Raw genomic sequence first — 61,889 nt, 5'->3', positions numbered from 1 at the left:
ATTTCTCGTCTTCATGATTCCGACCCTTTCATCATCAACGATCTTCCTCTGTGTCACACGCCAACATGTCCTCAGATGCTTCATTTTTCTCTCCATAGCTTCCCTCTGGGACAATTGTGAAGTTTCGTGTATCACCTCTAGACGACACCCACACTTTCTTGCCTCCAGCTTTACATGGAATTCCGCGACATCTTGGAGAATTCCATTCTACTTCCTATTCATTTGGACTTAGTGTGTCGTAGACACAAGTGGTGGCCTTGCTGCCCAATTCCTTCCCTATACTTTTTTTATCAATGGCTTGGATATTTATCCTGTGGCCAGGTTTTATATCTACCTTCTAAAACCCACACATTCTTTCTCATCCTATACATAATCTAGAACATTCCAAAATACACGACGACAACTCTTGGCTTCTCTGACATCTACTGTTGAATCTCAGCCTCCCGATCTCTGGTGTCCATCTGACCCACCATGTTCAAAAATGGCTTCTCCCCAATTCTGTTGCCTGCCAACTGCATAACCTTGTTTTTATTTTGATAATTAGATAATTATTGGCTAACGGCAAGCTTTTAATTATGTCTGAAGAGGAGACATGAAAGCTTTAAAAACTGTTATAAATCAGATAAATATATAATCTTAATACCCTTCCTTTTTTTTTAGACAATATATATTTCCTTATCGGAAACGCACAGGGAAATGCTAATATTGTTTGGATTGAATATAACTTAAAGATTAAGCAGCAAATTGGTTGGGTATTAACAGAGGAGATTAGCCCTGTCTAAATAATTTTCCTTTGAGTTCTTTATTTTAGCAGATACCGAAAGCTAAATTTGTCCGCTTCAGGGCTGTTTGGTCTGAAATTACCTGAATCAGCTGTGAAAACACCTTGTCCCGAGCCCAGCTGGGGTAAGACAGGGGGCACGGCTCGCAGGTGGGGCGGTTTCCAAAACTCCACCAATGGCAGCAGGGGGTTTGGCACGGGCTGGGTGTTTTTGTTAACAAAAGGAACAGGGACACTAAGTGAAATATAAACAGGATCGGGTACATAATGAAAAAAATAAGAATTTGGAGGAATTTATTACATTTGTTCAAGAAGAGAATATCTCCTGATAATTATGCTAAAAACAACGTACGTTTTGATCTATAAAGGGACATCGGGAAGAGAGAGGGCATCAGGGGAAAAGAGAGGGCATCAGGGGAAGAGGGGGCATCAGGGGTGGAGAGGGGGGTTATCACGGGAGGAGAGAGGGCATCAGGGGCAGAGAGAGGGGCATCAAGGAAGGAGAGAGGGCATCACGGGAAGAGAGAGAGAGGCATCACGGGAAGAGAGAGAGGCATCAGGGGAGGAGAGAGGGCATCAGGGGGAGAGAGGGCATCAGGGGAAGAGAGGGCATCACGGGAGGAGAGAGGGCATCAGGGGAAGCGAGAGAGAGAGATGCATTAGGGGAGGAGAGAGGCATCAGGGATTTGGGGACCAAAGAAGGACCGAACAAACTAAACAGGGACGTACAGAATATAAGGTCAATAATTACCCTATGGGAATGCCACGGTTGCTATTTTGCCCAGGAAACATAACATTGCCTAAAGGCAGGGTAGAGCTAAGACAAGGGGGCCATATGGGGCAAGTAAGAGGGGTAAATAAAGACTTGGAGTGTAAATCATCATGGCATAGTAAAGGGAGAGGGGTTACTATGGGTTAACCTGATCATTTCTGGGAAAAATCCCTTTTAATGAGTAGAAAAGTCTTAGTTAAATCTGTAAAGTGGTTTCCAGTGGCGCTTTACTGCGTGCTGTGCAGGCTGCTGGTCTTATATACCGCGCTATATCTATATTAACAGCTATAAAGTTAAAGCCCAGCGCGCTCCCGAGCTCCGTCAGCCCGGTAGCGCGCACTCCCTTAAGTGCGCGGCCCCGCTACCCTTCATTGTGACAGCGCGCGCGGCCGCCTCCCCAGCCTGCAGACAGCGCGCTCCCCACGTGATTCTCCACGGGATTCGAAGCTCTCTAAGCTCCTGGCCGCTCATTGGTCCAATGTAGGTCAGCGCCACACCCCCATCCCTCACGTGACGGGCCAGCAGCCTGGCGGCCGCGTTTCTTCCAGCGTGCGGCGTGCGGCTGGTTGGTTTTATGTTTGTGAACACTGAGGTCGCGGTAATGATACGCGGGCGGCTGCTGTGAAATATTTGCTATAAAGCAAAATAATAATAATGCGGGCGGCGCATTTTTATTACTAAATACATTTATTTTAATGAGCAAAAATGCAAAAAAATAATTTATCTCACACTGCTGCTTTGTGTTTTGCTTATTTTGGGGTCATTTGTGTCAGAATGAGGATTGTGCTAGGATTTTACCCGCCAGTCTGGTTCACGGGCTCGTCGGGTGCCCTCCTATATGTGGGGCAATAGACACACACATAGCTGCCGACAGTCATAACGCGGGCGAGACTATCCCAACAATGATGCATTAAAAGGGCCCTCCAGTGTACCAAAGTGGTCTGACAACTACAATTAACCACAATTAAAGTACCTAGTGGACACTTTAATATGCGTTATTAGGGGGAAAATGAAAAGTGCTTAAGGAGAAGCTGAAGCTCTCCAAAAAAAATCCCCCCCCCCCGGATCTTGTTTTCACAGTGAAACCATTGTGGGTCTCTTAATATTCTCTGGCAAGAAGGAGCCGCATTCAGCTGAATGCATCTCCCGCGTACCTCAGGGGCAGGTAGAGGGGACAAGTGCTTATTATCATTTATTGTTTCATATGGCGCCGTCATATTCCGCAGCGCTGTACAATGGGTATACAGAAACCTCCATACTAGGGGGATACCGCGAAAATTTAAATGGATATCCCCCGATTTTACATTTTCTGAAGACATACACTGCGAAAATCAATAAATCCACTAAAACTTTCACTTTCCCCCTAATTTAGGCTTAGATGGAATGTAAGGATGTAGTGGATAAGTGGAACAGCCTCCCAGCAGAAGTGGTAGAGGGTAATACAGTGAGGGGATTAAACATGCATGGGATAGACATACGGCTCCTGAATTTAATACGAGACCAGCGACTGATTAGGGTTCGAGTCGTTACAGCAGGAGAAACGGGCGACTAGACGGGGGCCGATCCGCCGGCAGAATCTGTTTTTATCCCTCCTTAATATAAAATTATTGAAACATTCAAAAAATATAGGGTTTTTTTCTCTCTAATTTTGTTGTGTTGAATAAAGTGAGATTTTTACAAACACAACATCTACTCTGCTATTATGTTTTTATTAAATTCATAACGATGGAAGGTACGGTGAAAATAATTTGTTGCTGCTTAAAGTTTGAACTCTTTCCGTGACCCCCAGGCAGAAAATGTTCTCTGGAATAAAACGCTGCAAAAATACCCTCTTTTAATATATAGAAATCATATTGCAAAGAATACGATAGCAACAGACTATGCTATTAAATATCAAATAAAAATATAGAAATAATAACAAAAATATTGATAAATAATAACAATGATGATGATAATATAAATAATAAATATGTATTTTTAATATGCATAATAATATATAAATATAATATAAATCATAAATATAAAAATTATATTAAAAATAACAAATGATAAATACTGATTATGATTATGATAATAATATAAATCATAAATATAAATAATACATAAAAAATAATAATTGATGAATAATAATAATGATGATGATGATATAAATCATACATATAATAAAGAATAAATATAAATAATATATAAAAAAATAATACGGTAATAGCTCAATACTGATGATAATATAAATCATAAATATAATATAAATAATAAATAAATACATACAATATAAATAATCTAAATATAATAAAAATATAAAAATATTATTTTTAAAAAAAAAACAAGTTATTTGGCAAAACCGTGTAAAGCAAACATTACGTTTTTCAGTCCCCGAGAAGAACCTATTGAAAGTTTATATTCAGGCGAGAGAAAACGGATCCAGCGCGCCGAGCTTCGCATGCACGTCATTCACCCACACTTATTGGGCGGAAAAATAATGATTCTGTAGGTGGGCTATTGTACTTGATTAGCTTTTTCTTTTTACACGCGAGGGAATATAACAAAGGCGGAAGATAATTGAGCGTCTTCATTAGCGCTCTTGTGATTCAGTCTGACTGTGTAATAATAAATTAAGTTATTATTGGCCTCGATAGGAGGGAAAAATCCCAATAAATGTAAAAAAAATGCTGGGATTAATTTATTTAAAAAAAAAATGTTTAAATTATTTTAAAGCGCCCTCCAGAGGATTGTACATGTTAGGACGTGAATATTTTATTTCCTTCAAAAAATAATATATTTAGGGCTTTGCGGATTGTTTCAACAAATGTACCGCGTGAAGGGGCGGAGCTATCTTGTTATGATGTCATGTAAACCGCTGGACTGGATGTACCATTGCTTTAGACCAAAAAAAGACATTTCTGTGGGCCGAAAGTGGGCCATAGATACTTTTTTTAAGCCCTACTAGAAGAACCCTGTACAGACCCGGACTGGCACATTGGGCTCGGTGGGCTGGTGGCCAGTAAGTGGGCATAGCTATTGATACCAGAGGCAGATCGGGTCCTGCAGTCCCGGCCGGCTGCTATGGGGGTACAAAACATGCAGCTGCATGCCTCCAGATGGCGGCCACGCATGCGTCACTTTGGGGCTACTGGCCTTAAAGTGACAGGGCCACTTAGTCATCCCCAGTACGCCTGTGGTCCCGAAACACGTGAATTTTAAAGAAAAATGTCCCCCAAAATAGACAATTGTAAGAATTTTGCCTTATTATAGGGCTCCTACTCCAATACGCGCCGACGCGTTTCACAATCATCATTTCACTCCCTTTTGTTAGGAGAAGAACGCCCCGTAAAACTTCAGCCACGGAAAGACGGAGCTGATTGGTGGAAATGTTTGTTCTCCTCTTAAAGCTGGATTTTTAATAGGAATAAAAAGTACAGAATTAACCCTATCCCTGCACTTCCTTTCCATTCGTTTCAGTAAAACATGTGCTTACGATGTATCAAGCAGCTGAGACATTGCCGACGCGTATGTGCTCTGTATTCTAACCAAGTAAAGTTCGTTAGAAAAAGGTATTTTAAAAAATAAATCTATATGTTTTCCACTTAATTTCCTGTTGAAGGCCAGATTAAGTAAATTACACATTGAAGGGTTTTTTTTCTCACAATTTTTCACCGTTTTTCAGTTTTTCCCATTAATGGATTTTCTTTAATATATAAAAACACTTTTTTTTTTTCTCTCTCGGTAAGGACTCCAGAAAACAGGATTTTCAAAAGCCTAATAATGATCTGTAATTAGTGAGCGTTCCGTGTGTTGAGCCCCCTGATTCTTTTCTCGTTGGCAATGGGCATGCGCCGATTGTTACAAATAAATAAATCAACAAAATTGGGGATTTGCTGAATTCTACCGAAACTTAAGAGGTACCAAAAATGTAAAAAAAATATTGAATTATTTTTACTGGTAACACAACATATATTTATTTATTATTATTTTATTATATATTATTTATTTATTATTTATTTTAGTGTCAGAGATACTTTAAGCAGTTGTAATAGGTTATATTCCCTTTTAATAAAGTAGTGAACGAACAGACAGGTCTCTCAGCAGAAGAGGTCCAGCATAACTACAGACGCTCTTATTACATCTAAAAGCTAATTATAATTCTCCTGACGTTCGGTAATTTTCACATATCTGTTTTTTTTAACGCACTTTAGATTCAAATTTTAGCCCTTTGCTTTAGCTTAGAGGTAGAAGGCGTATGCCGTACGCCATGCAGATTCCCTCACGGTATTAGCCTCCACCACTTCTCCCGGGAGACTATTCCACGTATCCACTACTCTCTCAGTAAAGTAAAACTAACCCCCTGACCCTCTAGTGTCAGATTCTAGCATTCTTCTAACATTTCTCCTCTTAAATCCCTTTTGTATTTAAATGTTTCTATTATAGATCTAAAAAAAAAATATATAAAAAATAAAATAAAAAAATAATAATAAAAAAAAAAGGTGGTCGGAAACTCCAACCTAAATTTAATGTCTGGGATCGGTATGGGATTGCTGGTAGCTATTGCTGTTGGAGAGGGGAGGCGTGGCCGTGATGTCACGCTCAGCTGGTGCACATGGAGGTGTGGATGATCTCCTCCGCTTGTCTCAGATCTGTGCTTGCAGCAGACAGAGAGGCAGCAGGCAGCGGCAGCTCCGTCCCTCGCAAGCAGCACGGTCCTCTGACACCGACCCGTTCCTAAGTCCTCCCCAGTCGACTCGTCTCCGACGGGCTGCTTTGGAACAAACGATGGAGAAACTGTCCAGGGTTTTACCTCTGAACCCAACTTTCATACCCCCTACCTACGGAGTCCTGAAATCTCTGCTGGAGAACCCTTTGAAATTACCCCTGCACCACGACGATGGTAAGAACGCCTTTCTTAGCTTTTCTGCATCCCGTCAAATATCTACATTTAGCAGGAAAAAAAAAATAATGATTAGGGAATATTTAAGCATTGTGTTTTAATTCCGGGAATATTTATTACATTTTTTTCAGCATTATTATGGTTATTTCCTGATCTCCGCAGCTCTGTGCGATGGGATATTCGGGTTACATTGTATCGTTTATCATATGTGTAATAATATATATAATATATCGCAGGTACGTCTGGAATATAGTTATGGCTGCGTACAATTACTTTGTGTTTTTTTTTTGTTTTTGTTTTTTTTACTGTTTTTGCTGTTTTTGGTAATTTTTTTTATGTCATTGTGCTATTTTGGCTTTTTCCTCCCTGTTTTGGTGCAGGAAGCTATCTGATTGTAAATTATCAAATCTCTAGCTCGCCGCGTGTCCCATTTTCCTATAACAAATAAAATTGCTCGTTAAGCGGTTTATGCTTCGTGACTTTGGCATTAACGTGTTCCATCACACGCGTGATCCCGTGGGCCGCTCGGCCGTATGGAGTCTTCTAAAAATATAGAAAATCTTGCGGAGGGCTTAAGAGTTGCAAACGGAGTTTTTTTGGGTTGGATTTAGGGATGAAAAGATTGCAAACACATGACTTAGTTCAGTAAGCCCCGTAATGAGATTATACTAAGGCTTTCTTCTTTTTTAAGGCAAGCATGAATGCGTCGTTCACAAGGGCCTGGCGTCGCCTGCCGCAGGGTTTCCACTTGGTCTCAATATTCGTTTAACTTGAGATCTTGCTTTATAGTTGCATATATATAACTTAACTATGATCCCCCTAAATAGACGGAACAGCCTCCCAGCAGAGGTGGTAGAGGGTAATGCAGTGAGGGTATTAAACATGCATGGGGTAGGCTTATGGCTCCTGAATCTAAGACGAGACCGGCCACTGATTGGACGTTGGAATAAATTTGACTGCTAAACTTCTTGGGGGGGTCCTGCTAACCGACCGGTTAATTGACTTATCGACTCTGCATAGAGTAAAGGGGCTATTATGTTGCTATGGAAACGGGTTGGTATTAGTATTTATCGTTTAGTTAGTTAGAAGGCTGTAGGACGATCTCGGACTTCGTCAAACTTTTTAAGACTTGACGTCCAAAAAAAAAAAAAAAAAAAAAGTGGTAAGTGATAAAACTGAGAAACCAAAAGAAAAACCCAAGTTTTCTACTTTTTATGCATCGTATAAAAGTTTGCAAACTGTTTAATTTGCTGTTTTTTCAACTGGAAAACCTGCAGGTTGCGATCGTCTTCAGTGATGTGAAAGTCATCAATGCGCTCGTTCTGATGGATTGGAATTATTAATGTTTTAATATAAAAAAAACACTACTTTTTATCGTGTGTCCGGGGGGGGGGTTACCGATGTTTATGTTTCATATTCGGTATAATTTATGATCATCGAGGCCACGTTGGGTTTAATTCCATATTTATATATATTTGAAGATTTATTCCCTGTTTCCTCCGCAGCCTTCTGCAAAGAGAAGGACAAGGAGAAGAAGCTGGAAGATGAAACGATCGGCTCCAATGTCCCCCAATCGGCCTTCTTGGGGCCGACTCTCTGGGACAAGACCCTGCCTTACGATGGAGATACCTTCCAGCTGGAATACATGGACTTAGAAGAGTTCCTCTCTGAAAATGGTATCCCACCAAGTCAATCTTCACACGAACTCAACCACCATCATCAGCCCGGCCTCCAGCAAGCTCCCGTCACCTCGCCCACCGTCATCGACCTGAGCAGCCGGGCGTCCACGTCGGTCCTACCGGGCTTGGTCCCCCATAACTGCATGCACAGCCCAGTGAGACCTGGTAACTATCGTTTACAGTCTATACGTTATAAACACTCAAATAGCCAGTGAGGAACCTTCTTGAGTTCAGGTCTGTAGGACATGCTCCTCTCCAGAACTGTCCACGGTTTAAGGGTCTCCACAAACCGGTAAAGGTTTCTAGTGCAGCTGATCTATCATAGGATAGAATCATTTAATCAATAAGGTCATGCAGTACTCGCTGTGATATCCCTGCTTAGGCACAGGTGAGCTAACCTGGCTAAAGAACTACTTTATTGGGAAGCATTGGGTTAAGATCTCTTCCTTTCCAACTCATCTAATGGCCTCTGGTAACCATGGATAATGGATGATATATACTTGATTCTGCGCCCACACTGCGATGCGCTGGGTGCTGTAGCTGCGCTCTGTCCTTACAGCGATGTCAGTCCTGTGCTTCAAGGCTAATGGGTTTATTTTTAGGGTCCTTTCAAGTGTTTTGGTGGAAAGGGGAAAAGTTTCCTTGGTCCTTGCATCGCTATGACGGCTGGTTCTAGATGTCTCAAAGTCAATCTAGATCTATTTATATTGGCCTAGGGGCTTTTATTTCTGGGGCGTATATCTGATAATGATTCTATTCTTCAGCAGGGCTGGAATGGGAACACCCAAGCACACTTTCACATCCCAAATAGTCTTATTTTCCGCTTAACCCCCCCCCCCAAAAAAATGAATAAGCAAATTTACTTGTTAAGAAGGACATTTTGGAGGAAAGCAGTCGTTTTGCATTTTTCATTCATCCCTACTGTTGGCGCCCCCCCCCGTATCCTGGTGGCTGGAAAATGCAGAATATCAAATACTGGGTTTTTACGTGGTTTTGCGGAATATGTTTTTAATGCAGTCATATGTTGTTTTTTTATAAATAGGGTAATAGATCCTAGAAGCTATGGAAGGTTTAGGGCCTTATTTAGTCGATGCTGCGCTGTTTTATTATTAAAAAAAAACAATAAAATATTCTCCTTGGGGAATAGTAGAAGGTGGTCTGCCGGTGGTCCGCTGGGGGTCTTTGCTGCGTGTTTTGCACAGAGAGCAGTAATGAGCCGGGGACACCGCACGCCGATCGCCCTGTTTACTTTCTGCCGCTTGCATAGAGCGCAGCGCGTGGCTGAAACCTCCTCTCCGCACATTCCATCTCACGTGACGGCGAGGAGATTACCGTGTTCCCTGAGCACGTGGCTCGGGTGCTTGGATCAGCGAGCAAACTGTAATTGGCTTATTGCCACCCCGAGTACAGTAAAACATCAATTAACCCGCGGCGTTCCAGCCGTCTTACAATTCACGTACGGCACTCCTGCTGACTTCAATTCCCACTATCCTCTGTTAACCCCTGGAGCCCCAGTAGATCAGTGTTGGTAGCATCTACTGTCCAACTTCATTTTCGGGCTTATTACACGTTAAGATCTATTGGTACAGAAGGAGAAGGGGGCCCTGTCCTTGTGAGCTTACAATCTATCGAGACGGCTGTTCATCCAATCGAAGACGTGCGGAATAGAGAGCTGAGCGTGAGCTTTAAATGTTTGATAAAAAAAGAGAGAGATTTTTCAATAGAAAAACCTTTTTTTACGCAGTCTGTGTACCTGTCGAGGAGCGTCGGTCCCTTTAAGAAAATTTAGACTTTCGCCTGCTTTCCCTTATTTGTAAGAGGTGTCAAAAAGCAACAATATCAAAATATTTTGCGATATATACCGCCAAAACAAAGGGTCTCTGGGGCTATGATGTCATACTAACCACTATGATGTCATTTTTTTGGTAATAAGGAAAGGCTTATTCTCTGGAGTTTTGTTCTTGACGGAGGATTCACTTTCTCAATTTGAGATCCTTTGCCTTTAACGTTCATTTTTCCTGCCGCTCGTTTCTCGTAAGACTTTTAAATCCGAACCTCATGTTCGTTATTGCGTTACTGGCAGGGGGCGAGATCTTTTTATATTCATCCCTTTAAGGTTGCACGCTCAGTGCCAAAAGCTCTATTTTTGGTTGAAACTGCTCTTTTTGAATATATATATAATTTACTGGCACCCTGAGTCTTTAAAGGAGTTTTAAAAAAGGATTAATTCCGTTTGGAACCTTCATGTAACCGTTTGTTACAAACCCGTTAAGTGGATTCTATGATTCTTAGGGTTCTATACTGGAAAAAGTCTACGTTCTTTGTTTCTTATCTAATCCAATTGGCTAAATAAATGTGATAAGGCTTTATCGTAACGCGCCGAGGTCCCGAAGCCCACGTGGAATCATTCAGAGGTTATGTTTAAAGGGATAAACCAGCCTCGGGAACTTGGCCAAGAGCAGCGGGCAGGGGGTTTAATCCCGAGATGTCATAAAATAACCCGCAACTTGGTCCTGATGGATATCTTTAGAAGGAACCAAAAATGAGACCTCAGGTCAACATCTACTCTGCACGAACAGTAACTTTTATTTATTTATCGCACTGGCCCTTTAAGAGGAAGGACGCCAATGCTCATAAATACTTAATATGGTCAATTTAGGACAAATCGGGTCTTAGCTGGTTATTATTAAATAGCTTTGTTCTCGTCTGAGAAGACTGTACTTTCTGTACAAAACATTGGAGGACCCAGCCGCCCCGGCGTCTTGCCAGGAGTGCTTGATACACGCGGGCGGATTAAAGTCTTTGGCATGCGGCTGGTACACGGAGTGCTGCAGGTATAGGCGTGCGCGCGGAGCGGCCCGGGTCACGTTGAATCACTTGTGCGAAGTATCCCAGTGCCGAGAAGAAAGCTCGGCTGCGACTCTCACCGCTTCCTATGAGTCACGAGAACCTTCCGACCGAGCCACGTTCGGAAAGCACCGAGTGGACAGTCTGTTCCGAGTAACGCCACGTCCGTGTGTTTATTAGTCGTTCCTCGTGATTGGAGTATTAACCCCAGTAGAATGTAGAATGTACTGTTAGCCCTTCTGCAACCCCCCCACCCCCATCAAAGGGATGGCGCTCTACCTGTCGATGAACTACAAGCCCCATGATGCAGATCCGGTCTGAGGATCATGGAAGATGTCGTTAGAAAACACCTGGGGGGGCTGATAAACATTTGGGTCGACTCGCCTTTCTCTGTTGGGTTTCTCTGTCTTTTCTAGTCTATGCCAAGTAAACCCAGAATTGGCACCATGAGCGTGTAAAAGGCAGGGCACTTGGGCCTCCTGATGCCCCCATGCCATTAAAAAAATAATTAAATGGTTTTGTGGGAGGGGCATAGACTGCGGATGGGCAGAATGTAGGCAGGAAAGGGGTGGAGCCTGGTTAGAAACAGGCAGCCCCCTGATTGGGAGTGGGAAGCGCCGCTGCCTACCCCTATTTTATAAAATAGAAACTTTTTTCCTCTTTTAAGGAGAGATCATCGAGTTTATCGCCTACCCGTTTCACAAAAGAATCAGAATGTGTTAGCTGATGAGGTAGTCTAGGCTTTCCTGTTCCCATGGAAACTGGCAAGTTTTTTTTTTACGAAAGATATAATAAGCGGGGTGTGCGAGAAAGAGTTAGAAGGCTCTTCGTTACAGTTTCCTGAATCATCGTCCTCCTAGTTTGCTGAATACGGACTGACGGAACGACTGAAGCGCTTCATCTCGCGTGAGGTTGGCCGAGTACGACCCTCTTGACACGATTCCGTCGAAGATACATTTTCTTTTATCTGGAATCAAACAACCCCCTTTAAAATGTGATTAAACTGTAATTCCTTTATAGCAACTTTTTGTGGTAACGATGCGTGTAATAAAGCAAATAAAAGAAATCTTTAGGGGTGAATTTTCCAAGAGGGCCCCTGGAGGCAAATGGGGCAAGACCACAAGGGTCCTTCCTAGCATTCTTATGGGAAATCCAACCCTCGACTCGTCCCACGAGGTGAAAGTTCCTTCCGCTTGTAAAATTGTTACCCCCTCTTTACGCATCTATCCCGTTACACGTCTTCAGAGCCCTAACCTTCTCCATTTAAGAGAAATGTGGCCAAGAATTAAGTTGCCAGGAATTTGCTTTTGCGCAGACTTCACCCGAATTTAACAGACCTGAGAATGAGCTTAAAGGATCAGACCCGCTAAACGTGGCCTTGGCATTCCTTAAAGTTTATCAGGTTAAGTGGGTTACAAACGGCCCCGGTTCCTAGTAGACATCGTTTGATGGAGCGGAGGACACTCTGACCGCGAGTTGGTCAGGAATTAGAGCGCCGTCTAAAATACCTTGATTAGCATCTTGCGACTGCAGGTCCTGTGAGTCTGACCCTCACCCCAGCCTGATGTGAAGGGGCTGATCCCGGGTTATTTTAATTTGATAAACCTTTTAGATGTCGGAAATGTATCTTCACCACCTAATATAAGCAGACCTGGCGTGGAGCCCACCGTTCTTACGTTGATAGAGAAGGTTTCAAACTGTTTTCGGCGTAAGTTAAGTGAATTTCCTTCCCGTTTTCCCGGAGCAGGGCACGGTATCCGAGACCATATGTTACATTTCATGCCCGTTTCACGATTTAAGTGAATTCGGCTGATTTTTTTTCATTTCTCGTTTGATCTGCCATGTGCTTGACAGATTCTTGGCAGATAACCCCCGGCGAAGACAAAGACAGGACCTTAAAAGGGTTCAAACGCTCCACGCAGAAGAACTATCTTCTGTTTGACCTACGCGGGCGCCGGGCGCCATCTTAAATAAAACTAAAATGAGTCCTCTTTCTATTTCTAGCTCTCTTTCCCAACTTATAAAAGACAACACAGAAAGTAGATTCAATGAAACTATTACTGTAAAAAAACACACATTGTATCTTTTTGTTGTTGATGTCGGTAGAAGGTATTGTTGCCCAAAGTTGGGGCGAAGGCTTCTGTAACGGTGATTCTTTGCCGATATCTCAAACCAGGGCAAGAAAATAATAAGTTTGTTGCTCGTAGGCATCCTGAATCCACAACCAGCATCTTCTTTTTGTTCTCTGACGTTAATCCCATAGAGAGTTGGAAATTCTGAGCACGTGATGAGGTTTCATTGACCCCTTCGGTTGGGTTTAGTTCACCAAAATGATGGTGAAACGCTACACGGGTTACTAACACCCTAAACCGTGGCGCTGATCCGTATCCATTTAAACAATAGGATTTTTCAGAACGGGATACTGGATATTGTATAATCCCCTTTCTCACCCAATTCTATTTATTTTGGAAGATACGGACAGGGGTGAGGTTTCAAGAAATGGCTGGATACGTTTCCTTGTGCCGTGGGAAACCTTAGCATTAAACGCCGGGGGGGGGGGTGCATAAAGCATTGTGTGGCTGGGAGAGGCTTCACAGCGTCTAGTTTGGATTTTGGGGCTGAAAATCTCATTTTTCAGACACCCAGCTATTAATTCTACCAATGATCCCATTGCACTGGTTGAAGGACCATATTGCCCTGGTCTTCCATGTCCCTAACCAAGCCAGAAGATATGGGAGGGTAAGGAGCATGATTCAGGAGCTTTCCCTTCTACTTTGTTCTTTTGGCCATTGCCTAATCCATGGAGAAAGTCATGGCTCCGTAAAAAACCTGTAATATTGGTTTTTGCTCCTGGTTCTTGTTGCAATTTAGGGTCTGGACCTGTCTAGTTTGCCACCACTTTAAGATAATGAAACAAATATGTTCATGGTTACTATGTTACTTTCTCTTCACTTGATTCATAAATGTAACAAAGAGGAGTCTTTCTACTCTTTAAGAAAAGGGTTCCACGATGAAGCCAACACTGAGAAGAAGGCTTCCCATAACCATGCATGGGATAGACATACGGCTCCTGAATCTAAGACGAGACCAACGACTGATTAAGGTCTGAGACTTTACAGCAGGAGAAACGGGAGACTAGACGGGGGCCGAATGGGGCCGATCTACTGGCAGGTTCAGTTTCTATACTCGGGACTGTTTCATAAATCTCGTGAAGCTTGCCAATAGATACACACGAACATATATATATATATATATATATTGGCCACTCGAGTACACGAGACAAGGCGCTCTGCAAACCGATCTCTCGTGGGCGTCTTTGTCACGCAGATTATATATTTGTTTTATCTTTGTAGAGATTCGCGCTCTGAAAAGATTCCATATGTAATACAATCTTCTGCTTCTGGCTGAAAAAAAAGACTATTTATATTTCCTTCCCCAACATGAAAGTCTGTATGTTAAAGGAAATAGAGACTTTCCGCCACGTTTTATAAGCATTATGCTTCACGGGAAATAATAACAGGGTCACGTGTCTTAAAGCCGACCCTTGAGCGCACGAGGATATTATATATCATATTATATATGGGGATCATTTAATGTGTGTGTTGAAGGAGAGATAACCGTTCTCTGGTTAATTAGTTGGAAACATCATCTTATCGCTAGTTAAAGAGAAATAAATATTTAGTTGGGAATCAGATGTTGGGATCGTGTGTGTGTTTAATAAGCGTAGGTAGGAACAATTCGGAAACACCTTATCTGTCCATACAATGGAACTTCACCTTAAAAAAATAATATATAAATCATTATTTAAAAAATAAAAGCTTAAGAAATCTTTATTTTAATTTTTTTGGTAAACGTGTTCTTAAAATGTAATTTTGTTTGTTATACCGTTAATTATTTTTATAGAAAATGATGGAAACCCAGTTATTAGAGAGGATTATAAGGTGAGTTTAGGACTGTGAACTGGTTTAAGCAGACGATCCCAGAATAATTGGACGGCTTCCAGGGAGGAAGATTTGAAAAACGCGTTAATAAAGCAGGCGTTTCTTTAACGAGGGAATCTAAGAAATAATAATAATAAAAAAAATGGACCCTTCACCCGCACCCTGTATAGATAAATGCAGTTTTATTTTATTTTTTTTATTTTTATTTTTTTCCTCTGATCTGTGACATATCCTGGTTTAAAAGCTTTGGATTGGAGGAAAGTTACGGAGAGCCCAGAGATGACACTCGTAATTAATGCAATTAATTAATATAATTATTTAAAGGGACCCCCAGCCACCATCTACACAATGATTGTTCCCTTTAAACATTTCTGAGATGCCCCCCTTTAAAAATACATAGGAGGGTCTGCAGAACCCCCCCATATGCATTTGCCTCTTTCCCCAGCTTTATTGCAAAGACAGCCACTGATTGGCTACTTTAAGAAGCCAATCGGTGGAAGGGGGCATTATTTGTTGATGAGGCTGCACTCTTGTTTCTGATGACATCATGAGACATGATCTTTTTGTCGTAGCCCAAAATGTTTAACCTTCGTTCTTAGGAAGGAATATAAACACAAAGCATCAAAAATGTTTTTTTTTTACCCACTAAATGCATCGCGTTCATCATTACAGACTGGAACACCGGGATGCTCTCAAAGTTTTAAATGGTCTGATCGCTATAGCAACCAATGGAATTTTCCCTGCTGATTGGGTTACTCCATTGGTTGCTGTGGGGGGGTAAGACCACTTCTTAATCTTTGCACGCGTCACTTTTCAAAAAGAATACTTAACCCTTTGTTTAAAAGTAACCTGGGGTTGAAATAATTTTAAATAAATATATGTATGTAGAGAGAGACGGATAAGAGGTCATGTGATTTCATCAAAAGCTATTTTTGCAACTGGCAAATTTCGGCGTCGCGCCAATCAGACACTTGGACGACTCTTTAATCAGGCTGCTTTCTGTACCCTTTCTTGGTTTGATTGCCGCGTGCAGAATAAAAGCTTTTAATCAGGCTTTTCCGCTATTTAATGACATTTCAGGCGAACGTGAAGGCGGCGTAGCAGGTCACCTGCGCCCTCTGCTGGCCGTGAGCTGCATTACCGGTTTTACCCATTTTCCGGAATTATTACTTACCAATGGTTGGTTTATATATCATCGTATTCCACATCACTTCTAAACATCTCTAGTGTTTCTAAAGCTAGAGAACTAAGTGCGATACTTTAGATTCTCATAGAACTGAAGACTGAGTTACATCTTCCTAGTGATCAATCAAGTGATATCGCTACCTCTCTATATCCTACATGCTCTAAATCAGATCCAGATTGTCCATTAGGCACACGAGACACGCGTGTAGCGGTCCCCGAGCTCCGCTATTACAGCTTACCTTACAGCTCCACTCACCTGACACGTAATTAATGTGAGGGGGTCTGGATCCGGCACTCATTAGTGAGATCTTACTCACCATAACCAGATTAGTGTAGGCACAACGGCCAGTGATCCATAACTCTCTATCCTCGCATAGACCTGCTCCGGATTATTAAACGCTGTGTTCTAGATTACTCCTACCCAAAGTTCCACAAAATAAGCGATGGTTTCTCCCAAAGTGCCTCGAGCTCAGCTGAGCGGCGTGATCCATTCCCGGTGGATTATTATAGGCGATAATCTAAATGTATTTTGTTCCTTTTTCAGGTCAGATGTTGCCTTCGAATCGTAACACACCGAGCCCTATTGACCCGGAGTCCATCCAGGTGTCCGTGGGCTATGATCCTGACCCGGCCGACCTCGCTCTCTCCAGCATCCCGGGTCAGGAGATGTTTGACCCACGGAAGCGCAAGTTTTCGGAGGAAGAGCTAAAACCCCAGCCCATGATAAAGAAAGCTCGCAAGATCTTCATTCCGGATGATCTGAAGGTAATTGGGAAACGGTACTCCAGGCACATAGCGGTGCTGACAAATACGTATATAACGACCCCGGGGGTTAAATTAATCCAAGAATACTTTAAGGGACCCCTCCTATGGCTTAATGGCAGAATGCCAGTCCTGTGTAATACAGCGACCATGGGAACCTTCTACACATTGAGCCCCCGCGACATAAAGGGTACGTCGCTGACATCTCTGTTATTCAAATGTAACAATACTCTAAAAACGTTGAGGCAGAGTCTCACGGGGTATATTACGGGCTAGAAAACCACAGGGAAGATGCTTTATTTTTTTACTTGGATGTTGGCAATTAAATCAGGCGCGGTGGTCCCTTATCACGTTGCGTAATCCGGGCTCGCTGCTCCATTACAGACGGCTGATTGGCTGTTTTGGTTCTATGGAACCGGTAAGAAGATTAAGGCAGCTTCTGATTAGCACGTGACCGCGGCTCGTGAACCAGGACAGGATTAAAGGATTTCCAGTAGCAATTTGTTAAAATAAGGATGGATATGGGCTCAGGTGACTCTTTAATGAATTGCTCGAAAAGCTGATTTTGTGGCGAGTTAACTAGATGGGGAAAAAAAGTAGAGATTACATTTTATGTCGGATGTTTTGTTACCCGATTCAATGGAAATTGTGCGTTATTAAATGTAGACGTTTTCTGACGGTCGTTCATTCGGTCGCTTATTTAATATACAAAGTTACACGGAAAGTCGAGTTTCCAAGACCTACGGTTTAGTGAATGGGTTTGATTGTAAAATACTTGGTTTTTGGGCTATATTGAGTGTTTTTTTTCGATGTTTTAAGCCATCCTCTCTTCTGAAATCTAACGTCCTGTTCCCTCTTGCCTTCGAACAAATGAGCAGGATGAAAAATACTGGGCAAGGCGCAAAAAGAACAACATGGCCGCCAAGAGGTCAAGAGATGCCCGGAGACTGAAGGAGAACCAGATCGCCATCCGAGCCTCGTTCCTGGAGAAGGAGAACTCCGCCTTACGGCTGGAGGTAGCCGACCTGCGGAAGGAGCTCGGGAAATGCAAGAATGTGTTGGCGAAGTACGAGGCCAGGCACGGCCCGCTGTGAGCTCCATGTTTGCAACGAAGACGCATGGACACCTTCATCCCTGCCTGGTAGCACTAAACACAAACCGACCAGATTCTGTCATCGGCACTTTACTGGAAGCAGAAACAGACTATTTTTATTATTATATTTTTTGTTTCTCTGTTGTTAAGCGCTTCATACGGATGGCACTCCTTCTGTACCCGGACTACGGACAAAAGTAAACGAGAAAACTGCTGTACCAAATGCTGTACCTGACGCGGTATCCGATTAGATGGGGAAAAAAAAACATCTTGGACGTCTAACAATCGGATTTACGCGCAGGTTACCCGCCGCCGTAAGTGAAGCGCGTCCAACTCCTTCAAACGACACGACGGGTCTCACGGACTACAAGAAAGCTTTATGGGGTATTTTTCCCGCGTTCAGATCTCTCTCTGTCTCCAAACTATCCTTGGACTCAAAAACTTATAAAAAAAAAATATATATATAAATTTTTAAGGAAAAAAAAAGAATTTTGCTAAAAAGGCTTTTCACGGACATTTAAATGTAAAGTGTCGACGTGTTCATGTGTAGTATGTCTCTTGTAACTGTTTTAAGGTTTGTCGCTTGTATATTTGCACAGCTAAACACTGGGTTATTGGGGGAGGGGGTGAGCGTGACAACTGCTGACATCATTGGCCAACTGAGCGTCCTTTGGTCCTACAGCTTTCATGATTTGTTGTCACGGCCAATAGTTGGCCAATGAGATCCTAGAATGTGTTGAAGTTGGCTGAGAATGTCAGAATGTATCGTTCTACAACAACTGGAATGCTTGATGTGGTCCTTTTGTGGGTTTAGGATGCTCTGACCACCGTACAGCCGCCATCTTTTCTTTGGTCTCCTCATTGGACAGAAAAATGATCTGTAGGAGTCTGTATGAAGCAATAAACCTCTTCGCTATACCACGAATATGCTGCTCACGTGAAATTAAGACGCATTAACTGATGCCTTGAATAAAACCCAAAACCCCAATCTGATCGCCATAGTACCAGGGTCCGCAGCATTAAAGAGTTTGTAACTGTAACACGAAGACTTCAAGAATCCTAGAATGTATTCATTTTTTAATATGGAATTCTGGTCCATAAGGTTAAGTTCTGTTCCAGTTTACCCCAATATTTGGTAAATCTCTCCATCCAAGACATGGCATGTATGTGTAATACCTTAAGCTGATCCGTCGTTCCTGGACTGTTAAGAATTCTGAATGATAAAATATATTATCCCTGGATAACTTATTTTAATAAAATAATTTTATCAACATATTTTAATAAAGCTGAGGAAATATTTTATATTTTGTAGGAAGCGACTCATTTATGGAAAGAATTTTAAAGATAACCTCACTTCAGGATAATTCACCCCAAAACAAAGGTAATTTGGAAATAAAAGGGCGTCATTTGCTAAAATGTCGTCGATGTATCGCCACTGAATATTACCAAAATTTTGATAAACACTCTTCTGGAGTGGAAAATAGAAAAAGTCTCTTATTTGCCATCTCAATTTTACCTACGTTCAAAATACTGCCAGTTTCTAAAAAATAATATTTTAACGCCTAAAAATTTTAGTATTTACTACGCTGTCTTTACCTAATAGGAGCAGAAGCCTAAATAACGGGAGAATCGGTAATCTACTGTTAACCAAACTTAATTTCAAACCTTAATTTCACAATTTTCTGTAATATATAATTTTTTTTTTTTACTTTCTTTAAGAGATGTTTGTCCTAATGGTTTTTAGATAAAATATATTTTTTATTTTAAATCTGGTGGCCGTGGAATGGAATTTATTTATTGTAAAGCAAGCTGAAAACTTTTCACAAAATATAGATTTTTATTATGTGCAGAGGAAGTAAATATTTTGATTTGCATATAAAATGTATGCAAATATATCGTCAATATATTATCTATACCATAGATATATGTGGCATACGGGCCCTGCATGGCCACTGGCCAACAGCACGCCCCATACTCGCCTATCTATGCTTCTGTTTATAACAAACTACTTTAAGGAACACGATTTAGCGAACCTGCCCCATCTTCCGTACTGCCTACTGTAGCAGGAGGAAGTTGATATGTCACTTCCTGTTCAATTTGTGGAATTCAGCTTGCTTTGTGACCGAATGAATGTCAAACAGAATATATTGTTGTGCAGAAGGCAACTGTTTCGTTGTATATACATCTGATTTAAATGTGGAATAGACCTTTGAAAGATATATATTATGAGTGTATATTATAATTATTCATATTATATGTTTTCATCATTTTGCACCTCATTTTTTACGTCATACTTTCTTGTGTTTAAAAAGTTTGTTCTGTTGCGGAGAAAGAAAAGGGTGATCGATAGTGTATGGATTTATGTGTATGTTACATATAGATAGTTATCTATACCCAACTATAAATGTATATAGAGGAAGAAAAATCTCACTTATTTTATGGACATAATGAATCTAAGATCTACTATAAATTTATTTTTAGGAAATTTAGGTAAATTTCCTGATGTTTCATAGGATTATCGGAAAATACGCAATATTTTACGGTTTCAATTGCGAATCTTGAAATAAAGGCGTTTTCAGATTCTATAAGCATTGCAAAGTTCACTAGAACGTGATTGCTTATTTTACATTTTGGAGTAAAATGCATTAAATAATGAACAATTTCCCTGAAATACACAGCTGATCGTTTTAAAGTGTTTAATCAAACATTTTAAGTTTACAAAATCACACAAAAATAATTACCTTTTTATATTAGACAACGGTCATATATTTGGTAATTGAAGCTATGAAACGAATTATATAAAAATTATTATATATATATTTATGTTTATATAAATATACACGTATACATACCTATGAATTTATATATTTAAATACATTTATATAAATTCATGAGCCAAGAAGATAAAAAATGGTAAATAACAATACTCTATTTTTCTATTTACAGCAGCCCATTGGTGATTACGCAGGGAATTTACTGTATCCGCGCGCGTTATGTATCCGTGTACATAGCATTAACAATCATAAAATATTTCATAACAATGCAACCTAAAAAAAAAATATTCAAAGATTTAAAGAAAAAAATATGAAAGCTACATTTCTGATGACATCAAGCTTTGTATTTTTTTTTTATTTTATGATGGCGCTAAATGATTTCACGCTTATTATATATAGTTATATTATGCCAATAACTCTGCTTATTGTCAAGGAATGGGTTTGGCATTGGGTCGGCATCACTCGTTCCCTTTGTTTTATTTGTAATGTTTAATAAAATGTTAAAAGTTTCTGTTACTGAGATGTTTTTTCCTTCTTTGAGTGTTTTTTGTAAAAAAAAAATATTTGCTGTACTAGTTTTGTTTTGTGTGGTTTGCGGTTTTGTTGCAGTTCTGTTTTCTACCACTAGATGTCACTCAAATGCCTTGAATGGAAAATTCCGTCGCCGGTCGGCAGTGATGCATTTTATTTGGGCAGCAAAGAAAAAAGATACATAAGTTTTCAGAACCTCAGATGTTTCCTTTTTTTTCAGATGGAATTCCGTTCCTCCGAGTTCCTGATAACTTGGGTCTTCTGCTGTGTTGGCCCTAGTAAAATATATCAACTTTGACCAAAGACTCTGCTTTCTCATGGGCTAGCACAGCAATATCCATTATTCTTTTTAAAATACTAAACTATATGGGTGTAAAAAAAAAATAATCTGATCTCTTAAAAAGATTTTGCCAAAATTCGATTTGCGTGATAATTTTCTGATTTATCCCTAGGAGGTCATGCAACTGCCGACTGTGTCCAAAACGCGCTGTCGGGTCCTCGCCGGCAGGTAAGTAAACGGAGGGGAATGAAAGATTGGCTTAATGCTATTCTTAAGAGGGACATTGGAGTGAAAATAATATTTGTTGTGTATAGCTTCCATTGAGAAGATATGATGTAAGACCAGGTTCTAGCACCTTGCTAAGCGCCTTCGGGTTGTCGGCTGTGTAGATCTGATGACGATTTTGTTTCTTTTACAGGAATTTTATCTTTAAAGCGGAACAGAATGCCTGCAAAAGGTTTGAGTCCGAGATCCGCAGAAACATTTGATAAAAAAAAAAATTGCAAAAATGCTGAGGCAGCACTAATAGGTAACCTGCTGATCGGCTTCTATAAATATACATTCCGTATCTTATCTCCGCCAGAAATACAACACTGTAACAAGCTCGCGAATGCAAACACTCTTCTCGTCATGTCTGGAGAAGAGCTGGAAAATCCCCCCGGATCCAAAGAGTTTTTCCATCCCATTCATCCTAATTTTGCTCATTTCTAGTACTAATGAATCCCAAATAATGTTGGTTTCCCAAATAATCACAATATGGCTCCCATCACAAAAATGTACTTGTGGTGCAAATGAAATAAAATCCTAGAGATCTAATCCGAGTTAAATTTTATCTACCCCTTATTTTTGATTAATATTTTAAGTCCCCCCCCCCAATATTTTTATGGGTGCCCTACCTCTAATGGACCGATAATCAAAGCATCCCAGCTCTTCTGTATGACAAGGCTGGCCGAGCGGACAACATTTTAATTTGTTCTTCCTATTCGCATTTGTTTTTGACCTTAAAACAACATTGTTATAACAACAACAAGAAAACGCCATGTATTTTTTTTTATTACTTTTTTTTTATTATTTGTACACTGAAAATGTATGAGAATGAAAAACAAACACAAAAAAAAAAAAAGGTTTACAGAAAAGTGGAAAAAGTTTAATCTCAAACCATTTTTAGTTAATACTTAAAGACAATCCACAAATGTCCAAAACGCAAAGTACAGTGAGCAGCTACGTGTTTAGTGGTTAAGGTACACAATCTCGTACAAAAGGGGAGCGGACAAACTGGAAAGAGGCGTACAAAATTTGAGCTACAAATGCGTTGCTCCCGTTAACACGACATACAAAACGCTCGCACACAGAAGTGCGGCAGGCAAATTGTCCGCAATCCATTTTAATAACAGATTTAAATTTAAATTCAATTTGTATTTTATTAAAAAAAATCATTTGGACACAAACATTCGTTTAGTTTTTGTATTAAGCGAATATCTAGAAATAGACTTGTTTTGTTGATGTAAAAAGTGCCCTAAATAATCAAATCCGTGATTTTTATTTCAATTTACCTTTCCAGAAGTCGTGTGTTTTAGGAATTTTTTGGGGGATTGTATTGTTGGAAGGTAATTCTGGAATTTGGAATTCAAGTTGTTTTCTAGAAAACATTTCCTCTGACGTTCACGTTCTTTAATAATCAATGTCTGCGATATCTTTAATTAGTCATTAATAATAATTTTGGCCCAAAAAAATGTGGATTCTGCGTCTGTATCGTCCACTCAGAGGGAAAGTCAGTTTTAGTTGAGTTCCCGTTGACGTCAACAAATATTGAATTCAGTTGAGCTCTACTAAACTGTGAATTTGCCAAATGTATTGTAATTTTGCCCGATTTTTACCCAAATTGCTCTACATTTTTTTTAATCTACGTAACTTGGCAGCCTACATCTAGTCATTGTTTGACTCGCTAAACGTGGAACTTTTATCAACAAGAGACAGAGACATTGTAATTATGGACAGATACACGTAGCCCTACAAAGTCAATAAAAAGACAAAAAACTGGCACTTTTGTTACAAATACTGGATAATACATTTAGAGGTAGAGATCGAAAGAAAACAAAAACATTCGTGGTAGATTCCGACCTAAACAGATGAGAATATCTACGTGGAAATTGATACTTTAATGTAATACATTTTTGGAGGGCCCTACAATCTGCAAATAATAATAAGTCATTAACCGTTTCCAGGACTAGAACTTTTTCACATTTCATATATTTATTTCCCCCCTGATGACCGCATACATAAAATAAGAACTGAGAAGCCAAAAGGTCCACCTAGTGGTGGTGGTGGGGGGGTTGGTTTTTTAGTTGGGTTAAAAGTAAAGTAGCGCTTTTGTTTCTTATCAGAATGTTCGTATCACTGCAAATTACCAACAAATTGCTTTGGTTAATTTTTTTTTCGATACTAAAGGTAAGCGAGAATATAAAAAAATACCTCTAGGGCAGGGCTGTCCTACTGGATGTCCGTGGCAGGGCCGTTTTAAATAGTCCCTAGCTTAGGACAGAGAGAACACGTTCTACAAGAAGGATCACAGCCATGGTTCATTAGGCCTGGTCCAAAATAAGGAGAAGATAAAATCATCGTTCTCCTTGGTTGGAGGAACGGGGACTTGGACCTACCCAACGAAATCAAATCGCATGGAAGGGGTTCCTCAACCAACACGGGAGGATCACCCAAGATTATTCAATATCTAGCCATGTTCAACACAGGGATCTCCATAAAAACTGGACCATTGGTGGTCCTCAAGGACAGGTGTAAGGACCAGAGTAGGTATGAACTACAATGAACATTTTAAATTCACACCATTCCATTGACCTTATTTCAGGTTTTTTCTTTTCTATTTGATGTTGCGAAGCCCTCTTTTTTTTTTATAGCTACAGTATCTCTTCGGAAAGCGTCCTGCGAAACGTTGTTAGAGTCGACAAACAAACCGTAGGCTGAATCTATAATAAGAACGGAGTCCTGGAGGGAGGACGCAGGAGCACAAATAACTACGACAACAAGGGAAAGACTTCAAGACAAGGCATCGTGTCGTGAAAACAAAAATAAACGGACATCTTAATATAAGACACTCGCAAGACGTCTCAAGACATTCATGCCCACGGGCGCCAACGCGCCATCTTCCAGCACTAAACCTTCCACGGAGCATCTTTCTCTCAAAGACAATGCTTTAGCCGACGCTCAACTATTCCGGCACGAAACATGCAAAGCACCTCCTGCTACATCACATGACATCGCCCACTCGCTTTATCGTTTTGCCCCCCCCCCCACCGATGGGAGAGAGAGGACCTCTCGGTTTTATGTAAAGGAGATAAAATGCAGTTTATCTAGTGAAGAATTTAAATGTAATCACTGACGTCGAGATGAGATGTTACAGGCCAAGTTCCTTATCAGTTCTCAACAGTTTTTGGCCTCTTTACTAAAAAAAAAAAAAAATTTAAAATATTTAAAAAATAATATAAATATATATATTTTTTATCAGCCTCATGGACGCCGTACACAGGTTACAACTCATCTGTCAAAACTGCTTGGTCACAAAAAAATACTCATTTACATTATACCAGCACCACATACCGTACTTTATCAACATTATGTTAACAGCAACTTGAAAGACCGTTCCTATTAATACCGGGCACGACGAGCGGGGGTCCTGAAGACCCCTCCGGGTACTCCTTAAAGGACTTAAAAGCGAGAAGAGGTTCCTGCATGAATCGAGATACAAATAAAGGCTCAGACAAGTTCTCAAGATCACCTGTTTTCAAGCAGGGATGGTATTCTAAGTCCACTTAGGAGATCCCAGAGGCGCTGCTGCTTCTGAACCCACCAAAAGCAAATCTTTCTTAGCTCATAATTTCAATGGTAAAGTAGAAATACACATTTCTGCTATCACGAATGGATTATTTTTTGGGTTTATTTTAGATCGTTTTTAAGCACCGCCGACTTCTAGATCATTTTTAGACGCACGAGACCGATGGGTTTTTTTCAGCTTAGCGTAGGCAGTAAACGCGTTGCAGCCCGACGAGCCATGTGTGCGGCTTTTTGGAATGTATATAAATCCTGGTTTTTATTTTAAGTGCCTATATAAACAGAGGGGAGAGAAAAATACCCTCTTTTTTTTCCCCCATAACCACTGGCGTGTTTGAAAATACGGTAATTCATTTTTTTGTAAAGAAATACGTCTTTGCTGTTTAAAAAATGTGATCAAAAAGTACAGATTAAAGAAAAAATCTCTCTGCTTTGTAAACATTAAGTAAGCCAATCGCAAGTGCTAACAAGAGCAGCTGCAATAATGGCGGAATGGGCCTTTCCATATATATATTATAAATATATATATCATATATATATATTATTTATATATATATATATATATATATATTATAATATATATATATTATATTATAAATATATATATATTTATTATAAATAAATTATATATATATATATATTTATATATATATAAATTTATAATAAATATAAATATATATATATTTATAATATAATATATATATATTTATAATATAATATATATATATTTATAATATAATATATATATATATAGTTAATATATATGGAAACGATACACATCTTGTTCACAGTTGTTGTTCATAAGGAACCAGATAAAGTCAGTGCATTTTTGTGTGTATCGTAAAATCCCCCCCCCCTCGCCTCGCCATACATTCCTTAAAGGATCAAGTAATACTGATAACCGCTAAAAGTTTTGTCATACGTGACGGATCATGTCGGCGGATGGACTCTTGTAAAGGTATTTCCAGATTGCGTAATAGTGCACGGCGGCGGCGAGGGCGACGAAGAGGTGCCATATGGCGTGAGCGAAAGGGATGATTCCGTCGCTCTTGAAGAATACGACCCCCAGGCAGTAGATGAGACCTCCCCACGCCAGTTCTTGCAAGCCCTCCGTGTTATTCTGCGGGGCGAAGAATACCAAAGAATAAATTCAAAGACAAAGAAAGAGCTTAGTTAACAAAATAGTCAACATCTTCTAAAGCTACTTTGTAAACAAAATAAAATAAAAAATAAAATAAAATAAAGTGTTTTTGAAGCAGAAAAAGATGTATTTAAATTTTCAGTTCAGAGAAACTTTTTTTGAAGGTGGAGGCGTTAATTTTTTATTTATTTTAAATAAATATATTTTTTTGTAAGTTGTTATTTTCCAGACTGTTAATTTAAACTCTAATAATAGCATCTAATAAAAATTCTAATATTAAATTAAAAAAATAATTGAAGGAGTTTAAAAATTTACAGGGGTCTGGTTCAGTATTTAGAAAATATGACATTTCTGCTTGGTGCACAAGAATAAGATTTTTATTTTATTTTAATGCTTGATTTATTTCTCGATAATTATCTTTAATTGTTTTTATTATTTTCTTTTTTTTTTTTTTTAAAGACAAATATTTTTCATTTCATTTTAATTATCCGGTTTGTAAATACACATTTATTTCTCTAAATAGATTTTTACTATTTTTACATTGCATTTTAAGGCACCCACATTAATAATAACTATGTGAAAGTTACTTCAGCTGCTTATGTCATCAGGTTAATTTTTTTTTATAATACCCCCCCCAAAAAAAATGTAAAAAATAAATAAATAATAAATCTACTGTTTTTAGCAGCTTTTTGCGACACATTTGTCCCGGAATTTTTTTTCGTATTGGTTTAAAAAAATATATAACTTTAAAAAAAAACATTAAAAAAAACGGTGTAGATTATTATATTTAATAGAATTTTTTTATTGTTTTTTTTTTTATTTCAGTAGCAGATGGCTCGGTATTGAGACAGATGGCAGATTCCCAGTATAATCCACACGACAAGCACTTTGGTAAATCCAGTATTTTATTGCCAGCCATGTAGCAAATCATTTATAATTTTGACTTCCTCCCCCCTCCCTATTTATACATAAAGAGTGCCTGCTGACCCAAAACCAATAAGATTAATTAAAGCCTATTACAGGGTTAGATAGAAACTGGAGGACAATTATTATATCACAGAGAGGGCGTATCTAATTTTAAATATTACATATGGTAGTAAAATAGCGCGGATAACAAATAGTAACGGGAATAAAGAAAATGATCAATTATTATGAAATATATATTATAATGAATAATAAATATTATTATTAATTATAATTATATTATATTATTATAATTAATTATATCAATGGTAATTTTGGTAAAAAAAAAAAATAGATATTAATCTTAATGCAGGAAATACAGGGAATGGTATAGATTTACATTTTATTTAAAAATATACTTATTGACAAATGAATAAATAATAGTTTCATCCACGAACAGGCGTTCCTTACCATGGATGTCACTACTAAGGCAGGTGAAAATCCCATTGCTAAGTAGAAGAGGAGTTCAACAATCTTATACCTAAAAGGAATAAATAGGTTCTTAATGGCTCAAAATGCCCCAAAAAAATAATAATGATGTAACGGGACGGACGTCTCTCTCTCCGTCGTCTTGCCACGTAATTTAAATACATCTTGTGCATGCGCAGAAAGCCGGCTCGGAACGTGCAAAGAACAATGAGAATTATTCGGTGGTCGGAGCTCTCGTGAACTCAAACTATACATCGCATTCTATCCTACAACGTACATTCACAGGTTCTACACAGAGGCACCGTGGGGCGAAGGGTTAATACCGCTATGTTTAAGACAGGGAGATTTAAATAGATTTTTGGGGATAAAAAAAATCTATTTTTTTTACCCTTTTCTTGTGCAATGTATAGATACATAATGTGCTTGCAAGCCAGGCGAGGTCAGTACGTATTGTACAGCGCTATGGACTATGATGGTGCTATGTAGCTCAATAAATCTACCAGGCTTTTGCCTGAAACAAGGTGAGATCACGTATGTATCATATTAAGAGCTACACGCACTGATCTCTCTTATCCTAAGCAAACTATATATATATATATTAAAAACTAGCATTTTCCGGTCATAAAAAAACTGTAAAATGCATAAAAAAAGAAAATATTTATTCTCATTTATTACATACTTTTCATGGTACAAAAACACGTAAATTGTTCCCCCTGCCGCCATCAGCCATATGAACCAACGCATGTGAGAAGCCAAGGGACCCAGTTCGCGCAGGTTTAACCTGTGAAGAACAGCAGAATAAATTCATTTTTATTTTATTATTATTATAATTTTTTTAATAAATGAAGTTAAATGAGAAAAGAATATCAGAGATCGTCTCTAGCGATCACCCACCATGGCGCGTAGGACGCCGCTATGAAAAAGTAGATCACCATTCGGTCGCACATGTGGAAGCAGTGCTCCACCGTCCTGAAAAACACAAAAAAAAGAGGTAAAGTGACCCGAAACGCCCCGTACCTGAGACAGCTCTCAATAAATAACGGAGAGAAAGCGTCACCCTGCGGGAATATACAGACGCGGCGGATCGACGAGGGACATGATTCGCTGAACCGGCCGATCATTTCTCACATTTTATTCGGATTAAATGATAGGTTGAAAAGCCTTGTTGCCATAGCAGCGTAAAATAGTTTTATATATATATATATATATATATATATATATACTATTGTATAATAATATTTCCATAAAGCCGTTTCTATACTCAACGCCAGGGTTCGGGATCATCGCCATCCGTACCGTAGGTGACTCTTTTTCCAGGTTACTATATGAAATACGGTGGACACTATAAAAAGAGTGCACAGGCCGAAGCCGTAGATCCAAGCGGTTATGCTTTCCCATCGGTCGTCGGACAGGCGGTGCAGCAGAGCACTCCCCACGATGGCAGGAACGATGAGGAACTAAAAAATAAATAAATAAGAGGAATTTAAAATAAATAATAATAATAATAATAATAATAAAGCAGCATTCCCGAGCATTCTGTCTGTCTAGAATGTGCGTGGTTAGCGGACCCACATCGTAGACAGATTCCAGATTTATATCTGTACGGGTACCACGTATGTCACATAGTGACCTGGGTAGAGAATTCAAAACTTTCCATGGAACTCTCAAACACGAACATTCTAAAAAAGTAAAACCTCTTTAAATTACATTATTTATAATACATTTTGCCTTTAAATTGGCACAGCATTCATAAAATAAATAAAACGTCATTCCTGGACACGTTCCAACTCTTTTATGTTATTTATTTCCTTCTTGAATGCGGAGGGACATTCTCACAGAGACTTCTTGGGCTCCTATCAGGTTTCTATAGCAACGGAACCATCGGCAGGATAATCCAGCTTTTTTTTATAGAACCATTGGTGCTGTGGGAACGTCCAAAGCGATGAATAAACCTCAATAGGAAACTTTTTAGTATGCCGCCCCAAGCCTGGCCGACCGCAGTGCGAACAGACCCCCCACCGGCTGGCCAACCCAACCAATGCAGATGGTCTTCACTGCCGTCTCAACTACCTCCAAGGCTTCAAAATGAGGACAAGAATGGGAAAATGGACAAAGTGCGGCGAACGGTCAATAGGGAATGTTTGCATATCAAAGGCCGGCCCGGGAACATCACGAAACTGGAATGTTTTGGAATTCAGCTCAAAAAAGGGCCTTTTTGTATTGATGTTGGCACGGAGGTGGCCCTCTAAACAAAAAAAAGGGACAAGGTGACCCTAATCTGGGTCGTCACGGAGTATTGTCGGGGCATCTGTACTCCGCGAGCTCCGTTACGCAACCTGGTTGGGTCATAGCTCCGATTTCTGGGGATACTGAAAGGCTTGGTCTTGTTAACTTGATGTCCTCCAAAAAGTAACAGGGTCAAAATACACGAGAACTTCCCAGGGCCGGCCCTTTGGACTCCCTGGGCATGATTGCCTATTTAACAAAAATACCCAACGATCCAGCATTGTCTGGGTTTTATTTTCCCAACCAATCGAGGAAGCCCCATTAAGATCAAAAGTAATTTGAACTCAACCTTGTAATGCTCAGAAAAACCGGAATTAAGTTAAGTTGAGTTAAGAGCCCACATTGGAGCTCCTCGTCAGACACTTTTTGGAACCTCACCTTTCTAGAATTGTTATGTGAACTTCAATGGCAGAACATAGAAGGGGAGGAAAAAACTGGCTAAATACGACTTGTGAAAGAGATCGAGCGTGAAATTTAGTACATTAAATCTGATCGGTGGCGCCACCTGTGAAGGTCCCGTTGGCCTAACCATAAAAATTCTCGGTCAATGTATTCATGTTGAGGGTTGGCATCATGGGACGTGGAAGCCATTTATAAGAAACGTTCCGACTCGCAAAGGGTTACAGAGTGAAAGGCTCCCCGACGTCCCGCGGCCAGACACACGTTATTTACCAAAGGGGCCGAAGCCAAATGGACGGGCGCAATAATCAGGGTTAACACTCGGCTACGGTTTGAATTCCAGCGCGCACTTCAGATGAGTCACCGGCTCTTAATCCGCAGAACAAAGTCTCGGTCACGCCACGTTATAAAACGCTTCTTTCCTTGTTCCTTCGGCTCGCGATACGCAACGATGTTTGGAATTAGTAAGACCTTCAAAACTCAAAATATTAACTGCAAACCTCAAATATTTTTTGTCTGTCCCGCCATATATATTAATATAAACAATGACTGTTGTTTTGGTCCCCAAATCATGGATTTTTTCTATTTTTTTAACTGAATTTAATGCCTGTTTTTAATTCAGACAATAAACTACAGCTCCTAGAAAAGAGGGGCATCAGGGGAGGAAAGAGGGGCGTCAGGAGAGGAAAGAGGGGCATCAGGGGAGGAAAGACGGGCGTCAGGAGAGGAAAGAGGGGCGTCAGGAGAGGAAAGAGGGGCATCAGGAGAGGAAAGAGGGGCATCAGGAGAGGAAAGAGGGGCATCAGGAGAGGAAAGAGGGGCGTCAGGAGAGGAAAGAGGGGCATCAGGAGAGGAAAGAGGGGCATCAGGAGAGGAAAGAGGGGCATCAGGAGAGGAGAGGCATCAGGGGAGGAAAGAGGGGCATCAGGGGAGGAAAGAGGGGCATCAGGGGAGGAAAGAGGGGCATCAGGGGGGAGGGGCAAATGGGTTTGGGGCCCAAAGAGGAACTAAAAAAGGACACTTGTCAGGTATGAAAGTAAATGATTATTACTAAGCGCAGGGCGGGGAGAGGCTAACTCATTAAAGAGTTAAAAACAATTGCAGTTTAAACCTTAAATAATTGGGAGGTTTGGGAAACGATATTTTGTTGTTTTTATTGAGGAGCGACACCCACCAGCTTTCTCGTTCGGCCTCAAATCCTGAATATTTACCCCGGTTTCCTTCATTTTGCAACTGTCTCCACGGGCCTACGAGACCCACCCGGTGACAGCTGTCGGCCACATCCCAAACAAATGTCGCTCGTTGGTTTGATTTAAATCCGAGCAGAGGAACTAGATGTGTGGAAGTAAGCATGCGCGTGTGGGCACTCCCAACTCGCTCACGGGGATTGAGAGCACATTGGGCCTTCAATTGCCACCGGTCGATAGCGGGAAATTTGTATTTGTGGTCTTCTCCCAACCCACTGGAGGTGGGTAGAGTAAGGAATGTACAGGTCAATCACAAGAGGTCTGCTGGAGGAAGCTGTATGGAGCGAGGGAAGCGGCATGCGAGTACTTACTGCATGAGTGTAACAGTTAGCAGCGTGTTCGTAGCATGTTGGTTTGTAGCGACTGTTTGCCGGGGCTCTGTGGTTCATGAACCTGTCAAAATAAAAACAGGAAACAATTAAATATTGGCGTCCGCCGAGGTCACCACGTTGCAGGACGGCTTCCGGGCTTTAGCTGTAGAGAAAGATACTTTTTCTTTTTGCCTCAGAATCCGTTCAAATAAAGCCACAGAAAGCCCGCCACGTTCCCACGGGGGGAGTATTTATAGCTGACCCGGGTCAGCGTTCTAATCTGGAATGTTAATATTAATTTTTAGAACTTTCTGGGCTGGATCTCCCGTAAAGCGCACGGGACGCCCACGCAGTTATCGGAAGGGCGTGTTAGGCAGCGAGAGGGCGTGGCTGAGGGCCGGTACCCGCCAGGTGAAACCCATGGATGTGACCATTTATGATGCCAAGATTCCCCCAGCCTGTCTTTACGGGTTGGAATCTCACACCACCTGGATACCACCTGGATACCACCTGGATACGCCCCAAAAACTGGCTGGATTTAAGCAGATCGAGTCTCAAATTTTAACAACCGATGCTTCTGAAACTAAAAAAAAAACCCAGTTCAAATAAACCTCAAAACCAGGAAAAAAAATTGTCGCTTTGTTCGGTTAACCGGTTCTAATTTTTTTCTCCCCGTTTCTAGGTATGTGAACGGTAAAAAGTGGTATCTGTGCATGAAAGTGCTCATAAAACCATACCCCCCCTCCCCCACTTCTTTTTGGGTATAATACAATAACTATAATTTAACCCTATAGTCTCTGCATTTTATATATGGCGGTACTGCGTTAGGTTGAGAGGACGCGTAGCGTTAAACAGACCGAGCGCTGCTTATTTTAAAAAGAGACAGCAGGTTTGGGAGCGAGACGGATCGCGTAAACACCAAATCGCTCGCGGGTCGCCCCGGGTGGAAAATCCGTGACGGCGCCGGCGGCCGGGAGAATGCGCATGCCTTCCCTGGAAATAAGGCAGATAATGCGCCTCTTTTTCCTTATATGCCCAACGGCGAGGCTTGCAGGCTGCGTACCAACCAGCGACTGAGCCCGCAGCCAACGGGGGGGAATAATTACCCCCCCTCCGGGAATCCCGGGGTATACAGAACCAGGCTACAGGCTGGATAAGAGTGATAGGGGCAGCACATCCTCAAACACTGGATGTGGTACACCGCTGCGGAATATGATGGCGATATATATATATATATATATATATAATAAAAATAAATAATAATAGTAATTAAAGGAACGGTGATGTGTTTGATTTCTTTTTTTTTGTTATTTGACATATTTTACATTTTTTGGAGTTTATTTTTGGCTCGGGGTGGGGGATGTTTCACGTTACAGTAAAGCGGCTGCCGGAACAGGACTTTTACAACAGGAAGGGTTTTGTAATCATAAAAAAAAAGACGAAACGCCAGAAATATGCAAATGCTCAGATTACAGCCGATGACTTCGTAGGGGAAGAAGCGTGATGAATGGATGTGGCTCTGCAGGAATGTACGCTAAACGGCTGACGCCGCTCACTGGGCTATATGGGGAGGAAAAAAAAAAAATCCGGCTTGAACCTGAGAGATCAATATAATAAAACATATATTTAGGTGCCGGCAGTAAAAGACTGGGGATACGGCTGAGGCCGGTGGGAGTCTTAGTTAAATGGATTACCGGCTGCTTTACCCTGGTATAGAGACCGGTACTGAGAGGGTGGTAGATAGGTGGAACAGCCTCCCAGCAGAGGTGGTAGAGGGTAATACAGTGAGGGTATTAAACATGCATGGGATAGACATACGGCTCCTGAATCTAAGACGAGACCAACGACTGATTAAGGTTGGAGTCGTTAGAGCAGGGAGTTATCCCGACAGCCGTGGAGAGAGATCAGGAAAGTTTACAAAGGATTCTGGGTGGCCGATCCCCTGGGACGGGGCAGACAGGGCTTTGCCGACGCTCCTCTTTAAACTGGATGAGAAAAATATTTGTAAATGTTGTACTGAAAATGTTTACATTAACGCGCAAAACAACATCAGAAAGTTTACTGAGAAGACTCGTCGGCGTAAACAGGATTGTGACATCGTTTCCAGCGCCGCCGCATTCATCAGCGTGTTTGTGCGATACTTCTGCCGGCTGCAGGATGTCTCTTTTTTTTTTTTGTCTTGAAATTATTTTGGGGACTAATTAAAAACACACAATCTGCCGGCAGATCGGCCCCATCCGGCCCCCGTCTAGTCACCCGTTTCTCCTGCTGTAAAGACTCAAACCTTAATCAGTCGTTGGTCTCGTCTTAGATTCAGGAGCCGTATGTCTATCCCATGCATGTTTAATACCCTCGCTGTATTACCCTCTACCACTTCTGCTGGGAGGCTGTTCCACTCATCTACCACCCTCTCAGTAAAGTAAAACCTAAATGAAAACCCAGGGGCCCTTATACCGCTTTTTTAATGGTGCCAGTCCCAGAAGAGACGCAGATTTTTGGTTATTTGCCCAAAAATTATTAACCAGGATTACACAGAGCACCAAATTTAACCCCTCGAGTCCTGAAGGGGGAGCAACACTGACTAGTTATGCATTGCACGGCCCTCCTGCTCCTGAAAGGGTTAAAGGGATAGCAGCCTCCGTATTTTTTTCTTTAGTGTCAGACCGCTCATTCATTTACTTCCCACTACAGGTTAAGTAGATGAATGCCGAGTATCTGCGCACGTTCAGGAGGCCAGCGTACAGCCGATGTCTCTGTCATACAGCATTGCGCAGCGCAATATGCAAACTAACAGCAATCAATTCATTTGCATATGGAGCTACATGATGATGTCATCAGCGAGGAGGACTGCAATGATAATGAATGTTTGCATAATATGCAAACGCTACATTCGATACAATGAAGACTTTCAAATGTAGTAAAAAAAGGGAATAATCAGAAGAACAAAATTGGTCTTTTTTACCCCCAAATTCTAACCCCTCCCTCTGGTTCCCGATCAAAACGAAGCAGAAGGAGAATAAAATGATATTAAACAGTTACAATGTTACCCAAAAAGACTGGGGAATAAAAAAATATATTTTGCCTTCAAATAAAATAAATTCAATAAAATGCAATATTTTTTTTCCCCCCTGAATTGCGAAAAGCGGGGGAGAGAAGCCAGGCAGCGAAATCCGAGGTTTGAGCGACGATCCAACTGTGCCAAAGGTGACTTGAGGTTGGTCAGGTCCCCGGAGATGTCTGCGAACGCGGCCCCAGACGCATGCCACGGCTTATCTCATCCGCTTTCTGGAATCGCATGTAGGAGTGCGCGAGCCTGCGCGCCGGACCGTACGGGGACAGGCTCCGCATCACGGCCAATCAGCGGCAAGGTCTCTATGCCATGCACGCGCTTAAAGGGTTAACGCCATCAGAATCATTATCGAAAGTACATCCGACCGGCTGCATGTTATCGAACCCAAAATAGCGTCTACGGAATGTGCTTACAAACATACAGATGGAGTTACACGCTTTCTGTGCGTCCATGGCACATGCACACGTAACTATGGGGACATAGCCATGTACGGAGACAGTGGTAGATAAGTGGAGCAGCCTCCCAGAGGTGGTAGAGGTTAATCCAGTGAGGGGATTTAAACATGCATGATTAAGCTTTGAGGTCCTTCAGCTGGTAGACAACCCAGAAGAACGGCCAGGCCATAGGGCTCTCACGGGCAGTGGAATTCAGAGCGTGGACACCGGGCCACCAAACATCTCCCAAACCAAAGCGTCCTCCTCTGCCGGAACCTAATACACGTCACACGAAGACAGGCCGAGCCTTAGAAACCACTAGATTATTTTGGGAAACCGAAATATCTCACATGCTTCATAAGAGCTTCGGGACACAAGAGAGTTACTGAACCAAAAAACATTCCAACTTCACGTTCTCCTGCTTCGTTTAAATTCCTCTCCAACCTCCCGTGAAGAAAGAAGTAAGGAAGAAGAACATCTCTTTTCTCAATCATATCACATAACAAGCAAAGCCCACCCTGATCTACCCAAATGTATCTTTCCCAACAAAATATGAAAGAACGTGGCCGCCGGCTGGCATCACATCTGTGGACTGACTGGAAACGTCCACTGGATGAGCGTCAAAGGCCATCTCCTTCAACTGTATCCACAAAAGCCACCGCGATATCTCAGAATTCTAAAGACGTCTCAAAAATAACCTCAGAACCTTCTTCTGGAGACGTTTACTGTCTTGTTAAGAAGTTTGGTCCTCGATTGCGATCGGGAACTTTGGGTTATACTTCCGGAGAAAGAATTAAAGTTCTAAAGCCACGTTCTCCAAGTTAATCAACACGTGAGAACCTTAGAGCAAACCGAGCATCATCAGCCGAGAATAAAGTCAGGACGTTCTACTGTCTGGGATTCTCAGAGGATGATACATTTTCTGAGGAAACCGTCTTAAGGAGGCCACAAGTTCCTCTAGGTTACATGTGATCTCAAACTCGGGGCGTGTTAAGACCAGGAATCCATAGGTGTCCAATAATTCAGAATTTGTTAGATCCCGTTGCCCAGCACTGTGAAGCTAGGGGTGAGAGTGAATGAGAAGAAGACAGAGTGCGTGGGGGGTCCTTTCTCTGCATGAGGATAGATAGAATTTAGGGGTTCTTCCATGGAACCTTTAGAAGACTCCAGTTCATTAAGTGGTGTTGATCACCGCTCTATTCTTACGGAAGAAATAGCAAATGGGATCATCTCACGGTGAAGGAACCAGAGGATGGAAAACATTCTGTATCCTCCTCCAACACATTGTCTCCTCCGAGTACTGGAGGAAGAAAGAAGGATCCAATTTACCACTAAGAGATCCAGTAAGGAGGATCCATTCTGCTATGAATCGACTTGGGGGGTGAAGCAGAAATGGGGAAACCAGTTCTTTGAACCAGTGACGGCCCCACTATGCCAGTGATGGAGAAATTTGTGACAATATTTACCTACACAGTAATTCATTAAATGGTGATGGGGTGTCCATTCCACCAATAATGAATGGAGGGGGGCCCTCAATATTGGGGATCTATTCAGGAAAACCCCTTCTCCCACTTGGGGATCTATTGACAAGTGAATGAATTCTTTCAATGAGTGATCTAGCAGGGGGGATCTGATTCGTCACTGTCATGCAGATCCAGAATCCTGGAGGATTCTGTAAGGCGATTCCATTATCTTGGTGATAAAATCATGCACGAGGAGACCTTTCTATCAGTCACTTCTCAGAATAAAGGATCCATTCTCTCAGTGGGAGATCCATTCTCCCAATAAGGTAACCACTGGAAATCTATTCTCCCAACAAGGGACCCATTGTCTCTGTGATATATCCGTTCTCCCTGTAAGTAACGCATTCTTTCAACAGGAGATCCACTCACCCAATAAGGAATCCATTCTTTAAAAGAGAGATACATTCTCTCAGCATGAGATGGGATCCAATCTCCTAATAAGGGATCTATTATTTCAATAAGAGATCCATTCTATCAGCAGGAGATGGGATCCATTCTCATATTAAGAGGGGGGGTCCCATTCTCTCTATAGGGGACCCATTCTAGCAGAGAGAGGATCCATCTCCCAGTGAGGGGATCCATTCTTCATATCATTGGATCCATTCATTCAGCTGCAGATTGATTCTCCCAGTAAGGGATCTATTCTCCCTGCGGGGTGCAGACAGGGGCACCGCCATCCTGCCCAATCAGATCCCGCCCCCTGCCCATCACTCACCGTTTGAAGTCCTTTGACACCATGGGTGCAGCCGGGGCCGGACTCTGAGTGCGAGGGAAGCGGAGCCCGCATCGGACACCGAGACGGCGGAGCCCCGAGCGCTCTGCTCTCTCACCGGGCAGCATGCCCCGCCCCCTCCTCAGCCCACCGTACCGTCACCGCAACACCCCCCGTGACGTCAGCAGCAAGCCCACCAACCACAGCGCGCACACGGCCGGCAGCCAGACTGACAGCCGGCATGCACCGCCCACCCACAATGCTAACCCCTTCGGTGCCAGAGGGCTGCTGTTTGGGATGGGCAGAGGTCTGATCACCAGACAATAGTCGCCGGAACACAGAGAGCACATGCGTGTAACATATCACGACATAGAGCACATGTATTTAACATATCAGGACATATAGCACATGCATGTAACATATCAGGACATATAGCACATGCATGTAACATATCAGGACATATAGCACATGCATGTAACATATCAGGCCGTGCAGCACATGTATGTAACATATCAGGACATAGAGAACATACATGCAACACATGTGTCATCACATACACCACATGCATGTGTCAGGTAATAGGGCGCGAACAGCAGCCCAGCATGCAGCATCATACAAAACACGCTAAAAAGACCCAGAAAACCACGCGTTTCTAGCATGTTGCAGAATACTGTTTTCAGAAGCAAAACATTTGTGTGTAACATTCACATACATCTTCATTTATTTGGAAAACATTGATACATGCGATACTATGTATCTACATGTTTGTTACATACACATGGCATAAAAGGGTTGGTCTAATAAAAAAGGGGATTACCACCAGCCCAAAAACTCATTTTTTAATGTCACTGGCCTAACCCAGCCATTTAGTTGCCGGATCCGACTCTCTCCTGTGATCAGTGCGTGATTCAGGTAACAGGTGGAAGATGGGTTAAAAGTACGCCGCGCTGTCACTGTCATAGATAATACATACAGAGTCCAAACGCCGGGGTCAGCCGAGGCAAAGCTGGGGGGTAGCAGGCAGGTGATCAGTCTGGTGGCACGTAGCAGGGATCTGATTGGAGGGGGATACTGTGTGGGTGCATAGAACCCCTCGGCAGATCGGCCCCATCCGGCCCCCCGTCTAGTCGCCCGTTTCTCCTACTGTAATGACTCAAACCTCCATCAGTCGTTGGTCTCGTCTTAGATTCAGGAGCCAGAAAGAAAGAGAGGCAACAGGAGAGAAAAGGAGGCATAGAGGAAGAAAGAGGGACATCTGGAGGAAAGGGGGATAGGGAAAGAAAGAGAGGCATAGGGGAGGAAAGAGGGGCATAGGGGAGGGAAGAGGGATGTATGGGAAGAAAGAGGGGCATCAGGGGAGGATAAGAGAGACACATGGTTTTGGGGACCAGAGAGGGGCTGGCCAAATTAAAGATGCAGTTCCACTGACGTAAATAAAACGCAGAAGATCTGTGATAATTTTTTTTTTTTTTAATAGTTATAAATGTTATAATGTTCTAAAAAATGCAAAATCCATTAGAGGAGGCGGAACGGAGCCCGGGTCATACTGGGACGTCGATCAGAACTCATGCGTCAGCATAGAAGGGGCATCGGCAGTAAGCGAGGGGGTTAACCGGCAGCTCGCGGTGATCTGCCACCGTAACATACTGCATTCATCCCGAGGACAAAGGCCATTGTCCCTGCTCAGCGAGCCTCTAACTGAAGCTGATGTCCCAGCGGTCTGTCTCGTCCTGCGTTTTAGCAGAATATTCACTCTTTAGCAGGAGTGTGAATGCACGGGGTTAACGCTCCACATTCTCTCACACTGGTGAGTGTGAAAGCACACGTCTGTGCAATAGTCACGTATGATCGGTGGCTGCAGCCTATAGGAAAGCATGTAACATTTCTTATCACGCCAGCGGCCATCTGATGACGTAATATGCCTGTGGCACGGATGAAGGGCCCATTGTGCAGATTTTGGACCCAAGGTACAGATTTAAGGCCTGGTTTTTTTTTGAGGCCCCCGAGGTCGTGCTCTTCTGACTACCGTGAGTCGTGAAGAAGGTGATACGGTGATTCCAAACTGTGGGAGCCACTGTGGAGTCCCCAATCTTCTTCTTCTGGGGCATGCACGCTCCCCAAAAGGATATGCGTCCCCTTCCTTCCCACTCAGGCAGAAGCCTTGGGTGGGCTGGATCTTCTAGGATCTCCCTGAGAGGAGATCCACTGAAGTCTTCACGTCCTCCCATACATGAAGACTTTCTTAGGGGGAGTGGGGGCCAGAACGTACCCCCCCACACACCGATACTGGACTGAGTCTTCGGGGGGCTCCGCTTCACTGTAGCTTCAGGTGACCCAATGGAGCTTCAAAGGATTGTATTCACCTTGGATCCCCTCATGATGCACCTTTTTTGTATACCCACTCTTACTCACACGATTCTGTGAGCCGAGGCTGTTTACTTCCTGATAACCGAGAAAGAAATAACTTCCGGAAGTAACGGAAACGACTCTCGTTTCCCAAACGCTATTTATAGCGACGCTTCTACCCTAGAAAAGAAACAAAGAGGAACTTCTCTTCTCCTTCAGTGAAACGAGCGTGCGCGGCCGGCCCTACTGACACCCAACGGGCTGAAAGTGTTAAGGATGTACGTGAAGTGATGGGCGCTCAACTTTTTCAAATGAACCAAGGGCCACAATGAGCAATTGTTTCGGGGGCCCCAGAGTGTTAGGGGGCCCTGAGCCCACATCCTGTGGTAGATTTACTTGATAAGTAGTACCTGAGCTGCCCCTCTGCTGCCATAACCTGCCCGGCCATGTCAGGAGCCGTCAGACCGCAGCAGAGCGGTGCGGAGATTACGGGATGAATCCAGTCAGGGCGGCTCCTCCCTCCCAGCGGCCATCCGCACCCTGGCAGGAAGCGTGGGAGGGGTTTAGGGCACAGAGTGCTCTCTGATTGGCTGTTCAGTCTGTTTCCTCTTCTCTTGCTTCATTTCCTTTCCCTCCGTTTTGTTTTTGCGCCGTGTGTCCAGTCGCAGGCTGCGGAGGGGTTTATACCCCGCGGGGGGAGAGACCGGCAGCCCCAGACAGCGAGGGAGGTGCAATGGCTGACAGCAACTCTAGGTCAGTTTAGAGGATTTAAAGTGCCTGCTTTTTCCACCTCAACGTTGTGTGGTATATGTATGTCTGTATGTGTGGTATATGTATGTCTGTATGTGTGGTATATGTATGTCTGTATGTGTGGTATAGGTATGCATGTGTTGCATGGTATATATATATATATATATATATATATATATATATATATATATGTTTGTATGTATGTGTGGTATATGTATGTTTGTGTGGTATTTGTATGTTTGTATGTGTACTTTTTGTATGTATGTGTGGTATATGTATGTTTGTATGTGTGGTATATATATGTATGTTTGTATGTATGTGTGGTATATGTATGTTTGTGTGGTATATGTGTGTTTGTATGTGTAGTTTTTGTATGTATGTGTGGTATATGTATGTATGTATGTTTGTAGGTTTGTATGTGTGGTATATGTATGTCTGTATGTGTGGTATAGGTATGCATGTGTTGCATGGTATATATATATATATATATATATATATATATATATATATGTTTGTATGTATGTGTGGTATATGTATGTTTGTGTGGTATTTGTATGTTTGTATGTGTACTTTTTGTATGTATGTGTGGTATATGTATGTTTGTATGTGTGGTATATATATGTATGTTTGTATGTATGTGTGGTATATATATGTATGTTTGTATGTATGTGTGGTATATGTATGTTTGTGTGGTATATGTGTGTTTGTATGTGTAGTTTTTGTATGTATGTGTGGTATATGTATGTATGTATGTTTGTAGGTTTGTATGTGTGGTATATGTATGTCTGTATGTGTGGTATACGTATGCTTGTGTTGCATGGTATATATATATTGTAACAAGGTGCGGGGTGTTGTTGTGGAAGGGGTATACATTCCCCCTCGATTTTGCAGGGTTTTATATGACATATAGGGCAGGCTGGTGCTCCGCCCCGCAGTTTCCATGCACCTGGACTGACCCAGGATCCAGGCCGGGAGTTTAAGCTGACTCCAATGCACCGGTCAGCTGCGTGTAATGAGCTGCACTGGCTGCAATATACCCTGACCTGTTGGACAGAAGCGAGAGAGTTTGTTTGGAAGCAGCAGGGCTTGCTTTGCACAACAGAGACCATCAAAAAGGTTGGTGGGATTACGCTTTGTTTAGTTTTAGACCCTGTGTAGTGAGGGGAGTTATATGTTAGTAAGCGCTCAGACGAGCTAGGCTTTTGTTTGTAGAGAATTTGTGTTCTATGTAATCCTGTAAATATCTTCATACGTGGACTACAAATAAATCGTGGGTGATTACCTAATTGAGATGTGGCGTTAATACCCTAGAGGACCGTGCTGTTTGGTACCCTGTGTGGGTGCAGGATCACAATATATATATATATATATATATATATATATATATATGCATATATATATATATATATATATATATATATATATATGCATGTTTGTTTGTGTGGTATTTGTATGTTTGTATGTGTGGTATTTGTATGTATGTGTGGTATTTGTATGTTTGTATGTGTAGTTTTTGTATGTGTGTGGTATATGTATGTTTGTATGTGTAGTTTTTGTATGTATGTGTGGTATATGTATGTATGTTTGTATGTGTGGTATATAAATGCATGTGTGTGGGATATGTTTTTAATGAATTGTTTTATTGGAGTTGATGTGAAACAATAGCAATAGCACAAGAAAAGAGCGGCCCCTTTTTTAAGGTTCTCCAAGGGCCCCAAACCTGTTAATCTGTCCTTTAACACAAGAAGTAAATGATATCACAGAAGTTAACCCTATAGCTTATAGTTATTGTGCGCCATTTCCTTCCACGTACCAGCTGACGTTATTGTTCACTTTTTTAGTTGCTACTTTATTTAAAGAGTTAAATTGCTGCGCATGGTGAGCCGTTAATCCTCAGAAACAGGTTCCATAATATCCCGAAACCCAAGCCAAGGCTTTCATCTTCACATTAGTGACACCAGATGTTCCTGAGAGCTGCAATTAGGAGCTTTTCGCATTGTGGTTAATGTTTTATTTATCTCATAATCATTTTATGTGTTTGCGTGAGCTTCGGAGACGTCATTAGCATACAGGGAAAAGTGACTAATTTACACCCGGGCATGTGCGTGCTGACCCATCATTTACTGCGATACATACCTTCTATCTATCCACCCATCCATCAATCCATCTATCTATCTGTCATCTATCTTCTACCTATCTATCTATCTATCATCTCTATCTATATATCTATCTATCTATCTATCTATTTCTATCTATCTATCTATCTATCTATCTGTCTCTCTATCTATCTACCTATCTATCTTTTTTGGCGTTACAGGTTCCATCAATACATCTGATGAGAGAATTTCTTAGCAAATGTATAAGTTGGCATTGAACGAGCAGTATACAGATCTTTGTTTACCCACAATGCACTGGGCTTGGTGGGTGCGTCTCGCCCACCGGGCGTCCATATCTTTTATATATGTATATATTAGATTTGTTCAAATTTAGTTAATTCGCACAAATGTCCAAAAAAACGAGGCAAGGCGGCCAACGAAACAAACGAAAAGCCGAAAGGTTTGAATTTTCATTTGCATTTTGTTGCTGTCTCGCTCACTCTCTCTTAGACGCTCTCTCAATGTCTCCCTAGTTTCTCCTCCTTCCGTGTCCCTTTCTCCTTTCCCACAGCTCCGCTTCTTCTTTTGCCTCTTCTTCTTCCGCGTCTCCTCAGTATCAGCTCCATTATGCGGGTCTCCACGCACACCCTCTCCCTCGATTGGAGGAATAGAGGAGAGGCTCCGCCCTTTTGCACCGTGGCTCCGCCCTTTTGCGGGAGTACTTGGATAAACGTTGCTGATACTGGGGAAAAAAGGAAGAAGAAGAGCCAAGGAAAGGAGACAGAGAGACCGAAGCAGTCAACAAAGAAAAGACTTGAATGAGAGTCTAAATGAGAGCGTGAGAGAGCATGAGTGAGGGTGATAGACAACACATTTTGTTTATGAATGAAAAGCGCCCTCCCCATATCGTCCGAACCGAAATAGAAGAAAACTAAATTTGTTGTCCTAACGAATGGACCAAAAACTAAATTCAAAATTTGTGTGAATTTGGTCCATTTGCACAAGTCTGATATAAACGCTTGTGATAAATGCCTTAGGAGGGCTGATAAATGATTTGAAATGGATTACAGATCAGCCCCTCTCTCGGGTAGGTTCTTAGCCATGGAGGCGGATACATTTCCCTTTCTAACCACAAACGGTAAAAGGAAAAAAGCTTTTATGAAATATGGCCGGCGCATCGACGCTCCCTTAAGAGAAAAAAACCTTCATCTAAAAATGAAGCCACGGATTTCAAAAACCACAACGGAGGAAAGGATATCCAATAGTGGGTTCAAAGCGTGTGACCTCATAGATCTATGTCATATGTCGTATCGCTATATCACTGGTATAACTCAACCAACTCATGATGATCTACGGAATTGTTTCCGGACAGAAGAACATCTCCGTTTTCTTTCTTATAGATCTTCTCCCAAACATCTCCTCTCTGAATACGTAATACAGGAAGTTTATATGGGTTTGTGTATATGAATATATATATATATATAATTTGTGCATTTATTTTTATTATATTTTATTGTTTTATATATCATATTCCCCAGCGCTGTACAATAGAGATTAGTAAAGACATATTTTCCTACCATAAACAGGAGGTCATTCATTTAAAAAGTACAAATACCTCGTACGGGAATCACTCTGTAATAACGAAGCGGACTTTGGCCTTCAGCGCAACACTCTAACCTCGTCCATCTGTAATATTCCATTATCAGTCGTTTGTAGACGGATCATTTAAATCACCTTGTGCTAATCATTAGAAACAAAAAGGCCATTGAGGGCTGGCTTGATCCTGCTACAAATCAGCAGTTGTAAGGGCTTGTTGTTAAAGGGACAGTTTAATGTCCTCGGGCAGCCTAAGAAAAGAAAAGGAAAGTACTTTATATGTACGTAAATATGCATTCTTCATTTGCAGCTCCCCTCTTCTGTGGTCCAACGAATCTCGCCACTGATTGGCTGCTTAATTGGCGGCAGGAAAGTGCTCCCATTGAGATCCATGTACGACGGAGGACGCAGCGGGTTAAAACAGCTCAACATAACACCTGTAGACGGGACTGGAACGGTTGCAGGCGTTAATACAGGTACTCTTCCTGTTTTTGTAAAGTGGATTAAAGTTCACACGCTACGTGCCAAAATGAGATAAGCAAACCTATCCGCCTGCCTATCACACCAAGCCTGGTGAAGACCTAGTACTCCATGCCAGAAGTCTATCCTGTCTGACACAACCGGCCAGCAGACGGATCCAAGAATCACACGTTCAAAGTAGATTTCATAATCCGCGTTCTATTGATATTCTTTTTGTTTCTTTCATTCTTTTGTGTTCTTAAGCGGCTGGGTTCTCTTAGAGTCCCTCCACCATGTTTCTCAGGTCCACCTTCTCGAAGATTGATGAAAAATAAAGAATAACATGATGTTCCTTATTCTACCTCCAATTCAGGAGCAAGAAAAGAGACTCTCAAAACAGTTCACTGCGCCTGTCTTCTTCTTGTGCCGCTAAGTGTGATAATTGGTGGTCACTTTAATACAAACGCGTTTCGGTGGCGTTTTTCCAACTCTTTGTTTATTCTTTCTTTTTGAGTATATATACTCAAGATAATGCTTTACCAGAAAGTACATTACAAAGAGAATGAAAGGCGATAGCCTCTGTGCCACCGGAGTACAGGCTGCACCCGCGCCAAAAAGTGCTCTGAAACGCTCCCAACCCGACTGCCAAGTCTACGGGCCGACACGCAATACTCAGGAGAACTTAAAGGGCCACATGTTCTTTAACATAATATTATACACAATCCTGTATGATCACAGACCTGTCAGTCGGCCCACGTACAACCCGTTCTGTCTCATTTCTGTTAAACATCACGTTATATATATGCTCGGAAAAAAAGCCCATTGGGTGGTCCATTGGGATAGTCCCTGTTTGTCTGTACGTCCAAAGAAAGCTGGCCTAAGACTCTCTAAAGATCATTTCATAGCCCATTCTACAGATCCTGTTGCTACCTATGGCAGCCAACTGGTTCTAATAACCATTAGAATGGCCAGGAGGTAAGGATATTGTGAATGAAGTCACCTGTATTCAAGCAGGGATTCCAGCTGTGATAAAGCAGGGAGACAAGCACCAATCGGGACGCTCAGATATCATTAAATCAGAGTAGAATATGAAAGAGTCGGCTCGGGACTACGTTACTCTGCCCATTTAGCCTGAGATTGGGGCAAGCTCTGACACCTCCCAGGTTATTCAGCAAGTGTCCCATTCGTGTCTAGGAATGATATATTATGGGTGCGTCTATATGCCATCTTTGCATGGTTTACTTTTTGCACCGTTTACGTTGCAGTCATCGGAGTCTTTAATGATATAATACCGCTCTCTGCGAGCCACCGGGGATTCATTTATCTTCCATAATATTCTCTGATGTTGGCGACAGACAATAACAAAAGGGAATACAGACCCACTGGGGATGGCAGTGAAATTACTGTATACTAATTAGCACCCAGGCAACTAACAGGCTCGTCAGTGCCCCGGGGCAGCCGGAACGCACTGTTACATACGTGACGAGGATTGCTGCCGGACTAGGAATCCTGTCGCATAACACGATCACAAAGATTGCCATTACCTGTCTGAAAAGGACACAAAGCGTTCCGAACAGCTTGCACTTCTTTTGAATAAGCCAAAAATGTTATTTCTGTTGCATACGAGAAAGCAGAGAGTGCTTTAGGCGTTGCAGGCTGCTTTCTCTGGATGAGGAAGGCTTTTTAAATCAATGCATCAGAGGTATTGTCAAATATGGTTTCCCTTTCCTAAAAAAATATAAAGAAATATACATATATATATATATATATACATATATAGTGTAAAGTGTTGGTGTTGGTTGTGTAAGACACGGAAAATGTTTGCAAAATCTCTTTTTTGTTGTCGCTTTTTCACGGATTGCAACTTTTGCTGAACTTAGTCAAAGCGATGTTGATTCTGTCACATTTTGCTACTTTTAATTAAACAAATCTTTTCCCCGTTAATATGGACATTCTGCATCATCAGCAACATACTGTGGGGCACAAAAGCAATTTCATTGAATAGGTTAAATAAGTTGCAGACATGACTGTGTGGTAGGCGAAGATCGGTGGGAATCTGGCACATCTTGGTTGTAATTGAGGTGGTCTCAGCTAAGCGAAGCCCCCTTGTACTACCATTTTTATTGAGTTGCTACATGTTCTTCAGCTCGGCCTGTATTGCTCTAGCATTCAAAGTCAAGGTTAGTTTCTCACGACTAACATCAGAAAAAGTCCCGGCTGAACTCAGTAGGGCTCTTGATGTCCTGGAGGTTCACCGTGGTCATCTCATGAGTTGGGCCAAGCCACACTCACCTTGTCCCCTTGTAGATGGACCAAGTAATGACGGTTGGACAGCTGACCTTTGTTATCGAAGAAGCTGGATTTGCATTCCAAATGTCACTGATTACCAACATAGCTGGTGCCTCCCCAAGACCTTCAAAGCATGCTTCTAATACATTCACCTGATTTCAGCACCGAGCTTTCTAGGGCAAATGTCCTTTTTTCTGTGTATAATATTTACATTTCACGGATCTCTTTGTTTCCTGCTTCATCCTCCATGATGAATTATGTGTAGGTGCATTGTTGGTTTTGCATAAATAGAAATATGAATGCGTACATAGCCTCGGTTCAAGTCGGGCAGGTTGTGTCATGTCCTTCCCACTGAATACCAGCCTTCCAGGAACATAAGGGTCCTTTGTCTTGACACGGTATCTGGATTATACAAGAATTTGTTGTTATGGAAAGCAATAGATTGTTACTCATTCCTCCAGTATCAAATATATAGCTGATTAAATCATATTCCTTAATATTAAGTAAGCATTTTGTTAGATGCATGGAACTGCCTTCCAATGGAAGTGGTAGAGGTTAATACAGTGAGGGTATTTAAATATGCACGGGATAGGCATATGGCTCCTCAATTTTTAAGGTGTATTAATATGTAGCTTCCATGTAATGTTAGCATAGCGTGATGTGATATCACAGCTACGTTTACTTGTGATGTCATAGCCACATACAATCCCATTGAACCATGAATGAATGTTTTGAAGTATGTTAAACAATGTAACAAAAAAATATAGTACTGCCCCCACCACCACCACCACCTCCGATAAGTAAAATGCTTTGTGTCGATATATCGTCGATATATCCCAACTCCAAAATTGAAAGGATTTTACCCCGGGCAAGCATACACTTTAGGAACAATTATTGGAAAGCATAATATTAATTGCTTACCTGGCATGAGCTTTGCTTGGTTAAGATTATCGCTAAAGAACTTTCTTTCAGATACGGTCTGATACATTGTATGTTTACGTAGCGAAAACCATTTATGATTTAACTCCACTCACCAGGGCCAAGGTCCACTGATTAGCAGACTGCTGCCTGCCCTGGAGTCATCGATAAAGATACACTCTGCCATTAAATGTACTTTTATATACAATTAGTTTCAGGGCAAAGTTATCATGGAATATAAACTCAGAGATATCCATTGGGTTATAGGAAGTCTATCTCTTGTTATTTAAAGCTGACGTTTGCACATTAACAATCAGAACTTGTGATCGATAAATCACCCTAGCCTGATGACCAGCACATATACATCGTTAATATATACATGTTAATTGCATTTAAAGTCCCGCGTGGCACCGTTTTAGATTAGATTGATTAGGTGATGCAAAAAAAAAAAATGGAACCCATGAAAATTAGTGACATCAAACTTGTATGGAGAATTTGACTGTAATGGAATTCGGCGTCTGGAAGCAGCTCCTGACTCGATTTTCCAGCCTTCTCCAAAACAAGGGCCTCTTAAGAAGTCAGATTAAGAACCTTAAAACCTAATTTGAAACCGGTCAGTTTCAACTAGGTCACTAAGTGCAAGGCAGCCTGCGGTTTCCGCATCGCGGCTGGTAATTATAACCCTGGCAGGGCATCGTGTTTTGTATGTACCCTTCCATTATTAAGGTGAAACCAAGATGAATTCCTGGAGCAGGAGCCAAGAACTCAGCTTTTCCGATGCCAGAGGCTTGTACTTTAATTTACATCAGAATTTACATTCAGCTTAAAATAACTAAATCCTACTGGTTAATAAACTGGTTATGAGGAACATAGATCGTTAGCAACTTCAGAAAGTGTGAGGCGCTGTTGCCAGCCCTAGTAAAACTACAGCTGACATTTATTAACATTAATGACAAATCACATGATATCAAGGAACAGGCCCCTAATTTTTTTGCGGAAAAATTAAATTCCCCCACTTGAGCCTTGCTGGGCATTTCTCCAACAAACACTGGGCAGATCTGCTAAATCCCTCCCTGCTGATGAGGATCTCCAGATCTTCTGCGCTTATTGCACGACGCTAGGTTTTACAATGTGATTGAACACGGAGCCGCCAACGATGGTCTGTAACATAGTAACAGGCATGTTTCGTACCCAAGGGCATCGGTTTCTTTTAACCATGGTGTCCTAGACCATACCTTGGAACAGGGACAGGTCTGGCCTCTAGGTTTTGGAATATTATTGTAGCTAGCAACAGGACTTAATGGAAAAGTCATCCCTGTTTCTTTATTATGAGAACAGAATAACAATTAAATGACTATGACATCACAGAGTAACCATCCAATAAGAGAGTATCTCCATTCAGCACAAACGCAGAACACCTACAGCCACAAGCATTAACTGAGCCTTTTCAACAATAAAACATACCTCCCCACCGCATTATTGTATGTTTAGCTTAGTCACTCTAAGGGCTGACTTGTGAATATTATTGCATGACTTCCTAGCCAATCCCTGCTTTTGCACAGGTTTGCACAAGCATTTGCAAAACTGTTTCAACTGGGGACCAATGCTGGTTTTCTCAAGAAGGAGATATCACCCTCAGTCTGGCCTTTCCTCAAAGTGGTTGGTTTGTTTATTCCCCTGTTCTAGAGTTAAGCCAAAAAGTCTCGTGTGATGTCACTGACGTCAGGTGGGTTCTTGTCGGTGTCCTTGACAAGACCTGTAAAAGCCCGTGTTACAGATTTGGGATTTAGTCATAAAGTTTGTTGTTCTAGATGAGCCCATGTTGGTTTGAGTGAGAGCCAAGCCCAATGCCCACCTCTGCCAGAAGGAGAGGAGCCCAATCTGGAGCAGATCCAGCTAATAGAGCCTCCTTCCATTCTGTCTTTGGGTCATCACTTGTGTTCGGAAGGAGGCTCATTGACACTTTCAGTGCCTTTGGGGGCTTATTAAGTGTCAGGGCAAAATATATCTGAGCTTTAAAAGACATGCGTTCCATCGCACCTCGTTGTGGAAAGTAGGTGACAAAAGATATCACCCGGGTATCATTTTTTTACACTGTAAATCAGGTGACCATTCCTGCGCGGTGTCAAATTGCTAAAAGCTAATGTTCTGCTCACGTCTGAATGATTTTTTTATTTAATTATTTATTGCACAATCTGCTTTTCTTTCTTTTTTTTTTTTACCCTTTGTCTAAATATAAAAAAAAAACAAATTCTTCCCACACCACACGCAGTGTTAATATACAAGCTTCCTGTGTTCTGTTACCATGGCAACCCTGGATAAAAATCGGGAACGTCCTAATTTTCTTAAACCTTTAAATCGTTTTGTTGTTGTTAAAAAGGCACAAAGTAGTGGATTGACGAATACTAGCATTTCTGAAGGTCTTGTCGAATTTAATTGCTGATACGAGTTTTATTCTGTTCTTAAAATAAAAAAGATGTTTTATGGTATCCATAGCAACTAAACAATTTCAACAATTCCAGTATTTGGATGGAAAAAAAAAACCCTCAGTGATAATTGGCTGGTGTAACGTATAGGTAGTTCAACTAATTGTTGATTAAAAAAACTCAATTGAGCTTCAAGTATGTATTGGCTACAAAATAGCAAAATATAATTTTGCTGCTTAAAGGGATATTACAAGTTTGTAGAACGCAAGTAAAATTCTATCTCTGAACGGTTTGGAAAGGGTTAACATAAAGTCACTGATGTACTGCTATTTGAAAGCATGGCAACTTTAAGTAGATTGTTAATTGCATCATCCGGCAAATAAAAACCCAAAACATTGCTAATGCAGCTTTAGAAATCTAATTTATATCCTATGATTCAGAACATCTTATGAAATCCTCCCATTTGCGGAGAAAAGGCAGATGTTCATCCTGCCCACAGAGAATTTCAGACACATGTACAGACTTGGAGAGGAAAGAAAAATACAGAATAACTGAAATGCTGTCATAAGTCAAACTAATACTGTGTACAGGAAGGTCGGAATTACACCAGGATCGGGGTAGGGATGAGGTTAAAAATCTGGTCTGGAAAAAGCCAAGAGGAGATTATGTACGATCATTTGATTTAAATGCCCTTCTTCTTAAAAAACCACACTCGTGTTATCGGCTTCACGATTCCGTTTTATTATTTGTTCTAATCCCGACACGAGCTGAATGTGTATGGGGTTTAGACGTGAGACATGAGGTTCTTAACGCTTTGGACCCACATCAATAAGTTTATCCGTATAGCCAACCTAGAATCTTAACGACTCTTCTTCAGAACAATGGTTGAAACGTAGAGGTTCTTGGAGGAATCCTAGTGTCAAGTAGGGAGCGTTTTGTTAGGTATGCTGGAGGGACACCTTTCCAGCCCATCGATTTTGATCAGATGACCCAGTGGCCACATCAAAAACCTCCCAGTCCAACTGGATTTTGTTGGGTCTACAAAGGAGCCACATACAGGAATCCAGTTGTGTTTCTGAGGGTCTATGACCAGATTTCGGAAGGGAAGTGATCACGGTGTAGGGGTAGGTGCTGTATGTGGACCAAAACAAAATCAGGGTCCTGCTGTTTTCCAGACTCCAATTTTTGCTGGGATGCCATTTGACGAGAGGCAGCCGTTTAGTAATTTAAATACTAAGGCCTTTAGGGTAAGAAGTATAAGAAGCCCTATCTTTGGAATCTAAATCCATCCCCTTGTACAAATGGGATGGAAACCCCTAATATTTGACTTAATGCTCAAATACAAGACCTTGCATCACAGTGCTGCTCAAATTAATCTTTATGTTTACTTACTTGGCAAATGTGGACTTCTGTGTCCCAAATCTGGGCATTCTGCGGGTCGCAGACGCCCAACTCCGAAACCCTACGCTTTCAGGAGTCAAACCACTGTGATTTTCTTCTCCAATAAATCGGTGGTGGTGTTCCCGTAGGCCTTCCCCCAGGCAGCGCTCTGCTGCATCACCACCAAGCGAATAGGCGACCTTTTATCAGGCAGGGTGTCCGGGGCATACTCCTTGCTGGGATCTTTCCCCCTGCAATCATAAAGTATGCAGGAGACGAGGAATACCAAGAGTAAGATAACATAACTGGCCACCAGTATAATCAAGTTCAAAGTTACTGGATCAATTTCCAAATAAAATTCCATCCTGTCCCATATTCTTATGGTGCAAACCAGGCTGCTTCGGTCTGTATTGTGACGAGCTGGTGGCAGATAGCAGAGCCCGGGTTCTAATAGCCGTACCGGCTTTGGTGGTAAAAATACTTTCTAATCCGCTGCACTCATTTCTGGACTGCATGATTAAAGCTCCTCTGGATAATAACTTAATCTCCTTCTTTGAAAAACCTACATAGGAGATGCATTTCAGTGATTGAGGGGAAAGCATAGTTATATCCCGAGCCGATTAGAAATCTGGATTGCCAACGCATTCTTTTTTTTTTCTTTCCTGGAATTTATATTTATTATATATTTGTTAACCACCCCGCACAAATTCCTGGTCTTCCACCTCATTGTCCACATGGTGTATAGGATCATTATTAACATAATTTTTTTTATACAGCGCCAGTGCATTCTGCAGCGCTCTTCAATGGGATGCTCAGGGCTCTAACAATTCACCAGAACGTAAACATGTAAACTGCATGTATACCTATAAAAAAATATTTTCCATTTTATAAATGGCCGGGCGTGAATAGAATTCTGATGATTTGCAACATATCTTGCGTTTTTTACTCTTTATAAATACCTCCAACGGGTCAGTCGGGGGCCTTCAGGCAACAATATTAAGCTTTTATTTTGTTACTGTATCTTGTTTGTATTGCATATCTTTATGTTGGCTTCAGTAGTTAATCTCTGTGTACATAAATCTTGTAAAATTGGAAGCCTGATCCACCCGCAATCACCGAAGCCAGTTTTCATTATGATTGTCTCACTCCGCCCAGTGGCCGGTCCCGGTATTGCAGCAGTCTCTGTTTCGTTATCTCCTCTGTTGTTGTAAGAGATTAGTTGCAGGTATGTTATAGAAAAGCACGCAAATTATTATCTATGGGATGAACTTTTACGATAACAAGAACATACATTTTCATCCAGATATGCTACTTATGTCTCAGCTCAGATGAGGAAATCAACTTCAAGGATCAAATTAACAAGTAAACTTTGGACCTCATAAAAGTTAAAATGTCATATTCCAAGTTCACATCTAATATAATTGGCCGATAATGTTGATAATGTGGCCTTCATAAACCCTTTATAGTACAGTCAAACCGATTTAGGTGTCGGTCGCCCATGCATGCCAGATATGTTTACGATATGTTTAATAAAACTTGGAAAAATACACTAATACAGAATTTAAACATGCATGGGATAGACATACGGCTCCCGAATCTAAGACGAGACCAACGACTGATTAACGATTGAGTCTTTACAGCAGGGCCATTATTATCAATCATGTGATATTTGGATGACTTTACCGGCTCAAACACCACGCTGAGCTGATGCTTTATGGCAGTGCTAATAAAGTCTTTTCGATCATAGACTTCCATTAGTCAGAGAGTTTGACTGGATTATTAAGACCGAGCCATCCTATTGTTCCCCGCAGGCAGCATGATAAGGAGTCGGGGTGTTTGTCTAGTAGATTGGGGATCAGATAACAAAACGAGAACTTGGCTGATATGCATCCAATTATTATTACACAACAACTACAATTGTTTTAGAAAACAAAACAGCACAATATGTACGAAAACTTATTTTTAATCTGATATTAGTAATAAAAAAGGTTCTAAGTGTGTTACAAATTATCCGTGCATGTTTTCTGTTCTTAGATATTATATTTAACCAACAGATGGCAGACTTTATTCATACACCGAAGGCATCTGCTAGAGTGCATAATATTAACATCTTTATCATATTCATACCAAGCACATACTTTTTATGGAACCGGCTGAATAACCAAGAGATGTTTAATGGAAGTTGATGGTGTGCAATGGAAGTCCAATGGTTGCCTCTGAATTTGGTAGGAACCTTTGCAAACTCAGTTGGGAACGCCGTCTAATCTGCCCCAGTGTCCTTCAGCTTCCCTCTTACTACCCTTCTGAACCTGGATAACTATCCGGCTTAAGAAGTCAGGTGTAAACAAAATAGTAATTAATGGCACTCAACGCATGAGTCAAGTCATATCCTCCTTAATCTGATGAACGTTGGACACTACCTGTCCGTGCCTTCTCTACTAGGTTCCCTTCTTGACCACAGGAGATCCAGTCAGGGTTATTGTTAAGTTCTTGCTCAATACCAATCCCCTGAAGTTTGGTTTAACATCAGTACTTTAAAAGTTGTGACAACTTCTAGCTTCCAGATGTTCTAATTGCACGTCTCATAGATTTTTTGTTTTTTATTAAGCCCATGTAACCACGTCAGGGTATTTCTAAACAGAATTCGACGTACAAGCTTTGCTGTTCCATCTGATGAATTTTTGGAACGTTGTGTTTTCTGATGATAAAATGTTCATGAAAGAAAGATGAACTTGATAAGACCGCAAACCTTTGTGAACTTGAAGACCAAACGTGATGGAATAAACTATAAAACACTTTATAAATACACTTATATATCACCAAACACCAGATGAGTTGAGGCCGGCAGATGTTCCGTGAGGGGGTTCTATCACACATGGTCAAGGCAGATAAAGTTCAGAGAGCAGATGCACCCGGGAAGATCTTAATACCATACACAGATGTTTGAGATTGTCTAGATAGGATGTGAGGCATGACTCCAAACACTTTTGTGAATACAGCTGGACTTTGATACAGTTACAAAAGATTTGTCAATCTCATCATCGGTGATGTCCTTTACTTCTTAATGTTGTATCTTTAGTTGACATCCGTTTTGTACTCTGATGTCTCTGAACCAAATACAAAAACCTAGGCTGTTCTCAGAAAAAAACAAACCTGAATGTTCAGCCAAAATAACAAAAATTTAAAATATACAAATCCTGCTGTTAATATTTCCCTTGCATTATTTTTCTTTGAGCAGTTCTTTTTCTATAAATACAATTTCATTGAATTATCTTTAAAAAATAGCAATAATAATAATAATAAAATTATTAATAATAAAATTCACCTTTAGAGCTCCCATCGAGCTCTCTATCATCTGTAAAAGAGAGGACAGGGAGCTGTAACTGTCAGAGGCTACAGCACCCTCTGCTGGCCACAATTGGTTTTACAAATCTATCCATCCATCTATCTATCCATCATCTATCTATCTATCCATCTATCTATCTATCCATCCATCCATCCATCTATCTCTATCTATCTCTCTATCTATCTATCTCCTATCTATCTATCTATCTATCTATCTATCTATCTATCTATCTATCTATCTATCTATCTATCTATCTATCTGTTTCCCTTCTTTTGGATCAACAGCAAGAAATAAACAGATATGGGAAAGGCTGAACTGGATGGACGCATGTCTTTTTTCAGCCTATCTTGCATTGTAACTATGTAACTATAACTGGGGGTGCCCCATCTTTCAAATTTTTTTTTGCAATTTATGAGGGTTCTTTAGTTGTATTATACAAAAAAAACATCCAATAATTAAACTGCAGAGATTCTAGGGATAACTCATACACGGAACGTCTTGGAGCGATATACATTTGGAAACAGGGAGAATTTAATACAGATGTCAGAGGTATACATATTTAACCAGCACAGTTTCACTTTAAAAAGAAACTGCCTTCTAAAAGACATGTTTTCATTTTTTCTCTTTTTTTTAAAAAAAAAAGGCAACATAAGGATCTTGAAAAAATACAACCCCCAAGGAGAAAAAGTCAGAAACAAGAAAACTAGGCTACTGCAAATAAGGTTAAAAAAATCAGTTTATGGAAATGTTTTGTCTTTTTGATTTTACTTAACGAAAAGCTCTTTGTATCTCTAAACATTTTTCTCCCCATTTTTTTGCTATAAAATATATTTATGATATAATATAATATATATATATATATATATATATATATATATAATGCCTCTGTTTCTAAAAGCAAAGGAATGATTTCAGTTGTTTCTTGTGAGATAAGCCATCACGTTTTTACGCAATCATATAGATTGTAGAAATGTTCAAATGTTATGTGTTTTCTATATTATTATATTTGATGAGAATGTTCATACTTTTTTGCGTATGTCCCATGGTGTGTATTCCTTCCTTACCCTTGACGTAATGAATTCAGCACATTCAAATCCCACCAATATTATAACGTGTCTCTATCTGACAAAAAGTGTGATTTTTCACTCAAAAAATCTTTGTTTCGACCCAAAGTTCTATTTGGTTTTGATTGACCACCTAACTTATGTTATTCCGCATTACCTATATTTTAAGAGTTTTTATTAATTTGATCAAACTCTCTTTAGGTTTTGACCTATTTCATCCATTAAACTGTTTCCACGAACACATTGCATCCGCCGTGAACACGTTTCTAAGATTCCATGCAATCCTCAAGTGTCACCTTAAAGACATTTTCGAAAAATTGTGTAAATTCAAAGGTCTCTGTAAAACTACCTAAATTCGTGTGTTTGTTGGCAGAAGTACCCCTTATTCTGTCGATGTATAATTGGTTTTGGCTAACCCTCTGTGCCCTGGATAAAAATGAGCGGCTTTTATTGTTACGTCCAGAGCGGAGCGGAGTAGGCCAGGAGCATATCGGACATTTTAAAGAAAATAGGGTCAATCTACCATAGTTTTGGAGATTTCTAAATTTATACCCATTATTGGGTCCAGTTTTTGGGTAGTATATCGTCTGTAGCCACATTTCCTTCACCTTGTGCGATCCATGCTGCTGACGCCGGATATAGTTTAAATACTCAGTTTTCATACCAATAATTTACACAATAAAAATCCAGTGGATCATATAAATGTTTAGTAAATTTATCCCAATTGAAGCCTTCCGAGTTGCCCTAAAGGTCTGAGGCACAGTAGTTCAGCCTTCTAGCTGACGGTAACTACGGATTAGATTTCACTGGGGTCACCGACAAGTTACGAGAAGGTCGGATCGTTACTGTTTTGTGTCATTGCTGTAAGAACGATTTTCGCTATCGTTTGAGGTTAAACGCAGATTACTCGTAGGGTTAAAATGTGAAATCCTTTTTAAAATGCTCTAACAAATGGTCCACAGCTGGAAGAGAGGCTGATCCGGTTATAAATATTCCAGAGGAAATTTGTGGTTTCAGAATCATTAATACGTGACTTAGCCTGGAAATTTTCATTGCCCAGACTTGGTTATTTTTCCGTCATTATTAAGCCTTATGTACAATAAGGTATCATTTAATATTAAGATACAATTATACAATTATCAAAACATAAAGCCATAGTTCCATGTATTATTTATATATATATAACTGAAACAGTCGAGCTTCAAATTATACATAAAAGGGAAGAAAATTAAATCATGAACCATTTGTATTTAATATATATTCATATATATATATATATATATATATAATATATATATATATATATATATATTTTATATATTCATATTTTAAAATGCTTTTAAAATATTTTTTGGCAGTGAAAGAAAAAAAATATATATATATATATTTTCTATTTTATTAACCCAATGTCTTTATTGAACATTGTTTTGTTTTTTTTGGATTATTTAATTGAAGACTTATGTCGATATGAAAATTAATTTCTATTAAACGTAGAATAATATTTTTTCACTGTCCAGGGGTGGATTACCAGATGAATGGGTTAAATAAAACAAATATGTTTTCTAAAAAAAAACAAACAAAAAAACCCAAAAAACAGCCTTTTCCTCCAGGCACGAGCCAACGTGCAGACTCTGACATCAGCGGTAAAACCTGCGTCGTACTAATTCTCCGCGAATAATGAGTATTGCAATCTTGAAGAAATAGGAAAAGCCTTTTCCTGCTGATGTGACGTCCGTCTGTCAGTTCCCTATTGTTATATTCACACCCTTTAAAGCTATTAATGTTCAGTTCGCTTATTCTTCTGTTCTTGCGCTAGGTGGGGTGTCTCCTATTTTATCTGAGCAGATGATCTGCTTTCCCACCAAAACCGTGGTGCCAGCGTGTCCCATAACCCATGGGTGGGGGGCACACGAGAAAATGAAAGAGTAAACAAACAGAATTTCGCCGGAGGATATTTACAATCGTTGACCAAACTTCCAATTTCCCTTGCAGCTCCGAAACAATGTTGTTTGGAATGTACTGTGGCTTTTGCCGTAAAAAAAAAATAAATAAAAAAATAAAAGAGTCCGTTAAACGTTAAAAAAAACACAATACAAAATAAACTGTGCTTCTTAAAGACGGCTGTGTTTATGTTTGGAGGGGTATCATTGTCTCGGGAAAATGCCAAGCATTTCTGCTTTAAACATTCCAGCCAGCCATCTAAGGATACGTGATATCGCATTGTAGGAACTGGCAGAAAACAATGGCTCGGTAATAAATCGCTATTGAAATGTGGAGCGGCCGTCTCACCCTTTGTTCTGTTTAAGCTGTGTAATTAGTAAAAAATCAGGATTACACGTTTCTGTTTTCCCAGGGGGCTCGGGGTATTAGGCCAGGCCAACAATAGCCATTTTTTTTTATTTTTTTCTTACTTTTTTTTTTGATGAATTTATAATGTGTGTGTGTGTGAGCCATTTTTAAAATCTTTAACAAAGTACGGCTACCCAACAGCTTTTCGGTAGCAATAAAAAAAAGTCACTTAATTTATCACCAACATTCTGTGTTCTATGGAGTTGAGATGAGCTGTAGTCAAGTTGACTTTGGAAAATGCGTAAGATTTTCCTTTCTCTTCAACTTTTTGTCTTACTTTCTGCGCATGTTGGACCGGCCAGTGAACTTGCAGCATTTTAAGCTATTTTGGATGCCAGATATTACTTTGGCTTTGATAACTTAGCTTTTTTGATAACCCATTGGATCTCATTTTTAATAGAACGCTCTAAATATATTATGGCAAAATCTTTCTTAGAAATTTAGGGATATGTTTTGTTCTTGTGTGCAAATCTCCAGTATATTAAATTAAAAAAATATATTTTTTATCTTCATTATCTTTATTTATTATATTATTCATTATATATATATATATTTATTATATTATTCATTATATATATATATTTATTATATTATTCATTATATATATATATTTATTATATTATTCATTATATATATATATATTTATTATATTATTCATTATATATATATATTTATTTATTATATTATTCATTTATTTATTATATTATTCATTATATATATATATATATATATTTATTTATATTATTCATTATATATATATTTATTTATATTATTCATTATATATATATATATATATATATATATATATATATATATATATTTATTATATTATTCATTATATATATATATTTATTTATTATATTATTCATTATATATATATATATATATATATATTTATTTATTTATTTATTATATTATTCATTATATATATATATATTTATGTATTATATTATTCATTATATATATATATATATAATTTAATTGTTTGAACAGACGTAGCCGATCATTCGCTGGCTTAGTTCCTAGAAGAATTAGTTCTTGAGCAAGCATTTTTGTTTATAGCCGAGACCTCACGTTTAAGACATTAGGAATAGTCGTCGTTTTTAATGTGCACACAGCTCCAGAAAAACAATAAATCAAATGTGGGAGTTGGGTAAACCGCTTTTATAGGCTTGTAAAAAAAATGTGAACCTTCCTCTAAGAATAATAATCTTGCATGAAAATAGAAAAAATCTACATAAAACACCACAAGGGTGTTTAAGCTGAGACTGTGCCGAGTGTCAGTGAAAGACACACACATTATACTATGTGGTGGATATATTGTATCCAGTATGATATTGCATGACTTGGAAAGGTTGCTTAGATTTAGATACCATGGATTGGATGAAAAAGAGGACGGGCGAGGTTCGACCAATAGGATGTTACAAGGTAGGATAGAGTGCCCACTAAGGAAAGAAGGAGCGTGGCGTGGTTAATACTGTCGATAAATCGCTAGAATCTTAATAATCAACTGGAAAATGGCTTCAGAAAATTCTGAAACCTGGTTTGTCCTGAACCAACATGTATTCAGCGTTATATACCGAGCCACCACCGTGTCTCATGGTTCCTTAGATTTCAAATGAGCCAAAAATAATACACGTTCATGTATATGATCAAGGATCCAGGGACTCCGAACATTGTAGATCTTAGGGTCGCTTTTGGGTGGCTTTTGGGTTATCAGAATCTGTGGTGACCGAGACCAGAAGGGATTCCTGTGACTTCCATGGCTTTAGGTTACTTGAGCTTATCATATCTGCTTTATTAAATGATGCATTCTAACTCTCCTTGGAAGACGTTAATAACCAATCTAGAGATCAGGTAATTCCTTTATTCAGCATTTATTTAAGGACTGTGTATCCATTTGCAAACATCATCGCATGTCCCAAAGTTACATTAAAGCACATTTTGGGTGGCTGCCCCAGAAGTTTTAGAACTTTGTTGACATTGTATGCGGTGCTTAGTTTCACTAAGTAGTCCAATGTTTATTCTTCACAGAGAACACTTAGTATGAAACTGCTGGTTGATATCAAGGGGAATTGTTTGTATCTTTTGCTTGGCAGAACCTCAAAGTCAGAGGAACATCGCTTCCAAGAAGTACGTTACTCGATGCAATCACATTAAAGATTGTTCTGAACAGAACAAAACTCTTGTGCAGATGGAAACTTCAAAAGCCAGATGTGAAGAACTTCAGGGTCTGGAAGTAAGCACTGCGTACAAAGGAAAGCTCTGACTCTTTATATCTGTCCTTCTAGCATGGGGATGATCTGCCACGAATTGTAGGTGAAGGACACCGCATTCTTGCTTCCATTTAATAATTGCTATATGCTCTCCAGCATGCAACGGACATTAGGGACCAAACAACGAACCTAAACTCACAAAATCATGTGTGTCCAGGAACCTTATGTCTTTGGAGAGCTCCTTTAGAAATGATGTAACAGAGCAGTAGGGGTAAAACAGACTGTAGCTGAAATCAGTGCCCCTGCTGGTTGTGGGAGGCCAGGTTTCTCTTCTACAAGCCCATTTTTTTGCCATAATCCTGGGGCAATAGTCTATGTATCACCATCGAGGGCCGCTCTGTAGAGGTCAAAGCTTCCCTGGAAGGGAGCAATATCTGCAACCCTCCATTCTGTTGAATATAAGACTGAGAGATGCTCTCCTGTACATGACAGTATGCCACTAATGCCCCCTAAGTGTGCAACAGGGGGAATATGGGCAGTTTCAGGGCCTTTAAGAACATCGCTCTGGTTCTGGTTCAGCCACAGTTTTCCAAAAACTTCTCAAAAGACATAACTCACGTCTTGTACTTTTGAGATGTGTCTAGAACGTCTTCTTTCTAGAGAGGATTGTGAAATTTTTGGAAAATATATACAAATGTCAGCTGGAGAAGCTTTGTGATAAATGGGAGGCTTCATGCAGGGAGACTCATTCTCTACGACCTTTATTAAA

The 61,889-nt window shown here is 40.5% G+C and overlaps 3 protein-coding genes across 5 annotated transcripts; 1 reads left to right on the top strand and 2 right to left on the bottom strand.

Moving 5' to 3' along the window:
* Positions 1-6,225: 6,225 nt before the first annotated feature.
* HLF (HLF transcription factor, PAR bZIP family member) lies at positions 6,226-18,398 on the top strand. Of its 2 annotated transcripts, none has more exons than XM_053453428.1 (4): positions 6,226-6,435; positions 7,941-8,279; positions 16,632-16,852; positions 17,728-18,398. In XM_053453428.1, exons 1-4 carry the CDS (start codon positions 6,321-6,323, stop codon positions 17,941-17,943), a joined length of 891 nt encoding a protein of 296 aa, XP_053309403.1. In that variant the 5' UTR covers positions 6,226-6,320; the 3' UTR covers positions 17,944-18,398. The 2 variants fall into 2 exon arrangements, with proteins under 2 accessions (XP_053309403.1, XP_053309402.1); XM_053453427.1 differs by having other exon boundaries at positions 17,725-18,398.
* Positions 18,399-26,162: 7,764 nt separating this feature from the next.
* MMD (monocyte to macrophage differentiation associated) lies at positions 26,163-38,021 on the bottom strand. 2 transcript variants are annotated; one of them, XM_053452716.1, is made up of 7 exons: positions 37,889-38,021; positions 32,147-32,228; positions 29,200-29,360; positions 28,798-28,872; positions 28,583-28,684; positions 27,886-27,955; positions 26,163-26,490 (listed from the first exon to the last, which is right to left on the bottom strand). In XM_053452716.1, exons 1-7 carry the CDS (start codon positions 38,011-38,013, stop codon positions 26,287-26,289), a joined length of 819 nt encoding a protein of 272 aa, XP_053308691.1. In that variant the 5' UTR covers positions 38,014-38,021; the 3' UTR covers positions 26,163-26,286. The 2 variants fall into 2 exon arrangements, with proteins under 2 accessions (XP_053308691.1, XP_053308692.1); XM_053452717.1 differs by lacking the exon at positions 27,886-27,955 and having other exon boundaries at positions 26,165-26,490.
* A 14,194-nt stretch (positions 38,022-52,215) lies between these two features.
* SMIM36 (small integral membrane protein 36) lies at positions 52,216-52,509 on the bottom strand. Its single transcript, XM_053452721.1, has one exon. It carries the CDS (start codon positions 52,507-52,509, stop codon positions 52,243-52,245), a length of 267 nt encoding a protein of 88 aa, XP_053308696.1. The 3' UTR covers positions 52,216-52,242.
* Between the last annotated feature and the right edge of the window lie 9,380 nt (positions 52,510-61,889).

This window comes from Spea bombifrons, chromosome 13 (genome assembly GCF_027358695.1).
Source record: "Spea bombifrons isolate aSpeBom1 chromosome 13, aSpeBom1.2.pri, whole genome shotgun sequence".
NCBI classification, from domain to species: domain Eukaryota; kingdom Metazoa; phylum Chordata; class Amphibia; order Anura; family Pelobatidae; genus Spea; species Spea bombifrons.
Note: the sequence above shows the minus strand (reverse complement) of the source record. Positions and strands in the feature narration are given on the sequence as shown.

Bases quoted from the DNA above. Each gene is read 5' to 3' on its own strand.
- HLF (XM_053453427.1), top strand. From the start codon at position 6,321: ATGGAGAAACTGTCCAGGGTTTTACCTCTGAACCCAACTTTCATACCC. The intron at 6,436-7,940 runs GTAAGAACGCCT...TTTCCTCCGCAG, and splicing joins ACCCCTGCACCACGACGATG to CCTTCTGCAAAGAGAAGGAC. The intron at 16,853-17,724 runs GTAATTGGGAAA...CGAACAAATGAG, and splicing joins TCATTCCGGATGATCTGAAG to CAGGATGAAAAATACTGGGC.
- MMD (XM_053452716.1), bottom strand. From the start codon at position 38,013: ATGCTGCCCGGTGAGAGAGCAGAGCGCTCGGGGCTCCGCCGTCTCGGT. The intron at 28,873-29,199 runs GTACGGATGGCG...TGTGTTTTTCAG, and splicing joins TGGAAAAAGAGTCACCTACG to GACGGTGGAGCACTGCTTCC. The intron at 28,685-28,797 runs GTGGGTGATCGC...TGTTCTTCACAG, and splicing joins GCGGCGTCCTACGCGCCATG to GTTAAACCTGCGCGAACTGG.
- SMIM36 (XM_053452721.1), bottom strand. From the start codon at position 52,509: ATGGAATTTTATTTGGAAATTGATCCAGTAACTTTGAACTTGATTATA.